This window comes from Podarcis bocagei (genome assembly GCF_964188305.1).
Source record: "Podarcis bocagei genome assembly, chromosome: 9".
Classification (NCBI taxonomy): Eukaryota; Metazoa; Chordata; class Lepidosauria; order Squamata; family Lacertidae; genus Podarcis; species Podarcis bocagei.
This window is the reverse complement of record NC_138134.1, coordinates 20,812,761-20,884,849: the sequence shown is the minus strand read 5'-3', so window position 1 is coordinate 20,884,849 and position 72,089 is coordinate 20,812,761. Positions and strand designations below refer to the sequence as shown.

The window sequence follows — 72,089 nt, the reverse complement described above, 5'->3', positions numbered from 1 at the left end:
TACACTTTGCTGCATTTTCTTGAGCTGAAAACCTGGTTAGAACATTCAGATAGTGTCAAATCCTGTGAATAGGCAAGTTGAAAACCCACATCATAGTTTGGGAGATGCACCTAGGATCAGTTTGTATCAGAAGTCACAGAAATTTCATGCTTCGAGAATCCCACATCCAGACCTGCTTAGTTTCAATGAGGTTGCTAAATCATGTACTTCATCCCCCATTCAGTTAATTTCCCTCTGCTGCAGGTCTTATGGCACAAAACGCCCAAGGCAATCAGTTTCCTCTAGAAAATTCTTCCCCTTAGACTTTTTCTTGAGGGCACTAGAGCTTTATTATAGCCTCATAAACCTTCCTACTACATTTCCTTTTATTCCAGGTCAATCATTAAATAGATATCCTGGAAGGCTTCCCAAGTTCAGTCACTGGAAAACAAAAGCAGGAAAACCTGTTCCCAAGCTGATGTTGTTTTCAAAAGATGCGTGGCTTGTTCCACCCACACTCGGAAAATAAAGAGGAGAGAGACTTGAAAGCTGGTTTAACTGGGGACACAGCTTTGTTAACTACACAAGGAAAGGCGATCAGCGAGGGATCAAACTGTACAGGTGTTTGTTTGTTTGTATCTTTTATGAATTTTATTTTCAGTTTTCAGAAATGTACATAAACACATCTTACAGTCTCATACTTCCAATACAAATATATGTCAGACTTCCATACCCCCCCCCCCACTTTGTGGCTTCTTATCTAATTTAAATTTTTAAACGCTGCATTTTCTACTTTACTCCCTTTTTGAATCGTCCTGCAATTAATCTTGATAATACTTTTAACTGCTTGATTTAAGAAGTTTACCCTACCAAGGCACTTGTACGGGTGTTTGTTTATGTGAGAGGTTTATGAACATGTCCCCCTGCTGGCTCAGTGAGGAAGAGCTGTACACTTCTCTCCCCAGTCCTGTACGTTGCCTGTCTCTGCCCCCTCATTGTTTAGGGAGACCCTTCTGATGCACAAGTCCCCTGGCTCAGACCCCAGAAGGTTCATTCCCTGCCTTTGATTCCCACAACTCTGGGTGTCAAGTCTCAGGAATCCCCTTTCACCTTCTTGTTGCCTCTGGGTTCTTAATGAGTACAGTGGTACCTCAGGTTACATACGTTTCAGGTTACAGACTCTGCTAACCCAGAAATATTACCTCGAGTTAAGAACTTTGCTTCAGGATAAGAACAGAAATCGTGCTCCGGTGGCGCGGGAGCAGCAAGAGGCCCCATTAGCTAAAGTGGTGCTTCAGGTTAAGATTAGTTAAAGGTTAAGAACGGAGCTCTGGAACGAATTAAGTACTTAACCTGAGGTACCACTGTACCTTTTCTTCTTCTTGACTCCCATCTGTTTCATGTAGGGTTTTCTCCTTAGCCCATTCTCCTCCCGAAGATTTCCCACAAGGCAGCTCTGCATATTCTGGTGTAATCTGCACATTCGCTTTCATTTCAGTCACGGCCACCGTTGCAATCTGGGGTTTACAGAACAAAATAGCCCCTCTCCCAGTAGACATGCATTTGTTAGCTGACCTAAATGGCTCCAGTGTGATACCAAAATGACCCTTGAATAAGGGTTTCAGAGAAAAATGGTCAAATAATTGACAGGTGTGCATTAAACATTAGTCAAGCTGTTAAGGCTTATGCACAAAGCGCATTGTTCTTGCTCCTGAAGAGTAATTGTTTGTTTGTACTACATTAATTTGGCCTGTAGACTGCGTATGATCAATAGATAAGGGAAAGAATTACATTGATATATCTGGCAGGGTTGTGGTTTGTTTGACAATTTTTCATGCGTGGCATGATGTATAGGAGCTTTGTTTGTGTATATTTGGCACTTTCCTCCTGAATGCATTATTTACGGGACCGCCTCTCCTGGTATGCCCCACAGAGGACCTTAAGGTCCATGAAGAATCATAGTTTAGAGGTGCCAGGCCCTAAGGAAGTCAGATTATCCTCCACCAGGGCCAGGGCCTTCTCAGTGATGGCTCCGACCTGGTGGAATGCTCTGTCCCATGAGACCAGGGCCCTGCAGGATTTAACTTCCTTCCACAGGGTCTGTAAGACAGAGCTATTCTGACTGGCTTTCAATATGAACTTAGCCTGATCTTTTATTCCCCTTCCCTTTTTATGAAGATTACCCGCTCTGGGATCCCACAGCTAATTCTCCCCTGGTCTCCCCACTGGCCCAAATAGGACTAATTTAGCCAGCTAGCCCTGGTGATCATCTAATGTTTATTGGATGGATTTCCCCCCTGAATTGATTTTTGAATTAGAATTTATTGTTATTCACGTTTTATACTGTATTTTATGCTGTTTTTGTTGCATCAATTAAGTGTTTTAATTTTGTTGTTAGCCGCCCTGAGCCCAGTTTTCTGAACCGGGAAGGGCGGAGTATAAATAAAATTATTGTTATTGTTATTGGTATTGTTATTGTTATCGTTATCGTTATCGTTATCGTTATCGTTATCGCTATCGCTATCGCTATCATTATCATCATCATCATCACCATCACCACCACCATCATCATTCATGGGCACGTGATGCAGCCAAAATCAAGCACCCCAAAAGCCAATTGATTACAGTGGGTCAGAATCCCTGTTCAGATGTAATATGAATGCCTGGAGGGGAAGTGAGACAGAGGCCTCATCTGCACTATGCATTCAAGGCAGTATTGTAACACTATAAACAGTCGCGGTTTTCCATTGCTGCTTAAAGTCATGTGAGTCTAGGGATGGCCATCTCTCCTGGATGCTTTAGTTGTGATTCCTGCCTTGCAGGGGGTTGGACTAGAGGACCGTCGGGGTCCCTTTCAAATCTATGATTCTGTGATGCTGCTTTAAATGCGTAGGTTGGGGGCATTAGCATTCCCAACCTTCACATATCCAATGTAGGTTCTGAAAGAGCCCTCTCGTACTTACCTGCAGGAGTACCCCGCAGTGAACAAACATTTCAACAACAATAAAGCACTCAGGATGCGAGAAACAGGCAGGAGGCTATCAAAAGACTGCAGATTAGCAGCTGCTGTTCCTTTCTAATGGATGGCAGCTGCTAGAGAAAACATAAACAATTCATTACATCTCTGTTGCATGGCTGGATGTGGCCTGGACAACATTACAGCCAAAATAATATTACGGTCTCATACGGTTTACAGGAAGCAAGGAGGCGAAGACGAAGAAAAAGAAGAAGAAAAGCCACAGTACAAAGCAGATGATGTAGTTAAAGAGCAGCCATCTAAAATGTGAAATATGAGAGGACGTGCAGAATATCTTGTTATTGTGAGTGCTGGGTTCATTCAATATCAACACACAAATGGGAAAACGATCACTTTCATAAAGGAGGGAATAGAATCAGAAGCTGGTGTTGGGTGATGCCAGCTCGGGTTCACCTATCATTCTGGTTTTCCTAGGGCAAGCTGTTATATGCGTGTGTACCAGAGTCAAGGTATATCTCTCCCTCCCGTCCCCATGCCTCCACTCGGAGTTTCAACTTCTGGAGAGGTGGGAGGAAAGGGATGAACATCAAAAACAGCAACTCATGTGCAACCGCACACACTAACATTGCATTGTACTAGCAATTAGATAATATCCCATTACAGTGGTACCTCCGGTTGCTCACGGGATCCGTTCCGGAGCTCCAGTTGGATCCCGAGGAATTTGCAACCGGAGGTGCAGCTTCTGCGCATGCGCATGACATGGTAGAACACTTCTGCGCATGCGTGCGGGGTGAAACCTGGAAAAATACTTCTGGGTTTGCTGCATTCGCATCCTGAAGGACACTGAGATCCAGTGCCAAGGGCCTTCTGGCGGTTCCCTCATTGCGAGAAGTGAGGTTACAGGGCCTTCTCAGTAGTGGCACCCACCCTGTGGAACACCCTCCCTTCAGATGTGAAGGAAATAAGCAGTTATCCTATCTTTAAAAGATATCTGAAGGCAGCCCTGTTTAGGGAAGTTTTTAATATTCAGCGAATATTCGCGTGGCGAAACCTGGAAAAATACTTCTGGGTTTGCTGTGTTCACATCCTGAAGGACACTGAGATCCAGCGCCGAGGGTCCACCAGAAGACCCTCGGCGCTGGATCTCAGTGTCCTCACTGTGAGAAGGCAAGTTACAGGGAACCAGACAGAGGGCCTTCTCGGTAGTGGCGCCCGCCCTGTTGGAACGCCCTCCCACCAGATGTCAAGGAAATCAACAACTATCTGACTTTTAGAAGACATCTGAAGGCAGCCCTGTTTAGGGAAGCTTTTAATGTTTAATAGGTTATTGAATTTTAGTGTTCTGTTGGAAGCTGCCCAGAGTGGCTGGGGAAACCCAGCCAGATGGGTAGGGTATTAATAAAAAATTATTATTATTATTGTTATTATTATTATTATTAGCCAGAGGTGTGAGTATTCAGAGGTACCACTGTAGCACAATGCATGCTCCTTAGAGAGTGCTGCCTTCTGCACTGATGTGACTGCCAGACACCCAGACACCACCTCTGAATGGCCAAGGCATCATGCTGTAGCTATAAGCTATCTGCAGCTTCACCATGCAGGGTGTGGTCCATTTCTGTACAGTGGTACCTCGCAAGACGAATGCCTCGCAAGACGAAAAATGCGCAAGACGAAAGAGTTTTCTGTTTTTTGAGTCGTTCCGCAAGACAAATTTCCCTATGGGCTTGCTTCGCAAGACAAAACGTCTTGCGAGTTCTTGCGAGTTTGTTTCCTTTTTCTTAAAGCCGCTAAGCCGTTAATAGCTGCTAAGCCGCTAAGCCGCTAATAGCCACTAATAGCCGCTAAGCCGCTAAGCCGCTAATAGCCGTGCTTCGCAAGACGAAAAAACCGCAAGACGAAGAGACTCGCGGAATGGATTAATTTTGTCTTGCGAGGTACCACTGTACTAGTCTTCTCCAACCTTGTGCCTCCACAATAGCCCTGGTCAGTGTGGTCCCAGAAATGGATGGGAGCCCAGTTCAACTGGTAATGTCCTGGATTAATAGGCCCCAAACACACAACCCCAGTTAATAGTCTCGCAGGTCTATTTTGAACCAACTGCGGTTTTCTAGATCATTTTTAGAGGCAGCTCATTGCAATAGTCTGAATGGGAGATGACCAGAGCACAAAGGACTGCAGCCAAGCTCTTTCCACCCAGGTGTGTGGTTGCAGCTTGCGTATCAGCTGAAGGTGCTTTCAGTCACACGCTTGTTCCACAATCAGGTGGAAGCAAAACGTAGACACACACATACAAAAGACCTTGACCATCTCGTAAAGCCGTCTATAAATTGGCCCTAGCTCTCAAACAGATTTAAAAACACTGTATGTAAACTGGGATGTAGAAGAGAGGTGATTATTCTGCGATATGCAATAAAGATTTTTTTCCAAATTTTTGGTGCTGGGCATAAAGTCTATCAAATGTGAGAACATAATAAAAAAAGACACAAACTTCTTCAAAACCCTCTTTCATTTTATCACGGTCTCAGTTCCACTGAACAAATTCCCTTTTCCATCCTAAATCTAAAGCAAGTTCTTTTAGCAGCTCTGTGTCACTTTTAACTTTTATGTCACACTTCTCTTAGCAGCTAGGCTCTTGTGAAGAGCATTTTAACAATGCTGTGAAAAAGCGGTTTGGATTTCTTTAGTAGAGACAGTAAACATTTAATGCCATTCTCACTCCAGGTGTAGTCCTTATCTGAACTCTTATTCCTAAGTTTCTTCAGTTCTTCTGCAAAGCTGGCCTTTCACACAAATAAACCCTACATCCCGATTGCCCTTATTATCTAACGTCTGTCCCCATTTACAGGGGATTTTGGGGGTGCCTTTTCGAAACTAATGTGCTGTGCAGAAATACATGGGCATTGCAGAGTGGCAACATCTAGTTTGGCCTGAACTCTCCAAAAGTTGAATTTCTGAACATCTTCTCCCCCCCCCCATTTTTTAATTAATCTTTCCACAAATATAACATAAAAAAGGAAAAGAAAACACACAAAAGAACACACAAAAGAAAACACAATACAGTACTAAAAAAGAAAAACAAAAAAGAAATCTTAAACACATATCCCTTGAAAACCCAATTTCTCTTACATTGTTAATTGACTTCCTCAGATCCCTCCCTTCTGAATTTCATTGTATCTGCATGTAACAGCTCTCCAATATCATTCTTAAACTAAAATTATTTCCAGCAATTAATTGTCGTATACTTTTTTCTTACTGTTCTTAATCCAACTTACTTACAATTAAATCCTAATTTAATCCTAGGCCTATTTGGTGCTTTCAAGTGACTTCTAATTATTTATATTACAATATTTATTCAAACAGTCCTTAAATTTCTTCCAATCTGCTTGATATTCCTCTTCTTTCTGGTCGCGGATTCTTCCAGTCAGGTCGGCTAGCTCCAAAAAGTCCAACATCTTCATCTGCCATTCTTCCACCGTTGGGATTTCTGTGAAAACATCTTCTTGACTCTAGCTGGGGTTTGGTCCCTTCCACCGCAATTGTTTTGGACATGGAGGCCCCAGCCCCCTCCCAAAAATATAGGAATGGGCCCCCAAAAGGGTTCACCCCCAGGAGTTGGCACCTCTCTTGCTCCCTATTTTATCTTCACAACAAGTGAAAGTGTGAGGTGGGTTGGGCTGAGAGACAATGACTGGCCCAAGGTCACCCGGTGGGCTCCATGGTATATATTTCAGATAAGCATAGGACAGGTTCACACATAGAAGTGTGTACATGACAGCAGATGGGAGTATCTTGGCATACATTGTTTAGTGTGAACCAGGGCTTTTGTGTGTACTTGAGTAGGCACTGCTTTTGTGATCTGTTTTTCCATTTTTCTCAGAGTACGGATTGCTTAGCAATGTGTTAATTACTGTGAAAATAGTCGGAAAATTCATTTCAGTGTGCTTTCAGCCTGCCTGAAAGATATCTGAAATGTCTGGACCGGGGCCACAACTTTGGTTCTTCTTTGTACTCAGGCACAAATGGGTGTCATTATGTTATGAAGTCTTTACACAATGTGTATGAACCATGATTTCTCAAGCAATCCATATAATCATCTTCCTTGCTTTTCTGTAACATAAAGCCAAGAAGTCTATCAGCATTCAGTTTATGCAGAAACACAGCAATTTTGTGATCAGAGACAGTAAGACAATTTATATCTTGTTTGAACGAAGTTTTAGGTATAAGCTTTTACTTTCCTTCATACTGTGAAATATAATATACTCTCGGCTATGAGTGATCGCCAAAGAAGAAGAAGAAGACTCTCTTGTCATTTATTATTTTTAGCTCATTTCTTTTGTGTAAATAGCAGCTGATAGGGACATAAATCAATTATTTTTTTTGAAGAAAACATTTCTGACAGCTAGATGCTAAAGTTATGAAGTGCCATTAATCATCACTGTGTTCTGGTTATTGAAGCAAAGAATTCCCCAAATCTGCACACCTTTCCTCTGATCTCTGTTAAGTGGGACTGTGGAAGTTCTTCCTATTTCTAGTGTTAAGGGCTTTGTAGAGTAATCATAACACTTTGAACTTGGGCCAGTAACAAATAGCAATAAGTGTAGATCTCTGAGCAGAGATGTTATATGCTGATGGGGTCATGTGTATGAACCATAGGAGCCAACTCCTAGGGGCTGAGGTGGGCATTTTGCCATTCAAATGGTGTGCATGTGCCATTTCATGTGATCGATTATGCAAGGTGGGGCTTACCTGCTCCCCCAATATTTTATTCAAGTTGGCACCCCTGGTATGAACTCTAAAGGTGCAGAGGGCCGCACATCAACAACTGAGATCAGCGACAGACAAGGAGCAAACTACGGCTTCATTCCTGCACCATTTTACCAGAGAGTAATTCCCATTGGACTCACTGGGAGCTACACCTGTGTGTAGGATTGCGCTGTCGGTCAAATAAATGAGAGTAATTTCTACAGAGTGGGGAAAGTTCCTGTCAGGCAATCCAGTCGCTTATTGTAATCTAATGCAGACATCAGTGCTGAAACTGCTGCTGGGAATGGTTGGGTCTTCAGACTGCTTCAGAAAAATACTCAAGCACATCTCAATTTTTTTTAAAGAAACAAAAACCTCATTAATCTGAGGAGAGCTTTCAGAAACTCACTGAACTCTAGTTGTCAATAAACTTACAGAGAGAGCAGTGGCGTAGTGTGGGTTGCCAGAGCCCGGGGCCGCATGGAGGGGGGTGGGGTGGGAAGGAGGGAAACAGATGGAGTATGCATGCACATTCAACTGCTTAATGGGGTCCACATCACCCAGGAGATTGCAGCCGTAGAGCTAAGAAAAGAAGACTCATTCCATTGTCTAGAGAGATCCAGTGGCATCGCAAGGGGGGGGGGTGACAAGAAGGCAGCCATGAGTAGAGGAACCGGCCACTTTCCGTATGGCGCTTGAGTGGTGGCGGCAGCAAACCACTACGTACAGCACATGTGCGGCGTCGGTACATACAGCACATGCATCGTACGTACATTGCCACTGCACATGCGCCATACGTTGCGACGCTGTGCATGCGCCATACATAGTGGCGCCACGCATGCGCAACCAGCTGTTTGCCCCGCCCCGGGTGTCAGTTAACCTTTGTTCACCCCTGGAGAGATCACTTCCTGGTTCACATGGAGAAACTGTTTTCAACGGAGCCCAGTGACAGAAGCATGCAGCTGTACTGAGGCTGCACTGGATGTTGAAATTTTGTGTCCCTAACAATTTTGTGGCCCTGTGGCCCTCCCCACACTATGCCATTGGGTGAGAGTGATCAACCTAAGCCCCAGGTCTGAATGTGGCCTTCCAGGCTTCCCCACCTGGTCCTTGGTACTGTCCCCAGGCCACTCCCCTGTCTGGTGCTGCTTCACAGCCCAAATGATTTTTGCCAGGCTGGAATGTGTTCCTGAACTCTGATAATGCCTCTTGCTTATCTAGATATAGAGATGTACGTGTGTGTAGAAAATAAGGTAAAGGTAAAGGGACCCCTGACCATTAGGTCCAGTCGTGACCGACTCTGGGGTTGCGGCGCTCATCTCGTTCTATTGGCCGAGGGAGCCGGCGTACAGCTTCCAGGTCATGTGGCCAGCATGACTATGCCACTTCTGGCAAACTAGAACAGCGCACGGAAACGCCGTTTACTTTCCCGCCCGAGCGGTACCTATTTATCTACCTGCACTTGCTTTCGAACTGCTAGGTTGGCAGGAGCAGGGACCGAGCAACGGGAGCTCACCCCATCACGGGGATTCGAACCGCAACCTTCTGATTAATAAGTCCTAAGCTCTGTGGTTTAACCCACAGCGCCACCCGCGTCTCCATGTGTAGAATATAGTACCCTGTAAAAAATGTCAATCTGTGGAAGACGGCCTAGAAGGGAATGTGGTCCTTGGGTTGATAAAGGTCCCCCATGGCCTAAGGCCTCAAAGCCTCCTTTGCTTCTCCAGGGCTTCTGAAGTGAAAGAGCTCCAAGAGAACCATCGGCATCATGCCTGCTTGGACCATGAGCCGTGCAGAGGAGGAGCACAGAATGGGCAGAAAAGAGAGCAGGAGGAAGTCGGTCAAAGGAAGGCTGTGGGAGCAGGACTGGACGAAGAGAGGTGAGGTAAAGCAGCAGAATAAGGACTCTGAAGAGTGCAACTTGAAATCAAGAATTCAATGACTGCACATATAAAAACACCAGGCCTATAACTGGCTAGATGCAGCCCTTGGATAGCAGGACTCTATTTCCCCCCACAATTTTTTTTATTGATTTCCCACATTTATCACAAAAATGACCTAACAAAACACACAACAAAGCAAAACACATTACACTACAATAAACTAAACACAAAAAATTCTTTCTTCAAATACCTAATTCTCATTACATTGATAATCGACTTCCTTGAGTCCCTTCTCACTGAATTTCATTATATCACCTGTATAGCAGTTCTCTAAATTCATATTTCTACTAATATTAACTCCTTTCATTTACTAACCTCTTCTCCTTTATTAATTTTCTATTCCCTAGTATTTACTACCACATATTCTTGTTCTATCCCTAAGCCTATTTATTATTTCCAAGAATTTTCTGTTTATTTTGGAAAGCAGGACTCTAAACCTGACCTACTAGACCAGATTATAATGCTTCTGGCTGTTGCTTCAGGGAGGTCCCAAAGCAATTTCCTCCTTCTGCCTCAGCAGGACTATTAATTGTGATCCTGAACTTACTGAGGTGAATCAACACTTGGATCCTTGTCCAAGGTCCTGACTTTGCCCGAGTTTCCACTATCTTACTTGGGCCTTCATCTCCTTTTCGTGATGAAAATTGAAATGGATCAGGACATTCAAGAATTATGAGCTGCAAAGTTTCTCATTGTGAGCTTGGTAATTTTTCCTCCCACGGGTTACTTGTTACCTTTTTAGCCCGGTAATTAGGGGATTTAGTACCGTCACCAGGAAGAAGACACCCTAAGCATGATTAAACTTCAACAGTTCTAACTCCTGAGTAATAATTATCACAATGCTGCATCCAAAGCTAAACTCACCTTTGTCTGAGAACATGTCTGCAGTGTCAAAAGGTCTGCCAAGAAGATCAGTTTTTCCATAGACAAAGATGTGAAACTGGCATTCTACAAACACAGATGGGTACAAATGCTTTTAACTTTGAGAATTTATCAACACATGAGGAAACAAATGTCTTCTAAGATGGATTCATACAGGATGCTGCTAAAAAGGTTGCATGATTTGAGGGATTGAGACCCTTTTTTACTTTAATGGTACGGTTTAAGCCTTGAGATATAAGAAGCTGAAGAGCAGAAGAGTAGGTAAAGGTAAAGGGACCCCTGACCATTAGGTCCAGTCGTGACCGACTCTGGAGTTGTGTCACTCATCTCGCTTTATTGGCCGAGGGAGCCGGTATACAGCTTCCGGGTCATGTGGCCAGCATGACTAAGCCGCTTCTGGCGAACCAGAGCAGCGCACGGAAATGCCGTTTACCTTCCTGCTGGAGCAGTACCTATTTATCTACTTGCACTTTGATGTGCTTTCGAACTGCTAGGTTGGCAGGAGCAGGGACCGAGCAACGGGAGCTCACCCAGTCACAGGGATTTGAACCACCGACCTTCTGATTGGTAAGCCCTAGGCTCAGTGGTTTAACCCACAGCGCCACCCCTAGAAGAGTAGGTGCTATATATTTTTTATATAGTTTCAAGAAGACTTTTTATATAATTTCAAGAAAATAGTTTCAAGAAGAAATCTCTATAATGAAATGTTTAAAATATATAGAAGAGTGGCTGCTATATATTTTAAATATTTTATTACAGAGATTTTTTGTTAGTCTTCTTGAAACTATTTTAGCTTCTCCCAGCACCCCCTGGTGTATTTCCAAATGCCCTTTGATTTTGGCAAGCAGCAAATCCAGTTCATCACAAATGAAGCAATATGCTATATTGATGTACTGTATGTGGCTTGTGTTATAGAGTCACAAAGGCAACATTAGACAAATGCCTGCTTTCACTCAAAAATTGGCGTGGGGTTGGGGGAGAACCAGAGAGAGGGATGGATGGAATGAGAAAAAAGGAATGGGGAGGGAGAAAGGTGATGGTGGTAGGGAATGAGTCCAATGGGACTTCCTTGTGAGTAAATATGCATATGCACCATTGCACAAGGACAAGGCAAAGGCCGTTCCCCCAGGAAAGGGCAGCTGAGTGTTTTGAAGGAGGTGAGAGAGGTGAAATCACATACATGAGATGACGTCAAAACTACCCCAACTTCATAGTGAGTCAGTTTACCAGATGATAATAGCTGCCACTGGGTGGGTGCGATGGGAACCACTGGACCTCGGGTTGCCATTGGATTGCAGCACCCAACATCTCTGGCTGTTTGCCATGCTGGCTGGGGATGATAGGAAGTGAAACCCAACAGCATCCAAAAAGCCAGAAGTTCCCCTCGTCAGCTCTAGAGCATGTTGCCTGAGGACCTGTTTGCAACACAGCTGCCTCAGTTTGTGACGAGCCAGCTCGCCACAGACTGCAAGCGGCCATTTGAGCAACTTCAAGAAGACCCGGCTCAGAAGGTGTAACAGGTAACTGGCCTAAGATTGCTCCACAAAATGTCATTTGAGGATGCCAGCTTGAAGATAGCTCCAAGCAGCAAGTGGGGACCTGCCAGCAGCTGTCAGGAAACAGGAGCTCAGGAAGGTTTCTACATTTCCTCTTTTCTTCACTTTATGTCTCTATTATGCCGTGAAAACTAACATATATGTCTTAGATATATCTTAAGCTGCTTCTTTCTTTCAGCCTTGGACTCTTTTTCTTACCACCACCCCCTTTCTGACACTGAGGAAAATACACAATGGATCGTGAATATTTAATTGTTCCTCTCATTTTACAGGTTTTAGTTTAAAGGTAACCATAGCACACGCCTGCATCCATTATTAATTGCTGAACAGCTCTGTCGCTTCTTCGGACTCCACTTTCCTTTCGATGTTCGCTTCATATGAGCGGTGGCGCCGTCAGTGGAAAACAACTTTGATATTGTTTTAAGTGTGAGAATCTGGCAAATGCGATGACAACCTAGACCAGTAGGATGTAAGCGGCTGATTTCGGCGGATGGGACAATGTTTAAGAGCGACAGCAAGGGCGAGGGCGAGAGGCAGCCGAGGAAAGTCCGATTCCGGGTCGCTTCTTCTCACAGCGGGAGAGTGCTCAAGGAGGTGTACGCCGACGGGGAGACCTCTGACTCATTGGATTCCGAGTGCACCAGCAGCTCGGAAACAGACCCAAACAGCAGGCTGAGTGAATCGGACGGGCCGCACAACGGAAACCTTGGGTTGGAGTGGGATGAGAACGAGAAGGTGGGCGATGACATGCTCATTTTCGTGAGAGCTGCCAAAGAGAGAGGATTTGGCACCAAAAGAGTCAACATCCTCAGCAAAAATGGCACCGTTCGAGGAGTCAAGCACAAAGTCAGTGCTGGTCAAGCCCTCTTTGACAATTTAACAAAGGTATTTGAGGTAAGTGAAGCGGCTTTGCTCCTACTCTACAACCTCTTTCTGTCTCCACTTTCAAATTATCCCAAAGCACGCGCCATATTTTTGTCTATAAACGCTCAACATTCAGAGTTCATAACAACATCCTAGAGATTAATTCCTAAAACGAGAGCTCCTTTTGATCTAGAGGTCAGCCTTTGATATCTTTGCAACAAAAGCAAGAAATAAAAATAAAAATTGACATTACCGGAAGCCTGCAGGCTAGATCGCACCCCAAAAAACCTCAAAGGGGAACACTCTAAAGGTCTCTGGAAAGATCTTCACCACATGGTGTATTAAATATTCTTTTCAAGCACTTTTGGGGTATGTAGTTAGCCCTGCTCAGGTGATCAAAATAATGTGTCGGGACTCAAATGGTGTAAGGGTATTGGGGTGAACTCCCAGGCTTTGCTCCAAAAGCCCTCAAGTCATGGGGAGAATTCTAACCATGTTCACTAGAATTCTCCCCACGATCAGGAACTGTACAACTGAGACTCCAGATTGCAGAAATTATTCTAAACATGTTCAGTGGAACTCCGTGAGAATCTCCTCGTAGTCCTTCATGCTCGATACCTGAAAGGTCAGGTCAGGTCAAATGGGGGCGGGGCCACTGCACATGGGAATGCTGGGAGTGGGACAAACAACGGAGAGCTTAAATGATGCTCCGTTTGGAAGATGCCATCTGAAATAGATTGCTGTTCATCATTTCATTTAAAAATTGGACTTGTCAAAAATATTTCCTTTTTATATCAGGTTCTGATGTGGTTCATCAATCCTGTTTTTAATGATCAATTTCAATATTGTAAAAACATGCTTCTCACAGCAATGACATTATTATTATTATCATCTAGCACTACAACTGATCTCAGTAATTCTTATAATCCTCTAAGGCAGACTAGCATTATTATGTAACAGTGGATATGGGGAGCAGAGCCAATAGTTTGTAACTTGCCTAAAGATTATCTAGTTGGGTCCTAGCAAAGGCAAAAATTGAACTGTGGACATTTGGGTTTGTAGCTGTGCTACTATGCAATTTGAGATTTAAAGTAAAAAAGAGTAGTGCATACTTGTCTGCAAGATTTTTCTTACATGTAGGAATTTTGTCGTGTTTGAAGTGCTCCTTGATGGTGAAGAATACGAATTCTCAAGGGAGATTTCTTCCTTCCTTCCTGATCAACCTGTTCTGGATTTTAGCCCTAGCCCTGGTGATATCCAACTTGAATTAACCCCTGAAAACCATTGCTGGTTTTTACAAGCAGGATTTAGATTATCTAGCCTCAGTCAAGCACTTTTCAGACTTACCCCTTTAATGGGACAATTAAATACATGCCTAAAGTTGCAGTCCTCTGCACATTTACCTTTCCTTTCTTCTGAGTAGACATACAGGCGATTGCATTGTCACCCTCTGCCACTGACGTCCAGAGGATTTAAATATTCCGAGGACTGGCTGAAACATGTCCATCCTACCTAATGGTGGGTTGTATCTGGTGCTGTTACACACCTGACACAAAGGTTACCATCAGTGGAACAGGGAGGGAAGAAACTTTTGGTGATTCACCCTTTCTACTACAGACTATCACCTCCCTAAATCTGCTCCAGACGGTTGGGGGATCCTCCAGAGTAAATTTAGGGGGCTGCAGGTGGGAGGGGACACCATTGAAAATTACTTCTCTCCCTGCTCTGCTAATGGAGGCCCTACGATCTCTGTTGAGTACAACCCAGTAATTCCTGGTGAGATATACTAAGGTTGCAAATAAATTATTAATCCCTCTTATCACCCTTTCCTTCTGGTGATTTTCAGGTTGAAAATAATGAATGCTCTTTGCATGTCATATTAAGTCTTGAAATGATTACGTATGTGAAGCATTAATTTTGGACTTCTGAAAACGGATTAAGAATGGAAATGTGTCATTACAGCATAGTCATATGATATAATTTTAACAGCTTTAGGCAACTGTTTGCATCTTTACATCTTCCTTATGTAAAAAATGCATACTTGCAAACTCCCACCAACTTGTCGAACCAAGAATGTTACCTTTGATAATGAATAATGGACACACAAAAACACTTTAGTAGAGGGGAAATGAAAACTGAGTTAGAGCTCTCTGTCTTAATAAGACCCTCTTCTCACTAGCTGCAGGAAAGGATTAAATTGCTTCATTTGAATTGTCCCCCATTCTGAGTACTTAGGCTGCAGCCTTCTTTGTACAATAAATTTCAGGACTCCTAGAGAAAGAAGCCAATTGAATTCAATACATGTCTACTCAGAAGTAAGTCAGCTGAGTATGGTGATGTGTGATTATAGCCTAAATGTATGGTTTCTTGATATAAAATCCTAATATTTGTATACTGAGGAAATAGAAAAATATATCTCAAAATATCAATTTTTAACTAATTATATTTTTCTAAATCTCATTTTCAGCCTTTAAATGTTGAGTATTATTCGGTTCATTTTATTTACATATTTACAATATTATATACCATTAATTAAGTGGAGTGCAATGAGAAATATATTGAAACAGTATAAAATTCAACACACACACATATATGCATGCAAATTATAGCACATCAAGGACCCCACACACAGGGCTGTTTGTGTTGCAGGGAAAGCTTGAGTAAATGGGAAAGTTTGCAACAACTGTCTGTAACTTAGTACAGAAGATATGCATGCAGTGTTCAAAGGGAGGCAGTTCCATAAGATAGGTGCTGCTATGCAGAATGCCATGATGAAAGTTGATGGGCAGATGTCCTACAGCAGAATCTCTGGTCAAATGCAGTGGTCAGGCTATAGTCAAATGCAGGAGACCAGGCTATAGAAGCCCCCTCAAAGTTGATAGGAGTCTTGTGATTGATTATGTGGGGTAGGTCTTACTTGGGCTCCTCCAATATTTTGTTCAGGTTGGAAGCCCTGGACCAGACAGTTCCTCAGGTAGTAATAATCATAATTTATTATTTATACCCCACCCATCTGGCTGGGTTTCCCCAGCCACTCTGGGCGGCTTCCAACCGAATATTAAAAACACAATACAGCATTAAGCATTAAAAACTTCCCTAAACAGGGCTGCCTTCAGATGTCTTTTAAAAGTAAGATAGTTGCTTATTTCATTGACATCTGATGGGAGGGTGTTCCACAGGGCAGGTGCCACCACCGAGAAGGCCCTATGCCTGGTTCCCTGTAACCTCACTTTTCGCAATGAGGGAACCCCAGAAGGCCCTTGGTGCTGGACCTCAGTGTCTGGGCAGAATGATGGAGGTGGAGATGCTCCTTCAGATATACTGGTCCGAGGCTGTTTAGGGCTTTAAAGGTCAGCACCAACAATTTGAATTGTGCTTGAAAACATACTGGGAGTCAATGCACGTCTCTCAGGACCGGTGTTATATGGTCTCAGCAGCCACTCCCAGTCACCAGTCTAGCTGCCGCATTCTGGATTAATTGCAGTTTCCTAAGCTACCTCATTGACTCTGTTAATAGTCACATGTAACAAGGAGTGACCTGGGATGAATATATGAATTCCATTCTGCATCATAAAAGACAAATGCAGCCACTTCATTAAGTGGAACCAGAATGAGCACTGCAGTGTGAATGTGCATCAGGATGCACAGCACATCAGCTGCATTCCTAAAATATATATGCAATAAAATTAAGTGGGTGAGTGGATGTGGTCTTGATACCCAACTATTCACATAGAATTCAAAGCAGACAACTGCACAGAGGCAACTCACAGCTTAGGAGGAATCACTATGTAATATGCAACACTTTCCCTATTCAAATAGGATCAAAGAAAGGATCAAACAACTTTGGATTGTGCAAATGGTTCCCAAACCTATGTTCTCTGAGGTTTTTCCTGCTGCCTCCGCTTGAAGATCTTGCAGGGTTTGTAACCAGCTCATCAGCTCAGGGGTTCATCTACTCAACATCTAGGCTAGGGCAATCTTCTGAAGGGGATTGAGGGGACTGAGAGAGAACCAGAGAGGTAGTATGTGGGGCATTTTTAGTTTCTGGTGATAGGAGAAAGCCAGCTCAGATAGCTGGTTTTGAGTTGGTTCTCTGTTGTGACTCTGCATTTCAACAGCTAGCCAACGCACAGTATTTATAAAGTAAATCTACTTGGAAGATCTACTGGCAGTGGTGTAGCAATGGCTGCCAGTGCCAGGGGCTGTGCAGAGGAGGGTGGATGGGTAGAGGGAAACGGATGGAGTACGCATGCGCATTCAACTGTCTGAAAGCATCCACGTCACTCAGGAGAGCACGGCTATAGAGATAAGAAAAAAAGAGTCATTCTGTTGCCTGGAGAGGTTACGTCCTGGTTCGCATGAAGAAGCCATTTTCAACAGAGCCCAGCAACGGAAGTGTGCAGTTGTATTGAGGCAGCACTGGGTGTTGAAATTTTGTGCCCCCAAACAATTTTGCTCCTGAGGCAACCGGCCCTCTGCCCCCCAAACTATGCCACTGTCTACTGCAGAGTCCTATCAGCAATACACATGTAAGACATATTCCTCAACAAGTGGTTTGAACCTATGCACAGAGCTAAGATGGCTCTGCTGTCACAGAGGTCTGTGAGTGGGACAAGGCTGCAATAGTTTTCCATAACCTGTCTTCAGCTTCTTGTTTTCTCCGCCGAAACTTTCCCCAGCTCATTGACAGTCCAAGTACCCAGCTGATGGCAGGATCAAGTGATGTGACTTGGATGTGTAAAGCAGACACCATAAATTAGTCTGAGCTTTCATATCTATTGCTGTCAATGTCTCTCAAAGGTGATATTTTTCAACAGAGGAAGTCAACACATTCCGCTGAGAGCCATGAAATGATGAATACACACGTGCAAACCAACCCAATTATATGATGCTCTTTTCTCTAAAGTAATGAACAGAGAGCATTCGTCACATAACCTTTGAACAATATTTATGGAATAAAGTAGTCATCTGATTTCAGAAGCCCAGGGGGAAAAATATCACACCTAAGATCTGAACCACCCAGTCAGAAAGATATTGATTTCTGATCCTCTGTCATAAAGCTGCCAAAAATATGTCCTCAGTGGGGAACTTGGATAATAGATGGGAAACTTCAGAGAGCCAAATGTGGCCTTCAAAGCCTTCCAATCTGGCCCTCAGGACTCTCCCCTGTGAAACTCCCTTTTCTTAGATTACACCCCTCACTGGTTCTGCTTTGCATCCTCTTGGAGTGTTTTTGCCTGGTTGGTATGTGTCTTTGAACTCTAATAATGTGTCTTAAAAAGCAGAGACATCACCTTGCTGACAAAGGTCTGTATAGTTAAAGCTGTGGTTTTCCCAGTAGTGATGTATGGAAGTGAGAGCTGGACCATAAAGAAGGCTGATCGCCAAAGAATTGATGCTTTTGAATTATGGTGCTGGAGGAGACTCTTGAGAGTCCCATGGACTGCAAGAAGATTAAACGTATCCATTCTTAAGGAAATCAGTCCTGAGTGTTCACTGGAAGGACAGATAGTGAAGCTGAGGCTCCAATACTTTGGCCACCTCATGAGAAGAGAAGACTCCCTGGAAAAGACCCTGATGTTGGGAAAGATGGAGGGCGCAAGGAGAAGGGGACGACAGAGAATGAGATGGTTGGATGGTGTTTTTGAAGCTACCAGCATGAGTTTGATCAAACTGCGGGAGGCAGTGGAAGACAGGAGTGCCTGGTGTGCTCTGGTCCAGGGGGTCACGAAGAGTCGGACATGACTAAACAACAACAACAACAACAATGTCTCTTACTTGCTTGGATGGAGGATAAAGAGGTGTGTGTGTGTGTGTGTGTGTGTGTGTGTGTGTAGAAACTAGTCTCTTGTATAAAGGTAAAAATTTGAATATGTTGCCCCGCCTCCTTTTGCTTCTGGCCACGACTAGCATGTGTCCCCCAGAATGCTGCCCAGAGGAGAACGAGACCCTCAGACTGAAGGGGAAAAAAGTTCCCCACCCCGTCCTAGATTTAACTGGAACCGTTTCTCTTAAATAGGATCTCTTGGGCCCAACACTGCTTCAAAATTCTCTCTTACTAAAAAAGGTCCACACAGGTGACCTACTTACAAATTCTCTTTTCAACTAAAAACATGAGGAAGCTATTTAAGATAGGAGAAGGCGACAAAAGGCAGAGTTGGGCTGCATTAGCAGGCCATTTAAAAGGTAAAAGGTAAAGGGACCCCTGACAATTAGGTCCAGTCGTGCCCAACTCTGGGGTTGCTCTGCGGCGCTCATCTCGCTTTATTGGTCGACGGAGCCGGCGTACAGCTTCCGGGTCATGTGGCCAGCATGACTAAGCCGCTTGTGGTGAATCAGAGCAATGCACAGAAACGCTGTTTACCTTCCCACCGGAATGGCACCTATTTATATACTTGCACTGCATGCTTTCGAATTGCTAGGTTGGCAGGAGCAGGGACTGAGCAACAGGAGCTCACCCCGTCGCGGGGATTCGAACTGCCGACCTTCTGATTGGCAAGTCCTAGGCTCTGTGGTTTAACCCACAGAAAGGCAACGTGAAGAGTCTTAGAAAGGACTATCATTTTTTTTGTCAGCTGAATTTTACACACATATACAGTGGTACCTCGGGTTACATACGCTTCAGGTTACAGACTCCGCTAACCCAGAAATATTACCTCAGGTTACGAACTTTGCTTCAGGATGAGAACAGAAATCATGCTTTGGTGGTGCGGCAGCAGTGGGAGGCCCCATTAGCTAAAGTGGTGCTTCAGGTTAAGAACAGTTCCAGGTTAAGAACAGACCTCCGGAACGCATTAAGTACTTAACCCAATGTACTACTGTACATGTTGGACCTAAAAGGGCGTCCCCACATCTTGGCGAGGCTTCAGGGGTTGGAAATATTGCAGGAAGGTTAAACAGATAGATACTGATACAGTGTCTTTCTTCTAGACAAATAGGTGTTGGGACTCAACATGAAGTTGTTACAGCAAGTGCCACAATTTCAAACAACACCAAAAAACATGTGCCAGTACTGCATACGCTTGAGTACCCCCTTGGGGGGGGGAAGCACTGGATATAGATATATTCAGGTGTGCATGAGTGAACCACCTTTTCTACCACATGTCAGTTCAAAGCTGTTAAGTAGTTGAAGGACTTCAGACAATGCAGCTTCATTTGCCCTCAATGATGTGACCAAACCTGACTCAAGTGGTCTGCGATGTCATCATGGTCACTATGTGATGCATTTTTTAAAAAAAGGCAACCCCAGCAGTAGCGTGTTGTTGTTGTTTAGTCGTGTCCGACTCTTCGTGACCCCATGGACCAGAGCACGCCAGGCACTCCTGTCTTCCACTGCCTCCCACAATTTGGTCAAACTCATGCTGGTAGCTTCGAGAACACTGTCCAACCATCTCATCCTCTGTCGTCCCCTTCTCCTTGTGCCCTCCATCTTTCCCAACATCAGGGTCTTTTCCAGGGAGTCTTCTCTTCTCATGAGGTGGCCAAAGTACTGGAGCCTCAGCTTCAGGATCTGTCCTTCCAGTGAGCACTCAGGGCTGATTTCCCTAAGAATGGATAGGTTGGATCTTCTTGCAGTCCATGGGACTCTCAAGAGTCTCCTCCAGCACCATAATTCAAATCAGTAGTGTACTGAGGAGCTAAATGGTTTCTAATAGGGATGGCACAAATATATAGACAAAAGCATGGAAAATAGATTCTTGTGGGGGATGGAGAGGGTCTGCATAACTTTCATGCCCTTTCAAATGGTCAGTTTTGGCTCAAAAATAACTTGGCGCGCCACCAGCTTGCACAAAGCAGATGTGCCAGGACTAGTGCCTTCAATATTCCAAGAAGGCAACGCTACTGCTGCCCCATGGGGGTGTTATTTATCCCTCCTGACTTGCCTTTTGATTGCTGCTGGTGTCTGGTGTGGAAAAAGTTGCTATGGCAACCCCTCCCCCCTCATCTTCTTTTGCCTGCTTCAATGAGGAGGGAAATGCAGTTGCCATGACAACATCTTTCCACATCCTCCAGGCAAAGCAGCTAGAAGAAAAGGTGACGTAGCAATTTCATTGGTGGCCCCTTTCTGTGGGCTTTTGTGCCTTTGGGACTGAGAATGAGGGCTTCTGAGCGTTGCCTGGCTTGCCATGCTAAACCAAAGACGTGCTGGGCTATACGTTATCTTTCTGAAACCAAGAGAGGCCTTCTCTTCCAATGGAAGGACCGCTGTACTTGGAATTAGAAATCTGAATTCAAATCTCCGTTGAGTTGACTAGACTAGTCAGCTTTTGCCAAAACACTGCTTTTTAACCACTGTTCTTCTTCCTTCGCATGAAAATAATAGCGACCGTGCTTCTCTTTTTAAGAAATACACTAGTTGCAAATATAACAGAATGAAATAAAAAGAGAGGATGAATGTCAGCTCACCTTACAGAAAGGATGAGCCATCAGTCCTAACTGAAATATTTATTTTTTTATTAAAAAATTGTCCAGTCGCACCTTAGAGACCAACTCAGTTGTTCTGGGTATAAGCTTTCGTGTGCATGCACACTTCTTCAGATACCAGAAGAATCTGAAGTATCTAAAGAAGTTAGCATGCACACGAAAGCTTATACCCAGAACAAACTGAGTTGGTCTCTAAAGTGCGACTGGACAATTTTTTAATTTTTTAATTTATTTTGACTGTGTCAGACCAACACGGCTACCTACCTGAATCTATTTTTTTTATTGATTTATTAAATTTGTATACCATCCTTCATCAATAGATTTCAGGGCAGTTTACTATATATTTGGATGTCCAAACTGATATCAAAACAAGATTGATGATGACATACTCAAATGCAGATATATATATATTCAAATGCAGAGAGAACAGGAAGATTTCAGACTATTGAGGAACGGATGGTGTGTGTTTATTCTTCCATCCTCAAAGTATCAGCCTCTAAGGGCCCACAGGGTGCACTTTCACTGTTAGTCTCCCACATTGCAGGAACATCATTTAAAAACCTGCGAATATCTGCAAATATAAAGGATTTTTCCAAAACAAAATTAATTTCTGACTAGAAGGAAGACAACACAGGACACACCTGCATCACATGCCTCAAAGAAGTATTATCAGCCTTACAGAACCAGCAACTATCTGAACTAGCCCATTCCTTCCTAGGTGGACTGGGGTCCAATATACTTGAAACATCCATTTTCTAAATTTGAACCATTAAAAGTAGTTGCTTGAAAACCATGTGCAGCATTCGGATGGAGCCTTGTAGATTATTCAGTCAGGCGTTGAGGCTGGAACCTTCACCATGTCTACTCAGAAGTAAGTCCCATCAAATTCTTGTTGTTGTTTAGTCGTGCCCGACTCTTCATGACCCCATGGACCAGAGCGTGCCAGGCACTCCTGTCTTCCACTGCCTCCCGCAGTTTGGTCAAACTCATGCTGGTAGCGTTGAGAACACTATCCAACCATCTCGTCCTCTGTCGTCCCCTTCTCCTTGTGCCCTCCATCTTACTTTTTAAGATGCTGTCTAGGTTTGGCATTGCTTTTCTCCCAGAAGGTAAATGTGGTTAGGATTGTGGTCGCAATCCAGGTCATGTAGGAGGACTGCAGGCTATATTTCAGAAAGGGAAGAATCAACATTTGGCAAGAACTTGCTTTTGTACACAAGCAAAGCCAACTTATGAAAAAGATGCGTCATCTGAGAACATCTTTTTTTGAAATACATTCTAATGATGATTGTGGTTTTTATCAACCGCAGAAGAAGCAGGCAATTTTAACAGTTTGGGGCAATGAAATTTGTGCTTTTGGCATGCGTACCTCTGAGCAAGAGTGCATACAAGTGGGCTGGAAGGAGAAAGGTGATTCCGTTCACATTTAAAGGCAAAGCTATATAATCTGCATGTTCCAAATCAATGAATCAAAACACAGTTGCCCTTTGGAATTCACACTTCTCTGAATTTTGCAGTTCACTTCCCCAGCCAAGTAAAATGTACAAAAAATTGCATATATTAGGGTAAAGTGTGCATATAAATGCACACATTCATGAAAATAACATAAAATGCATTGAATTAGGGAGAAAACTGCTTGAAAAAAATGTGTACGTTTGTGAAAAATGCACAGGAAAATGTGTTTATTGGGAGACATATTTTCGCGCAATTTTTCATGGAGATTTTTTTAAAATTGCAAATTGTTACAGAAATGTGGAGCAACAGAGAGAAAATGGAAGTGGAAGATTTGTCCCCCCTAGCTGAAGCTCCCATGGGTACTGGCTCTTTGTGGATCTTCCTGTGACTCTTGCAGGACACTTTGGGTGTGAGGTGTCAACATCCTCTCTTGACAGCTCCTGATCAAGGCTTCCTGATACCAGATCTTGTGTGAGCTGAGTGCAGCTAACTTGAGCTGACTTTCATAAGTGAAACGGAATCAACTGACCAGTGCAAGTTCTACAGATATCAGCGGGAACACAGGAAACCTACCCCGGGATATATTAAACCCTAAAGTTATGAAAATGCTTGCCAGTTGTATAAGGAGCTTAGTAATCTTAGTCAAGTGCAACCCACCCAAAAAAGATTTGATTCTATATAGTCCGCATGTTTCCTGACGTATGTGCATTATTTTATAAGCTGAGGGATGCTAATGCTCTTTTTATAATCTTACAGGCATGGATTCAGTGTTGTCTGAAGGCCAGCTGAGCAATCAGAGAGAGATGATGGAATCTAGACACATATAAAAAATGCTGTGAAAATCTTTTTTTTTATTATTAAACACACACACGCACACACACACACACACACACACACACACTGGTACCTTGGGTTAAGTACTTAATTCGTTCCGGAGGTCCGTTCTTAACCTGAAACTGTTTTTAACCTGAGGTACCACTTTAGCTAATGGGGCCTCCCGCTGCCGCCAGAGCACAATTTCTGTTCTCATCCTGAAGCAAAGTTCTTAACCCGAGGTACTATTTCTGGGTTAGCGGAGTCTGTAACCTGAAGCGTATGTAACCTGAAGCATATGTAACCCGAGGTACCACTGTATGTGTGTGTGTGTGAATATATATATATATATATATAATTAAAAAAATCCAACATGCACCATATTATATTATATTATGTTATGTTATGTTATGTTATGTTATGTTATGTTATGTTATGTTATGTTATGTTATGTTATGTTATGTTATATTATATTATATTATATTATATTATATTATATTATATTATATTATATTATACCAAATAGCAATACCACTTCAAATAGAAATCAATTACATGGCCAATTATAAATTTTGTGTGGCTTCCCACATGCTGTCCTTCAAGGTTTGAATATATTGAATTTGCCGTAAGCCCACCATCGCCATCTAGTGGCACTTTTGTACAATGCACGTAAAATGTTATATCTGCAGCTGTATAGCTGAGTCCATGAGGTGAAATGCAACAGTTGCTCAAGTTTAGCGGAAGCTTGTAGTGCAATAGCCTGTGCACAGAAAGTACTGGGGCTACAGCAGGCTGTTGTGCAGCCAGACATAGGAACCATATTGGCTTCTTCTTTCTTTCTTTTTTTAAAAAAAGCCACTAGAACATAGACTAGACTAAAAGCTAGAAGCTAGAACTAGACTAGAACATAGCTAGGTGACTTTAAACTAATGTGATGTTGAATTCCTTCCTGAGAGTGGACTTCATTATATTTCCTACTTTTTTTTAATACAGAGACATTACAGACTATTAGCATCGGTTTAGTTCTGCTTCTATACAAATTGCTCTGTGAATTGTAAGCACAGGATCACGCTGCTTCTACATAGCACATTGAATATTAAACAAGTAACTGTCTAAGCAGATATTATACAGTGGTACCTTGGTTCTCAAACTTAATCCGTTCCGGAAGTCCGTTCCAAAACCAAAGCGTTCCAAAACCAAGGTGCACTTTCCCATAGAAAGTAATACAAAATGGATTAATCTGTTCTAGACTTTTAAAAACAACCCCTAAAACAGCAATTTGACAAGAATTTTACTATCTAATGAGACCATTGATCCATAAAATGAAAGCAATAAGCAATGTACTGCAGTCACACAATCAATAAATCAATCAGTATCTGAACAGGGTTCCACATAGTCACAAAAACAAAAAACCCAAAAAGCAGCAAAAACAAAAACGCAAAATAAATAGCAAAAACAGACCTCAGCGTAACACTCAAATTGGAAGTGTGGCACTCAAAATGGAGCACATTTGACTTCCGAAGAAAGTTTGCAAACCGGAACACTTATTTCTGGGTTTGCAGTGTTTGGGTTCCACGTTGTTTGGGTAATAAGGCGTTTGAGAACCAAGGTACCACTGTATTACCATTCAAAGAAACATAGCTAAGTTTTGCATTCTTTGGATTCTCTCTCTCTCTCTTTTGCTAGACGGTATTATTAAGAGGGGGATGCGGGTGGCGCTGTGGGTTAAACCACAGAGCCTAGGACTTATGGATCAGAAGGTCAGCGGTTCGAATCCCCGAGACGGGGTGAGTTCCTGTTGCTCGGTCCCAGCTCCTGCCAACCTAGCAGTTTGAAAGCACGTCAAAGTGCAAGTAGATAAATAGGGACCGCTCCGGTGGGAAGGTAAACGGCGTTTCCGTGCGCTGCTCTGGTTCGCCAGAAGCGGCTTAGTCATGCTGGCCACATACCCGGAAGATGTACACCGGCTCCCTTGGCCAATAAAGAGAGATGAGCGCCGCAACCCCAGAGTCGGTCACAACTGGACCCAATGGTCAGGGGTCCCTTTACCTTTTTATTATTAAGAGGGAGGCATAAAGACAATAGCATAGATGATATATGGAAGAGGAATAATTAGAACTTGCTTATGAACAAAGAAAAAGTCAGAGTTGGGCAGTGATACGGAATATTCAGGCATATAGGACTTACCATTTCATTCTGATCCTCCCCTTTATTGCTAGTAAGCAACAGGAAAGGACCGTGAAACAGGGTACCATCGCTCCATCTTCTCATAACCAATCCTCTGGATATTTGCTTCCAAATGTAGCTTGTGGTGTAGGTTCTCTGCCTTGCAGGCTCTTAGAAAGAGTTGCAAGGCAAATCTTTTCCATTTGTCCTTTAATTTCACTGACTGCCGACCCTCCCCATCTTAGCCGTGGTTTGCATTGTTAGTAAAAAATCTTGAAAGCTGGCTTGTTAGTTTTCTTCTTCTACTTCTAGGTCAGTCTATATTTTGTGATTGATTCCATGTTTTATTATTTTATTCTTTAAGTAGATTTTTAAGCACAGATTGGATGGCCATGTGTCCTGCATGATCTAGTTGAGATTCCTGCATTTCAGGGGGTTGGATTAGATGACCCCCCCTGGAATTCTTTTCCGACTCTACCACTCTATGATTCTGTGATTCATTTCTCTGCTTTTGTTTCCTTCACTGCACATTTCAACACTTTCTGAGTGAAATGTTAAAAAAAAGAAAAGGGGGGGGGGAGAGACAAATTAAGCAATAGATTCAGGAAAAGGAGCCATGGAACACTTCATAGTTTCTCCCCTCCAAAAATCAACTGAAGAGGTCGTTGCAAACCTCGTGAGGAAGATGCTCATTTCACACCTGACAGGAAAGATGACAAAAAGCCATCTGGATAGCTAGCCTATGCAGTAGAAAGCATTTTAACACCATCGCTCTGGAAACGAAAGGGATATTTCCACCTGTATTTTCAGAGAAAGATGCCAACCGTATCTTGAAAAAATAATGTGGTGAGCGTGTGTAAGATTTGCTGTTATCTGTTTCTTTACTAAGGACTTGTTCTCAAAACTGGCTCATAAATAGAATAGGACTGTAATGGTCTCCTCACCCCCTGCTTTCACATATGAAAGGCAGAAATTTTCATGCTGGGAAAACCTGTTTCATTTCTGCCTAGCAATGACTGTTTAAAAGACCACAAGCTCTGCTGGAGGTGGTGCTGGGAGGGGGCGGGGAAGGGAAGGTTGGCAACTGTGGGATTTCAACACAAAACTGTGAGCAAAACACAAGAGCACAACTCATAATGATAATGATAATGATAATGATAATGATAATTTATTTGTACCCCGCACATCTGGCTGGGTTTCCCCAGCCACTCTGGGTGGCTTCCAACAAAGATATACAGTAGTACCTCGGGTTAAGTACTTAATTCGTTCCGGAGGTCCGTACTTAACCTGAAACTGTTCTTAACCTGAAGCACCACTTTCTCTAATGGGGCCTCCCGCTGCCGCCGTGCCACCGGAGCACGATTTCTGTTCTCATCCTGAAGCAAAGTTCTTAACTTGAAGCACTATTTCTGGGTTAGCGGAGTCTGTAACCTGAAAAGTATGTAACCTGAAGCGTATGTAACCTGAAGCGTATGTAACCCGAGGTACCACTGTACATCAAATGATGGCAAGACAGGAAGTAGTTTCCTTATCCATGACAACATGTTTGCTTGGGAATGAACTAATTGAAATCCTTTCCTGGAAGGGAAGAAACAAGGCTCGTCCTTAATTTTGAATATTTATTTGGGTGCCTTACAAGTGGTTAAAGGGATGCAGGTGGCGCTGTGGTCTAAACCACTGAGCCTCTTGGGCTTGCTGATCAGAAGGTTGGTGGTCCAAATCCCTGTGACGGGGTGAGCTCCCGTTGCTCGGTCCCAGCTCCTGCCAACCTAGCACTACGAAAGTATGCCAGTGCAAGTAGATAAATAGGTACCGCTCTGGCGGGAAGGTAAACGGCATTTCTGTGCGCTGCTTTGGTTTTGCCAGAAGCTGCTTAGTCATGCTGGCCACATGACCCGGAAGCTGTCTGCAGACAAACACTGGCTCCCTTGGCCTGTAAAGCCACGAGATGAGCGCCACAACCCCAGAGTCGTATGCGACTGAACTTAACCATCAGGGGTCCTTTACCTTTTCTTTCTTTTCTTTTTTTACAAGTGGTTAACAGACTACAGTGGTACCGTGGTCCTCGAACTTAATCCATTCTGGGAGTCCATTCGACTCCTGAAACCATTCGAAAACCAAGACACTGATTCCGATTGGCTGCAGGAGCTTCCTGCACTCAAGCAGAAGCTGTGTTGGATGTTCGGCTTCCGAAAAATGTTTGCAAACTGGAGCACTTACTTCCACGATAACAACCGCAGAGAGGAATTTTCCACCAGGCTCCCAGCCGTGGCATAAAGTCAATCTAGGTGCATATTAGAAAGTTGGCTATCACTTGGAGCCCTGGACAGTTCCTGATGTATTTCCTCCACTACCTCTGAGGCGGCGGTTATTAATCCATGGACCCTGGTCACATTTGCTAAGGCAATTGGGGGGGGGGTCTTTGTCAAAGACAATTAAATCTGTCTCTGTTTGTCTGTGTGTCACGTTTCCCTTGGGAGGAGCGTCACTTGGCGATGGCTGATCGGGTTCCAGGTGGGGTAATGGATGGTGAATTTCAAGATCAACCAAGTGGCTACTGGAGTGTCCTGTCTTTTGACTTATCTAGCTTGGGCTGACGTTCTTTATGTAACTGGCCTTTTTGCTCTAAAGTTTTCCAGGTTTGCGGTGTTTGGGAGTAGATTTGTTCAGCAATTAAGCCAAGGTTCCACTGTTCCAGTAACACTAACACCTCATGTTTGGATTATTACTTTTTAAAGTTCTTACCCTGGGTTGGATTGTGTGCACTCGAAAAGATCCGAGTCTGTTAAAAGATGCAGTTGGACAGTGGGGAGACGCACACAAGCTGCCAGTTTGTGTCTCACTCCCTGCTCCCAACTGCATATTTACTAAGGTATAACCCCTAAGTGAACACTGTACAAGGCTCCTGTTTTGATTCAGGGCCTGGATTCAGGTCAAATTGGCCTTGGGTCAGATTAAGGTTAATCTGAAGTGCCAGGACCCAAATTAGATTGTGGGGGATACTTAACAATATAGCCCTGCTATTTTGACTGCAAGCTTCTATTTTAACAGTAAGCATCTTAGGGCAGGAGCCTATTTCTTTTGCTAAGATTACTCTGCAAAAAATCCCCCCCATACTTATTTATAAATAGCCCGCAGCAGCCTCTTCGTAGTTGATGCAGCAAGAAATACCAATTGCAAATGAAAGTGTCAATCTACAAATTATTTTTAAAGGTGAGAACATTGGAGGTTTTAAAACAGAGCTCTGTCAGGGATTCTCCAGCTGTGATACCTGAGTTTCAGGGGGTTGGACTAGATGTCCTCTTGAGTCCCTTCCAACTCAACAATTCTATGATTCTATAAGAAGTTCCATCAAACCCAAGATGACTAAAACTAACACCATTGCTCATCAGCTCCCAAACTCTATTGGTCAAAGTGGATTCTCATGAAATCAGTGGCACTTGCTTCCTGTAAATGCTCAAAATATTTTATCGCCTGCTGAAAGTTCCCCCCCAAAAACATTATTAGATAATTAATCTGATTCAGTGTTGGCCATTTGTCATTTTAGAATTTTGCAATGTTTAAATTATTTCATTGTATATTTCATTGTCAGGGGCTGCCTCAGGTCTCAGCTCACAAAAGACCAACGCCAAGCTCTTCTTATATACAAGGATGTTTATTGCAGTTCATTATTGGTTCCACAACCGAGGCGCGCAGCCCCGCGTCTCTTAGCCTAGACGTTTGAAGTCCCCTCTGAATCGGTCCCGCCTCTACACCAGTTTAAGAGGCTTGTGCTAGCCCACCTCTTCCTGTCCTTTCTTTTCCGCAGGGTCTTTCTGCCCCCCTGGGTTCCTTCCCTCCTGCTTTCTCCTGACGCGGATTCCTCAGATGCCTGCTCCCCCCTCCTTCGTGCTTTGGGGCCAGGCTCCTTCTCCGGGCTCTCTGCATTTCCGCGCGCCTCCACATTTGAACTTGGCGTGCGTTCGCTACCCCTGACCTTCCTCTTGACACTTACACTACTCCCTGTACTACTCTCCGCCCCTTCCGGCAGGACGTCCTGCCCCGATCTCCTCCCCTGTCTCCTTCCTGCTCTGCTCCGTGTGTCACACTGGGAACTCCACCCTCTTCACTCCGTTCCTCCTGGGAAGCCGACCCCGATCTCCCACTCCCACTTGGGGTTTCCCTGCTGCTTCCCTGCTCCTGACAAGTCCCCCCTGTGACCCCCCTTGGCTTGACCAGGGGCGCCCCCTTCTGGGAATCCTCCGATTCACTTGAGAGACTCATGGAAGACCTCAAGTCATTGTCATCCTCTTCCTCACTGTCCTGGGATTCTTCCCCATCGCTCTCCGTCTCCCCCCTCACCTGTGCCTCTGTCCCTGAACCCCTGACAACCATGATTTTTTTTTTTAAAAAAATGCGCTAATGGTTTATGAATATTTAACCCACGTGCCACCCCAAGGCATTTCACTGCCTGGAAAGGGGCCTAATAATAATAATAATAATAATAATAATAATAATAATAATAATAATAATACCTTTATTGCCAATGTACAACCCAACATACACTACCTTATGAGGTAGGTCAGGCTAAGAGATAAAGACTTGCCCAAGGTGCTGATATGGGCTCCACCACCGAGTGGAGATTTGAACCCGGTTCTCCCAGGTCGTAGTCCAACATTCTATTTTTTTTTAATGAATTTTATTCAAAATTATAACAAAACATATTTTCCAAAAACATATTCTTATTTTCCCCCCATTTTTCCTCCCCCCATAAAGCCCATCCCCCCACCCCACCCCCCGACTTCCCTCAGTTCCAGTCTTTGGTTTCTCCAATAATGCTATTTTCTGCATGTTAGAGTTGTATAGATCCTCCAACTGTTTAGCTTATTATTATCAGTAAAAAAATTGTGAATGTTTATTTGTAGTCCAACATTCTAACCACTGCACCGCACTGGCTTTGTTGAAGGACTGAGATGTGTCCGCAATATGGCTTGCCCTGTGGTCTCAAAGTTTACCTACAGCCAGGTAGTGGAGGATGGTCATTGTGGCCAGTGCTGAAGTAAGATTCAACTGGCAGGCCAATCCTGGGATCATAAGAACAGCCCTGCTGGATCAGCCCAAAGAGGACAACCAGCAAATGCCTTTGGGAAGCCTGTGGGTCTCCATCTTCTCCTGTGCCTCAGGCAGCAAAATATCTTGACCCTGACCTCTGCAGCACTTACAGATTTTGCAGTTGCAAGTAGGGCTGGGCAATATCTGGTTTCCAACGTCACAATATATCACCAGCTAAACATCACGGTATATTAATATATCACGATGTCTGAAATAAAGATGGAACTATGTAGAGGTGAACAGTAGGGCAGGCCGATATTTGGGTTTCAACATTGCGATAAATCACCAGCTAAACATCGCGATATACCGCTATATCACAAGGTCTGAAATCAGGATGGAGCTATGTAGAACCATTGGCTGGCTTCACGGTTTTACCCACATTGTGACTTTTGCATAGCACACAAACATGCACATCATTATTCGCGACATATTCGCCAGGTCAAAAATTTTGAAACCGTTACCATGATACAGACTTCAAACCAGTTTTGGATGATATAGTGATATATCATCCAGCCCTAGTTGTAACATCCTAACTACTCTCCCAGGCTAGGCACTTTCTCACCTGATACCTTGCTAAAAGCATATCCGTAGTGCGACTTTTCTTTTCATTGCTACCTAATGCACATTTGCCTCCTAGAACCTCTCCTTTGTGTGTTTTGCTTTATTATTCTTGCTAGGAAAATTTTCGTTCGAGGAAAGCCTTTCCCCCAAGGTAGCATGCTTTAATGAAAACAGAGGACACGTTCAAACCTATAACGCAGAATAGCACATATAATTGGGGGACGATGAAGATGATCCATGTTATTTAATTTATTAATGCTTGTAAAGCAATTTGAAGATGAAAAGCCCTCTCCACGTTCTCGACATGATTAAATGATGAGGAACAGTTGGGAGTTATGGTTCCAATTATGTTAAGTACGCTGCAAGGCCATTGGGCAGCCCTGAGCTCTCTGACGGTTGACTCTAGCACAGCTCTATGCATTACTAGAGGAGAATATGCGTCTCTTTCTGAAGTTCTTGCACTTTTGAGTTTCCTCAAAGATACAGCAGGAGCACTGCAGTCACAGGACTGAGTCAACACTTCATCAGCACTTTGTTAATCTAAAGATAGCCCAACGACAGAGCATCTTTTTGCCTCATTAAGGGCACAGCATGCAAAGTCACTAATGTGACGAGTTTCAGGAAACCTTTCACATGAAATGCTAATTGGGTACCAATGGAAAATGCTGGACTTTTACTCCTTTTTAAAAAAGTAAAACTAGTTATTATTTTCTTTAATGTTATAGGAGTCGTTCCAGCAGAATTCAGTGGGGTAGAACTGTGCTGTATATCTGACCCAGAACGACATGGGCTCCTTTAGATATTCTCCAGACCAAGGGGAGGGAATCCGTGGCTCTCTAGACATTGCTAGACTACAACTCCCATCACCCCGGGTACATTTTCCCCACCCTTGCCCTTGACAAACAGTTCAGCCCATGGAAAAATGGTTCTAGGACTACAGTTGGGGGGAATGAATGATTGATTGCTGCTCCACACAACAAAATTCTACATACAGAAAGCCAGCAGGAGCCTATAATTCTTACTTTCGGAATTCCAGTTTTCTCTGTGCAGGAATATTTTTTAAAATATGAGGAGGAGGAGGAGGAGGAGGAGGAAGAAGAATTTTGTTTGTACGAAGCATTGCTGTCCGCTCTCAAATGAATCCAGTGATGTCTGGTGACCATCGGGATTGATTGTGTGAAAGGCAGGGAGGCCAACAGTAGGTCGTACCAGAGCCAATGACAGGCAGAACCAGCTAATTCTGGTTCCATCTCCACCATCTTCCCTGTTGTGTTTTACAAAGGCATCACTGAGACTAAGGGGGAGGAAGGCGACAGCCAGTATATAATCTGGACAGGTTGCATAAGAACCAACTCCTTGGGGCTGAGGTCCCTTTGCTCCCCCCCCTAAAATATTTGAGGGGACTGCTTCCCCAATTTGATAGGCATTTCCATTCAAATGGTGTGCATGCACTGTGTCATGTAATCGATTATGTGGGGTGGGGCTTAACAGGCCCCTCCCATTATTTTATTCAAGTGGGCATCCCTGACTGGTTGTAAATAAGATGGCAGACAGGTGAAGGTGGCTGAGAGCAGTCCGATACTGGTGGGGCAGTGCCCCATTCACCTTAATGGGCCACTCTCCCCTGCGGAATAGGTGGCCTACTTCAGCTGAAATTGACTTGCACTTCAAGGGACACGAATGTTCTTTGTGTCATTTTCTTAGATGCAATATTTTCTGCCGGGTTGCCAGGCTAGGTAACCCAGAGCCTTCTTCTTTAGAGTTTACGGGTGGCCGAGTAAGATTGTCTTCCATAAACACAGTTTTAACAATGAGTCCGTAAGTGACCACGGAGGCCAATTCTGGATCCACACGTCCTTCCACAGTACAGACATGGGTTTCCAGGCAGGAGTTGATCACGGTGAGGGTTTGCCAAGTGTGCCTTCCTCTGAGTGCGTTTCTCCCTTTCGTCCTGAGTTTGAGCATCTTCAAAACCCATGACACCTTTGGTAAAGGCTGTTCTGCAATTGGAGCGCTCGCAGGCCAGTGTTTCCCAGTTGTTGGTGTGTATACTACATTTTTAAAGATTTGCCTTCAGAGAGTCTTTGAACCTCTTTTGTTGACCACCAGCATTATGCTTACCATTTTTAAGTTCAGAATAGAGTACAATGGTACCTCGGGTTAAGTACTTAATTCATTCCAGAGGTCTGTTCTTAACCTGAAACTGTTCTTAACCCGAAGCACCACTTTAGCTAATGGGGCCTCCTGCTGCTGCTGCGCCACCGGTGCACTATTTCTGTTCTCATCCTGAAGCAAAGTTCTTAACCCAAGGTACTATTTCTGGGTTAGCGGAGTCTGTAACCTGAAGCATATGTAACCTGAAGCGTATGTAACCCGAGGTACGACTGTAGTTGTTTTGGAAGATGATAAGCAGGCATCTGAACAACATGACCAGCCCAATGAAGTTGATGTTGAAGAATCACTGCTTCGACACTGGTGATCTTTGCTTCTTCCTGTACACTGCCATTAGTTTGCCTGTCTTCCCAGGCGATGTGTAAAATTTTCTGGAGACACTGTTGATGGAATCTTTCGAGGAGTTGGAGATGGTGTTTGTAAGTGGTCCATGTTTCCCAAGATTTATCCTCCCTTTAAAAGGGTTTATACAGCTGTTGGGATGGGAGACTGCACTTTTTCACGGGGGGGGGGGGAAGGGTCAAAAGGCATCAAGAGGCAGCGGAGGAGAAACTGAGCCAACGCCATCAATATGCTTTTGGGACTACCTGCCTGTGAGGGACGGCTGGCCAGTCAGGTGCTGCACACCTTCATGGTGCTGCTGACCCAGCCTCTACCTCTGCTTCTCCATACCTGCTGGCAAGAATGTAGGAACCCTCACCTCCCCAGTGACTATTCAGTGTGGGCTGCCAGGTCCTCTGTCCTACTCCAACTCTCACCAGGGGCACCAGCCAATTTAATGGCTTCTTTAACCCAGATATACTGGCCTCGGCCCAGTATACCTAAAGGTGCGTCTCCACCCCCATCATTCTACCCGGACACTGAGGTCCAGCGCCAAGGGCCTTCTGGCGGTTCCCTCACTGTGAGAAGCAAAGTTACAGGGAACCAGGCAGAGGGCCTTCTTGGTAGTGGCGCCCGCCCTGTGGAACGCCCTCCCATCAGATGTCAAGGAAATAAACAACTATCTAAGAAGACATCTGAAGGCAGCCCTGTATAGGGAAGTTTTTAATGACTGATGTTTTAATGTATTTTTAATCTTTTGTTGGAAGCCACCCAGAGTAACTGGGGAAACCCAGCCAGATGGGCGGGAATAAATATTATTATTATTATTATTATTATTATTATTATTATTATTATTATTATCCATTCTGCCATCTAAACTGGAGTAGCAAATTAAGTCTCAGTGATTAGCAATCATACTCCACCAAATTGTTTAGAAAGGATATTGCAAAAATAAAATAAACATGCACTTCCACAGCAAGTTTAACAATCTAGGAAGAAAGCCTGTTTCAATAATGCCAGGGCTTGTGTAGATCCTGGATGAGTGAAAAATAAGTTTAATTGTGCCAGGCAGACTGGATGCTGAAGTGTAATTAATCCTGGGATGAAAGGTTACATCAACTGCCAAGGATAAATGCCGTAAATTTTCAACAGAGCTCAGTCCATCTGATAAGAGTCGTACTAGCAACTGCTCGATTCTCACTGATTGCAATCTATAACCCTTAAGAGAACTACTATTAGAAGCGGTGACACTTGTTTTAATTAATATAAGCTAGCTCGGATGGTTGGCAAATCAAGCAGACAGAAAGGGAACACAGCACACCAGTGAACTATTTGCATTGCTCTGCTAATGAAATGGACTCGATCTTGCCCTAGACCGAGAAAGAAATTCAAAATGCTAAGGCAGAAAAAAAGCAGACTTGACATTGTTTTTGAGATCTGCATTTCTACCTTAGTATCAGGAAAACAAGTCATTGTGGCCGTAGGAAGGCCACGCACTGCTGCAGTGCTGACTGCTGCAAAGTTCAACAAACAACAATGCCTTTTAATTAAGCGAAATGAAGTTGATCATATGGCAGAGATAAGTGAACTATGACAATCTTTTTTTTAAAAAAAAAAGTGCGAAAAGTTCCCAAACCACTGACTTCATTCTGTCTCACTTACTTTTGCAAAGGAGAACGTCAAATCTAGGGGGCTGCAAGAAATGTGATGCTTTTCCTACTAACATAACACATGTAGTAAGTGGCAGGGAATGAAACTGTGGATGCAAACCTGCTTTCAGTATGCAGTGTGGAACCAGCTGTGTATCAATGAACCAGGCCATTGCTCTGTTTCTGTTTACCCTTTTGGGGTCTGCAGTATCCAAGGTATGCATGTGATGCCGGTAACAGGAGTAAGCATGCGGCGCATTGGGCCTGTGCTTCCAGTTGCCTTAAGAGAAGCGGCAGCTATGAATCTGGATGATTGGGAATTGGTTTGCAGACCCTCCAAGTGTCCCTATTTTCTAGATACAGACTGGTCCGGGTTTTGGGTTTGTCCTGCTTTTCCTTAAAGGTAAAGGGACCCCTGACCATTAGGTCCAGTTGTGACCGACTCTGGGGTTGCGGCGCTCATTTCGCTTTATTGGCCGAGGGAGCCGGCGTACAGCTTCTGGGTCACGTGGCCAGCATGACTAAGTCGCTTCTGGTGAACCAGAGCAGCGCACGGAAACGCCGTTTACCTTCCCGCCGGAGCGGTACCTATTTATCTACTTGCTCTTGACGTGCTTTCGAACTGCTAGGTGGGCAGGAGCAGGGACAGAGCAATGGGAGCTTACCCCGTCACGGGGATTCGAACTGCCGACCTTCTGATCGACAAGTCCTAGGCTCTGTGGTTTAACCCACAGCGCCACCCGCATCCCTCTGCTTTTTCTTAGGATGTCCCTATTTTCATCAGAGAAATGTTCGGGGGGTGTGGAGTTACCCAACCCCCAAGCCTTCTGAAGACAGCCCTGTCTGTATAGGGAAGTTTTTATATATATATTAAAAAATGTTAGCGATTTATTATGCTTTTATATACAGTGGCACCTCAGGTTACAGACGCTTCAGGTTACAGACACTTCAGATTACAGACTCCACTAACCCAGAAATAAATAGTACCTGGGGTTAAGAACTTTGCTTCAGGATGAGAATAGAAATCGTGCGCCAGCGGCGCAACAGCAGCAGCGGGAGGCCCCATTAGCTAAAGTGGTACCTCAGGTTAAGAACAGTTTCAGGTTAAGAACGGACCTCCGGAACGAATTAAGTACGTAACCTGAGGTACCACTGTATGCTGGAAGCCACATGATAATGATGTCCGCCATTTAGTGAATGAGACTGGAAAGCGGAGGCTCAGTGAGCTTCCTGGTGCAAAATAGACCAACTTCACACATGGCAATCTATAGGCAGACGCCATGATTTCGCCTACACGGAATTGTGGGGAATTTCTTGCTTTCACAACAGCCCTCGAAGCATTTTCTACAGTCTGGAGAACTGAGGATGGGCAAACAGGCTTTTCCAGGCACGGCAAGGTAAAATTTGTGTGGGCTTAATGACTTAATTATATTTATATTCGTTAAAGCTTCAGGCTGACAACATTTCCTGCCGCCTTACATTGATTCTGGAATAAGCAGAGCCCTATTATTCCAATGACGGGGGACTGAAATTTGGAGAAAGATTTGCTCAAAGCTGAATCCAAGAATGAATTGGAAGCTGAACCCAGTTTGGTCAGGCTGGCATCCATAGGCTAGTTTACCCAGTCAGGAGACTCACTTGCTCAACGTTTTCCTGGATTGTGCCACTTCTTTTGGCAGGGAGGGGAGTGGCATATTTGAATGCTCTCCCATGAAAAAATATTCCTTGTACAGAATATTGTCGCATGTCAAAGGGGTTCAGCTGAATCTTCTCGCTTAATTCCTTTTAAAAAAATAATAATATATTTTTTAGCTCTACACTGAGTTTATTTCATTTCCCCTGGAAAAGGAGCAGAGCAAGGGGAAAACTGCTCAGACACAATCTCTCTCTCTCTCTCTCTTTTATTTTCAAAAATATGCATATACATTTATATAACATTTATTTAAATAACATTTAATTCCTAAGCACAGGGAGCAGGTTTTGTGGGAGTGTAATCCAACATAATCACACAGACAGGCACAACCACACCTCTTCTTTGCAGGAAAACCTTTACCAGACGAATTGGGTGAGTGCTTACATTGGCCCATCCACAAGGCCCCATTGCCTCATAAAGTAATTGGCACAGTATTTTAATAGGTACTGTTCCCTGCGTGTGACCCAGATTGCTGCTAGTTGCCAGTAGTCTTCATTATCACATGGAATTCTCCAGCGGATCACACTCAGGGATGCGAAATGCTTCAGTATCTAACGCAATATCTGTGCGGGGAAGAGGAAGCAGTCGACACAATAGTTCCCCGTGCTGTATGGCATTTGAGATGAATTTTATGTGGAAGATGGAAGAAATGAGAAAGCAGAGGGCAAGGCAGCTGGGCATCCTTCCTTGCAGAGCCATAAAGCGAAGAGCTGGTGACTGTTGAGATTTATTACTCTTTGTAAAGGGCACCGAGACTCACAGACGGAGGTATTGCATAAGGGAACTGCTGCTATTGTGACAGGAGAGAATAGGCAGTCAGAAGCGATTGCACACGCATACACCCACCCACCCACCCGCCTGAGCGACTAGACCAAACTTTGAGCCATTAATAATAATAATAATAATAATAATAATAATAATAATAATAATAATAATAATAATTTATTATTTGTACTCCACCCATCTGGCTGGGTTTCCCCAGCCACTCTGGGCGGCTTCCACAAAGACCAAAAATACACTAAGATATCACACATTAAAAACTTCCCTGAACAGCCTTCAGATGTCTTCTAAATGTCAGGTAGTTGTTTATCTCTTTGACATCTGATGGGAGGGCGTTCCACAGGGAGGGCGCCACTACCAAGAAGGCCCTCTGCCTGGTTCCCTGTAGCTTTGCTTCTTGCAATGAGGGAGCCGCCAGAAGGCCCTTGGCGGTGACCTCAGCATCCAGGCAAAACGATGGGGGTGGAGACGCTCCTTCAGGTTTACTGGGCCGAGGCTGTTTCTGCAGCTTATCTTGAGAGCGAGTAGCCACCTGTTTTGGCTAGCAAAGCACTCCCAAAATATAAGCCAACTGATCCATTTGCAGTAATTGCCCCTTGTAACTCATGTTGAAGAACAGTCTTCCGCATAGGATCATAGAATTGTAGAGTTGGAAGGGGTCCCGAGGGTCATTTAGTCCAACCCCCTGCAATGTAGGAATCTCCTGCCCAATGTGGGGCTCAAACTCACAACCCTGAGATTATGCTCTACTGATTGAGCTATCCCTGGGTCTTATGTCTTAGACCCAGCTAGTGATAGAAACTATATATATGTGTGTGTGTGTTTTAACATATCATTTTCAACAGTAATTAAACATACTTTTACGTCTTATTCAATCTTTTTGATTTCCATCAGTCCTGTCTGAAAATTTGTATATTTCTTCGTATATTATAATTTGTTGATTACAGTTGCTCTTCAAATAATTCATATACTTCTTCCAATCTTCTGTAAATCTCTGGTCCCGCATGTTTCTAATCCTTCCTGTCATTTTGTCCAATTCTGCACAGTCCATTAATTTCATCTGCCATTCTTTTGTCGGAATTTCTTCTTGCTTCCATTTCTGGGCTAACAATACTCTTGCCACTGTTGTTGCATATAAGAACAGTTTGACATCTTGCCTATTAATGTATTGACCTATAATAACAAGTAAAAATGCTTCTGGTTTTTTTTAAGAATGCATATGTCAACACCTTTTTCATCTCATTATATATCATATCCCAGAAGTTCTTTACTTTCTTACATTCCCACCACAGCTAGTGATAGAAACCTTGACCAGCCTATAGCCCTCTGGCTATAGTTATGGGACTATAATTATAGTCTGTTATGGGACTATAATTCCATTATCCCCAGTCAGCAAGACACACGATGGGTTGCGATATAAAGGGAGTGAGGATGGAGCTTTCTGAATTGGTGGCAGGGAAACCCACTAATGTCCTATCACTGCCTAGAAGAAAAAGAAGAAGAGTTTGGATTTGATATCCCGCCTTTCACTCCCCTTCAGGAGTCTCAAAGTGGCTAATATTCTCCTTTCCCTTCCTCCCCCACAACAAACACTCTGTGAGGTGAGTGGGGCTGAGAGACTTCACAGAAGTGTGACTAGCCCAAGGTCACCCAGCAGCTGCATGTGGAGGAGCGGAGACACGAACCCGGTTTCCCAGATTACGTGACTACCGCTCTTAACCACTACACCACACTGGCTCTCTAGGATTGCTTCCGACAGAGATAGATATATATCACCTTTTCTCCTGATTTATGACCCCATGGCCCATCCTAGGTTCCCCATATGCTTCCAAGAATGGGGGCCTCATACCTGAGGTCACTGTTTCACAGTTCTGTCCGCATTAAGTATAATAATTTAATTCACTGAAATTGTACGTGATCGTATGCATTACTATGTGTTTAAATTTGATTGGTTAGTAATTGAATTATAGAGAGTTCTTTATTACTTCTCATGTGATTGGCTAACGTTGGTCACACGGGAGGTATCGAGTGAAGGAGAGACTCCATTTTACGTGATGCAAGGTGACCGTTTTAGAATCCACTGTGAGCACTGCTAAGCTGCATTGAGTGTTGGAGTGCTCCTTCTGTGGTGGAAAGAAAGAGAACCAAGCTGCAGGAGAAGGTAAAAGTGGAAATCTCTCAGAGGAGCTGCAGAGCTAATTAAGATACAGAAGGCTGAGTGTTAAACTCAGCAAAGAAAGAAAAACACAGTTGCTTGGAAGTTAGAAGAAGACACTGTAAACCCATGCTTGGATAAGCTTGTCACGTTTTAATTCATCTATAAGTTTGTGTAAGCAAAATTTTGGTTTAGTTTCCAAAGAAGAGTGTCAGTCAAATATATATATATTGAGCTTCTTAGCTGCGATTTCCCTCCCCTTACTTCAGCAAACATCCCCTTAGGGCCATGCATAGTTGCATTCCTCTGCTATTCCGAGAATCTCCCCCAAATTGGCAGGGGTCACTTCTGGTCTACTATCAAGCCGCCTTACCTCTACAGTATACAGTGATACCCCGCAAGACGAACGCCTCGCGAGACAAAAAACTCGCAAAACGAAAGGTTTTTTCGTTTTCGAGTTGCCTCGCAAGACGAATTTCCCTATGGGCTTGCTTCGCAAAACGAAGCTTGCCCCGGGGACAGCGGGTCTTCTCTTTTGAAGCAAGGGGCGGCGGGGAGAAGCGATCTTCTCCCCGCAGCCCCAGGTCCGGGGACAGCGGGAAGCGCTTCCCGCTGCCCCCGGACCTCTTTTGAAGCAAGGGGCTGCGGGGAGATCGCTTCGGAACGCTGCTCCGAAGCGGGGCGGGGGGGAGGGAACACCTGCCCCAGCCGCCCCGCTTCGGAACGCTGCTGAACACGCTGCTGAACACCTGAAGCAAGGGGCTGCGGGGAGATCGCTTCTCCCGGTGCTCCGAAGCGGGGCGGGGGGGAAGGGAACACCTGCCCCCACCGCCCGGCTTCGGAACGCTGCTCCGTAGCGGGGCGGGGGGGCGGGAACACCTGCCCCAGCCGCCCCGCTTCGGAACGCTGCTCCGAAGCGGGGCGGGGGGGAGGGAACACCTGCCCCAGCCGCCCCGCTTCGGAACGCTGCTGAACACGCTGCTGAACACCTGAAGCAAGGGGCTGCCGGGAGATCGCTTCTCCCGGTGCTCCGAAGCGGGGCGGGGGGGAGGGAACACCTGCCCCCACCGCCTGGCTTCGGAACGCTGCTCCGAAGCGGGGCGGGGGGCGGGAACACCTGCCCCAGCCGCCCCGCTTCGGAACGCTGCTCCAAAGTGGGGCGGGGGGGAGGGAACACCTGCCCCAGCCGCCCCGCTTCGGAACGCTGCTCCGAAGCGGGGCGGGGGGGAGGGAACACCTGCCCCAGCCGCCCCGCTTCGGAACGCTGCTCCGAAGCGGGGCGGGGGGGAGGGAACACCTGCCCCCACCGCCTGGCTTCAGAACGCTGCTCCGAAGCGGGGCGGGGGGGAGGGAACACCTGCCCCAGCCGCCCCGCTTCGGAACGCTGCTCCGAAGCGGGGTGGGGGGGAGGGAACACCTGCCCCAGCCGCCCCGCTTTGGAACGCTGCTCCGAAGCGGGGCGGGGGGGGAGGGAACACCTGCCCCCACCGCCCGGCTTCGGAACACTGCTCCGAAGCGGGGCGGGGGGAGGGAACACCTGCCCCCGCCACCCCGCTTCGGAACGCTGCTCCGAAGCGGGGCAGGGGGGAGGGAACACCTTCTGAAGGCGGGCGGGGGGCGAAAGTCTTTCTCCCCCCTGCCTGCCTTCCCAGGGGCTTTTAAATCGCCCCGGACAGCGGAGAAGTCCTCCGCTGTCCCGGGGCAATTTTAAAATGCCGCCCGCCAGCATTTTAAGATCGCCCTGACAGCGGAGAAGTCCTCCACTGTCCCGGGGTTTTTTAAAATGCTGGGGTGGGAAGAAAAGCCCTTGTCCCCCCCCCCCAGCCTGTCCCCGGACCTGGTCTGAAGGCGGTTTCCCTAGGAACGCATTAATTGATTTTCAATGCATTCCTATGGGAAACCGTGCATCGCAAGACGAAAAACTCGCAAGACGAAGAGACTTGCGGAACGAATTAATTTCGTCTTGCGAGGCACCACTGTACTTTCTCCTGGCTAGGACATATGGTTCTCCCAGCCGTTAATGTAAGTACCTTGGGGCTCAGATGTCACCCCACCCCCCACAGAGATACCACCATTCTACTGATAGTAACAGACTAAGTGACTCACGGATAAGAATAACACTGCTGTAAACAGATATTTTTTTAAGCCTTGTATGCATATAGCGATGTTAGCTTCTAGTGCACCCACTGATTAAGCACAACCAAGCATCTTTGTCTCTCTAATTGGATTTGAATTGCTCAGCCAAGAAGACATTGGTTATACGGTAGATAATTACACAATATTACAATTAATTTGCTCCCACCGGGATCAGCGGCTTCTGTTCAAAGGGCGTTTTAAGCTACATACAGCGGCTGCCACATTGATGTACCATAAAGTACCAGGCACAAGGACAGAGGGGGCACTGCACCGGGGGGGGGGGGGGAGAGAACATGAATGCCAGCAACCAGAGATTTGGGTTTAGGGACGCTGGTGGCGCTGTGGTCTAAATCACAGAGCCTAGGGCTTGCTGATCAGAAGGTTGGCGGTTCAAATCCCTGTGACAGGGTGAGCTCCCGTTGCTCGGTCCCAGCTCCTGCCAACCTAGTAGTACGAAAGTATGCCAGTGCAAGTAGATAAATAGGTACCACTGTGGCGGGAAGGTAAACGGCGTTTCTGTGCGCTGCTCTGGTTTCGCCAGAAGTGGCTTAGTCATGCTGGCCACATGACCCGGAAAGCTGTCTGCGGACAAACGCCGGCTCCCTTGGCCTATAGAGCGAGATGAGTGCGCAACCCCAGAGTCGGCCATGACTGGACCTAATGGTCAGGGGGCCCTTTACTTTTACTATTTGCATATAGAGAGCTGGATTGTGCTGTGAAATAAATTCCTGCTTCTATGTACGGACAGAAACAGGATTAACACCACAGTGGTACCACTTAGGGAGGGAGCAAGCAACATTTGATTTGGGCTGGAACGCTATTGGTTCCTAGACTCACCTGACCTCTGCACAGTTTGTAGCAACAGCGCCACCCTCTGGCCGTCTGCAGTGCTGCTGTTGCAACATAGCAAAGAGCAGGCAGTGTCTCTTTCCCACGGGAAGCTGTTATTGTGGGAGAAAGAAAGGCATCTCTGTCCTACAGGTGGAGCTCCCTGTTTCAAGTGACTCACACATTGTGGCTTCCCACAGTGGCTGCTGATGCCCCTTTTCATCTCCCCATGTTTCCTTATGTACACACACACATTGGATAATGGGCTCAGGGGTGGCAGGTTAGAGGGATGAGCTAGCTCATCATATTGGAGTAATATGTCTCAACAATGTCACAAACCCAAAGCGCTCCTTTGTAATTTGTGCGCAAGCATTTCTGTCTGCTAAGAGAGCATCAGGCTAATTTGGGCAATATCACCAGCATAATCAACCTTCTCAAGCATTCATGTGTCGATAGATGTTTACTTCGTATGCATGGGAGTGCAGAAGAGTTGGATGAGTTCAGAAGGGTTGAGACGAGAATTTGATATTTATTATTATGGGAAGTGGGCAGGTAAAAATGGAATCGTGTTGCAGATAGGGAAACAACAAAACAAAAATGGACATGCTGTGACTTTTCAGTGTCTGGGAGACAAAATAATGAGATTCTGTGCCCACTTTCTTTAATATAATGGATTTGTGAGAAGGGGAGCCATCAGTTTCAGGGGCTTCCTGTGTGGCTGGGAGGTGTTTTGCATGCTTTCTAGCTACAAAAGAAGCTGGGAGTTTGGTCACTTTCACAAGATTTAAAGTCAGTCGTAGGCAGGCTGCCATTTTGCCTTTAGTGATATCGTATGAGCAATTCAGCCTGCACTGAAAGCAAAGGAATTGTTTTGCACTGTGTTGAGATTTTGAGCGACTTAAACAGCCTGTATAAAATGTGTGAAGACGTTGAAAGCTTAGCAGAAATGTGTCAGAAAAATATATATCCCAGTAGCACTTTGTATGGCGAACACACACACACACACACACACACACACACACACACACAAAAACAAAACAAAACAAAACACACACACACACATGCCTAAGCAGAGCATCTCATCATACTTTATCTCACATAACAGAAGCTAAGGGGTCACTTGTTTTGCAAGGCTGTAGGCTGCTCCTCTGAAAGCCATCATTTTAGCAAGCGGCCCGGCATCCTTGCTTGTGGCCATTTCCACTTTTCCGTGTGACTGATAGTATTTATTTCAAGAAGTAAAACGCTAAACAAATATCACTGGTGGCAGAGCAGGGCTTGCTTGCAAAAGTGGAAGCCTCGCTGCAAAAACCAGGAGTGCAATTCGTGGAGGTAAAGGTCACACACACACACTCTTCAAATTGACAGGAGATGTGGCCCCGAGCGGTGAGCAGCTAAGTCGTAGCCTGGCAGGGGTCACCGACTGTTTGGAAGCAAGGAGGCAACGCTGGAGCAGGTGGCTTCCAAATCACGTTCATGGCCAGCTGTTTGGTTGGTAGGGGTAGCAGACCCTTCAGGTCCCTATTTTCCAGAGACAATCCAGGATTTACAGAAGCCGTCCCGGTTCCTGCTTTGATCCTAGAATGTTCCTTAGGATGCCCCTATTTTCATCGAAGAAATGTTGGTGGGGATAGTTATGCGACCAGTGGTGGAGCTTCATGCTCCGGCACCGGGGGTGGGGGTGGGGGGTGGAGAGCAGCTGGGGGAGGGGCTGGCACACGTCCCGGGGCCTGGCATGCCACCCGCAGGGGCATGACGTGCATCCTGGGGGCGGGGCACGCCACCTGCAGGGGTGTGGCGCCCAGCATGGGCGGCGGGGGGCAGCCGGGATGGCACCCTACCAGGATCGCGCTGCCAGGGGTGGTGTGCTCTCCCCGCACTCCTCTTCCTCCGCCAGTGTATGCAGCCCCCCGAGCCAAGGAAATAAGTAACTATACATTGGTATCTCAGGTTAAGAACTTTCTGGAGGTCTGTTCTTAACCTGAAAGTGTTCTTAACCTGAAGTACCACTTTAGCTAATGGACCTCCCGCTGCCACCACTGTTCTCCTCCTGAGAACAGAAGCAAAGTTCTGTAGCGTCTGTAACCCGAGGTACCACTGTACAGCCTTGAGAAGACATCTGAAGGCAGCCCTACATAGGAAAGTTTTTAAATGTTTAATGTTTTATTACAGTGGTACCTCGGGTTACATACGCTTCAGGTTACAGATGCTTTAGGTTACAGACTCCGCTAACCCAGAAATAGTACCTCGGGTTAAGAACTTTGCTTCAGGATGAGAACAGAAATAGCGCGGTGGCAGCAGCGGGAGGCCCCATTAACTAAAGTGGTGCTTCAGGTTAAGAACAGTTTCAGGTTAAGAATGGACCTCTGGAACGAATTAAGTACTTAACCCGAGGTACCACTATATGTTGTTATATATGTTGGAAGCTGCCCAGAATGGCTGGGGAAACCTAGTCAGGTGGGTGGGGTAATAATAATAATAATAATAATAATAATAATAATAATAATAATAATAATAATAGTTATTGTATCAGACATTTGTTGGAGGGTATGGGGTAGACTGTGCATTTAAGGCACTAATCGATGATAGAGTAATGGCTGGTGCATAAGCAAGTCTGGCCCATCTGTTAGGCAAAATTTGCACCAATGGAGATCAACTTTCCTTGCCCATGCTGTGTCCCTGGGTCAACACAGAAGAATGCAGTAAGTGGCTCTCGGAAGCAGCCGCAGAGGCCACTAGTGTCAACTGGCCATGGCAGTAGCTGTGGTGAGAAGTGGCCCTTTGTCCTCCCCATTCGCTGCACCGTGTCCAGCAAAACATTTAAAAATGGCCGGGGATATGGGGATGAGAAGAGAGGAGGCAGCAGCAGGGAGGAAGGCATTGTGCAATCCCTGTTATCTTTTGGACATGTGGGTCAGATCTGGGCTGACAGATCACCACAGACAGAGATAAAAGCACCCTAGAGCAAAACATACATCAGAAGGCTTAGTTTGGTCAGAATCAAGTATACACGTCCAAACTTAATGCTAAATACATTGCTTCTGGTAAATGAGCCACAATAGCTGCTAGAGGGCAGTGAAAATTTATGTCCCTGGCTTTTTAGACCAATATACCCTCATACTGTCTGAAATCAAAGAGGCTCATTGGCTGGCAAATGTGAAACATCGTGGCATTATTTTCAGCTCTCCTACTGCTCCTTAGAGATAGGAAAGGTAAGAGTGAAATAATGCCCATGTTTAGGGCTGAGTTGGTACAGTCATGTGATGTTTGATTGAGGCAAAAATGTACCATGAAGGAGAATGCAAAGGGGAAAAAAAAGTTTCGTTTTTCTTCTACAGGTATCATCAGTTTTGGAATATGGGCGCATAGTGATTTACACAACCAGCCTTCGGGTGGTTAGAACAACTTTTGAGCGGTGTGAGCTGGTTCGGAAGATCTTCCAAAACCATCGAGTGAAATTTGAAGAGAAAAACATTGCACTGAATGGTGACTATGGGAAAGAACTGGACGAGAGGTGCAGGAAAGTAGGTGAAATCCCATCGCTACCAGTTGTGTTTATTGAAGGCCAGTATCTTGGGGTAAGTACCATATGCTTGAATACCATCTCCCTACGATGCACATTTTACTCAATAAGCATGAGAAATAATCAGGAATGCATGTATAAAAAAAACAAGACACAAATCTTCACCATTGTTTGAGTTTCTCTAAAATACAGTATCAAAAGGAAAGGAATACAAAGAACGTGAATCGATATATAGCAGTTGTCAGGGGTTCAGGGACAGAGGCACAGGTGAGGGGGGAGACGGAGAGCGATGGGGAAGAATCCCAGGACAGTGAGGAAGAGGATGACAATGACTTGAGGTCTTCCATGAGTCTCTCAAGTGAATCGGAGGATTCCCAGAAGGGGGCACCCCTGGTCAAGCCAAGGGGGGGTCACAGGGGGGACTTGCCAGGAGCAGGGAAGCAGCAGGGAAACCCCGAGTGGGAGTGGGAGATCGGGGCCGGCTTCCCAGGAGGAACGGAGTGAAGAGGGTGGAGTTCCCAGTGTGCCACACGGAGCAGAGCAGGAAGGAGACAGGGGAAGGAGATCGGGGCAGGACGTCCTGCCGGAAGGGGAGGAGAGTAGTACAGGGAGTAGTGTAACTGTCAAAAGGAAGGTCAGGGGTAGCGAACGCGCGCCAAGTTCAAATGTGGAGGCGCGCGGAAATGCAGAGAGCCCGGAGGAGGAGCCTGGCCCCAAAGCACGAAGGAGGGGGGAGCAGGCATCTGAGGAATCCGCGTCAGGAGAAAGCAGGAGGGAAGGAACCCAGGGGGGCAGAAAGACCCTGCGGAAAAGAAAGGACAGGAAGAGGTGGTCTAGCACAAGCCTCTTAAACTGGTGTAGAGGCGGGACCGATTCAGAGGGGACTTAAAACGTCTAGGCTAAGAGACGCGGGGCTGCACGCCTCGGTTGTGGAACCAATAATGAACTGCAATAAACATCCTTGTATATAAGAAGAGCTTGGCGTTGGTCTTTTGTGAGCTGAGACCTGAGGCAGCCCCTGACAGCAGTCATAATGAATTCAAGCAGAGAGACTTAACAAAACATGTCTAGAATAATGTGTAGACAAGATAAGAATGAAATAATTCTATTTCAGAAGTGTTTTGCATAATAAAACCCAATGGCTCTTCTTCAGCGGCCCAGTCATACCTAAAGAGAACTGGCCGTCCATTAGAGCAATTACTTATTGTGAAGTCTTCAATAAACCGTTGCTATCCATCATACTGATTTCAATCATTCTTGTTCAGAAAAGATGAACCGTAGTCCCTTAGATGTTTTCGTAATTTCTGGCCATCAATTAGCTGCTGAGCTCAGTTCAAGGTGCTGGTTCTGTTGCACAAAGTCCTATGCATTAGGGCATGGTGATATTTGGTTTTCAACATTGTGATATATACTGATATATCACGATGTCTGAAATAAGGATGGAGCTATGTAGAGGTGTTGGCTGAATTCATGGTTTTTCCCCTTACTGTGATTTTGGCACAACACACACACACACACACACACACACACACACACACACACACGATTTGTGATACAGTGGTGCCTCGCAAGACGGAAAGAATCCGTTCTGTGAGTCTCTTCGTCTAGCGGTTTTTTCGTCTTGCGAAGCAAGCCCATTGACGGATTAGCGGATTAGCGCTATTAGTGCTATTAGCGGCTTTTAGCGGCTTATCGGATCAGCTGATAAGCAGCTTAGTGGCTTAGAAAAAGGGTTGGGAGGGAAAAAACCCCGCAGGAACTCACAAGACATTTTCGTCTTGCGAAGCAAGCCCATAGGAGATTCGTTTTGCGAAGCACCTCCAAAACGGAAAACTCTTTCATCTAGCGAGTTTTTCGTCTTGCGAGGCATTCGTCTTGCGGGGCACCACTGTATATTGCCAGATCAGAAATTATGAAACCGATATCTCTATATGGACTTTAAACCAGTTTTTGATTATCGCCCAGTCCTACAATGCAACTTGGGACCCAGATACCTAAAAGGTATTGTGGCATTCATTCGGAGCCCCCGGTTGTCTCACGGACTATTGACCCTTACACCACCAATCCGCTGCCACCAACCAGGTCCTCCCTGGTAAAATCACTTCAGCTTCAGTCAGGGTCTCAGGTAAATAAAGGAGAGTGTATTTTATTTCAGACACAAACAAACTTTGGTGGCATTCCAAACGTTGTTACTCTCTACTTTCTTAGTCTTATTATCTTATCTCTTCTACCTCCCCCACTCAAGAACCCACTGCCCTGTCTCTCTATTTCCAACTGCCTGCTAACTGCTTTTCCAACTGCTTTTCCCAACATCCCAACCCACTAAAAGCAACAGGCTAGCCACCAACAACTCTAACAAACCTCGGGCTAAGCCCTTTTATACACATGTAGGCTCTGCCTCCAGCTTTCCTATTGGTCTACATTTTTAACCCTTTCTTCCCCCCCGTACAGATAGGCTCTAAACAAACGGGCAAACGCCACAGGTATCTCTTATATACCCAGTCAACCACTGCCCTCTTCAGGAGAGAGGCTCCTGCAGATGCCATCTCTTCAAGGGGTCTGTTCTATACAATATAGGAATCAAGTGTTTAGTGTGTAGTGCCACCCATCCTTTCATATATATACAAGCCACCTCTATTGTATGTTTGAATCACAGAATGATTGTCAAGTTGGAAGCGACCCCGAGGTTTAACCGCCTGCAAAGTAGGAATCATTGGGCCCCTGAAGACCTTCCTTTTTCAACAAGAGAACTTTATCCTAGTCTGCATAAGCACTGGAATAGTTTTAAGAGGCTTTTGGATGTTTCAATCGGACCACTTTATGTGTTTTCTGCCTTGGTTCCCCCCTTTTTTTTTCCTTTTTAGGAGGAAGAGCAAGATATAAATGCAATTAACAAATAAATAATTTCATTTTACACGGGGCTGATTCTGGGTCTGGTTCAGAGGCTGCAGTTAGCGCAGGAGGCCACGGCAAGCCTGCTTGTGGGAACAGTTTGACGTCAGCAGAAAACACCAGTGTAGAAAGCTCTGCACTGGCTGGCAGATTTAAAGTGCTTGTTTTGACATACAAAGCCCGAGATGGAAAGCGCTGCTCGTCAGTCAACTGATGCCGTTATGTTGTTAGTGCACTGTCTTGTTTTTACATTGTTGTATTTGAGCAAAATACTGTCTTTTGTGTGCATTTTGTTGCTTCTCACTTTCTTTTGTGAAGAACGAAGAGCAGGTTATTAATAACTGAAAGGATCAAATAAATAAACATCACTGTCATAGCAAAACCTACATATTTCACGTTACAGAGAAGTGTCCTAAAATAGGCAGCAAATGGGCAGAGGTGGAGATGGGACGGTGTTCAGTTGTGCAATTAAGCCAATTGCGCTGTGCGACAGTGGCTCTTTTCTGCGCTAATTAACACTTCTGTCTCTGCTTTTGAAGAAGAGGCAATTAAGGCAACTGGGCGAGCAATGGGTAACAGCGACACAGGTCTGCCTTGCTGCCTGTGTTTTCAGATGTGATGCAAAATTATAAATGATAATGGCCGTGATGATCCCAATGATTTGGACCTGCTTCCTGTTGACATATAGCACGAACATGTCACGCCGCCATGTGGCAGTAACAGATGGCGTGGTGGGACAGAAGCTCTCACCTGACCTCTCAGCAGTTGAGGTCCTGGATGAGGTGGTGGTGAGGTTGGAGTGGTGAAAATGTGCAAGCTGAACCACTCTGGCACTCCTCCCAGGTGCTTATACCATGCTGCCCTCTCTACTGCCTGTTGGGATGCTGCTGGGGAGTTGGGGGCATTTGGCAGGCCCCCAGCTGGCTCCGGCCACCGGCCGGCAGCCAGACAAACACCGCTTCTCAGAACATCATCAATCAGCGACACGAGCCTCCAATACATTCAGAAACTGTGCACGCTCTTATCAGCTGAGTGAATAAATCCTCACAACGGAAGTGGCGGACAGAAGCACATGTAAGCATTATTTACAAGTGTTTATCCAGCATCAGGAACAAAGGAAAAACATGTCTGCTTCGCTTCGTGTCCAGCAAACAGCAGTATACAAACGGAAGTTCCCAGCAAGCTTGTGCTGGAAGTAAACAGGCCTGTGACACACAACAGTCATGCCTGTTCCTTTTAAGGTGGAACGGAACTATATCCTAACACTGCCTTCCCCATGCTCTGACCAGTAAGCAGAAATGACTCAGTGGCCAGGAGGTCAAGTCAGGATCCCCATGGCAGGATCTGCTATTGCAACTATGTGGCATGGCAGAAAGGCGCATGAAAATAAACAGGCAGGTTTCAGACATCGTTATAACTCATTAGGTGGTTTGTTTGGGTTTTTTGCAGCTACAGTGGGCATCATCATGGGGGATGAGAGAAAGAGAGGGGGGGGCAGTTGTTTGAGTCCTGGCTCTTGTCCACTGGCAGAGGCAGATTTAAGAGTTTGGGTTCAGAGCCAGGGAGGGGGGACACAGAATGCCACAACCATTATTTAGAATGGAGCGTGAGAGGTGGGGGATGCCAAATTTTGGCATCACACATGGCGCTGCTGGAATTTGAGACCTCAAGGTCCACCACTGGGATGTCACTTAAAAGCCCACACACAAGGATGCGTTTCTCAAATGCTATGTTAGTGAAAACCCTTAAATCAGGTTCCCTAAACATCTACAGAAGTCTTTCCCAACCTGGTGCCCTCCAGAACTTTTGGACTACAACTCCCATCAGCCTCAGCCAGCAGTCTGGCACCAGGTTGGAGAGCCTGATCTACGTTATGGATCAGATCTCTAAATTCAGTATCATTTGGTGGTTTTTAAAAATAAAAAAATATAAATGCTACCTACCTTGAGTTTAGAGTCTAGGTTCAGTACAGGAGGGTTTTTTTTAAGGGTAGTAACTGAGAAAGTCAAAATTCTATTACGCATCAAGGCCAATAAAACACCATGTACGTACGTGATGTCAAAGGCTGTGGTCTGTACCATCATAGGGAAGGGGCGTATGCTAGCCAAACCAACTCCTTCTTCTTCTTAACTTCACCACTGCCACCAAGTGGATACCTTAATTTCTCTCTTGTTTCCACCACTAAACAGCCTATTAACCTTCTAGATTTTCACTGGCTCAGCCTATGTCAGCATTTAGGCACAGGGTAAATAACAAGGCCTCTGACCAATTTTCTGCTAAGCAAACCATTTGACCCAAGTCTTTATTTTTCCTGCAATTTCTGTCAAATTGGTCCTCCAGCCTCGTTTTGCAAGTCTTGGCAATGTTTTCTAAGCAGCACAGCTTGCCACCGTCACTAATGCTTGAAATGTCAGTGAGTTGATTCTGAATGGGAGTCGGTGCAGCGGCCGCAGAAATTTGCCACTTTCTGTCTGCAGCGAGACCCTGCCTCAGCTACCGAATGTGCGCTGCGAGGTCCGGGCTCCACAGATAGCATTCTCCGCAGTTCCATGCTCTTACTCACAGTCAAACTCTTCCCACCTGCGCCCATCATTTTGACAGCGCCTGACCTGTCTGAGAGCTGTCAGAATTTTCTGTACTTTCTAGGCCAAGCCAAGTAACTTTGGTTGGGCTTGGGTGTATTACCTTTTCGATGCAGGTTTTTAGTGACGAGACAGTTTGCTTTTTAGGCTGCCGCATCAGTTTGGAAGACAAGCTGCCTACTTAAACTGCCATTATGTTTCTCAGCCTACTTAAGGGCTTGTTAAGGCAGCAACTTACACAGTTTTTGAGTTACGCCATTTTAGGAAAAAGAACTAATTTGACTGTTTGAGCAAACTCATAAGAGCTAAAAAGAGAGAGATAAATGCATACAAGTTTATCAATACACCAAGCAATGGTGTATTGATTTGTATCTTTCAGTTTGCCTTCCAAGCTGCTTTGTGGTCTCATTCTGGCTCCTTTCTGCCACAGTGCACAGCTGGGTTCTCTAAGGCTTTTCAGTGTTTCAGCCCTTTTCTTCTCTAGCATTTCTTCTCCTCTTCAGGTTTCTGGCTTCATCTTTCCAACTCTTCCGCTTACTTTTGAGTAACTGCCTTATTTTCTAACTCAAGTTGTATACAACTTCCCCCCTCCCAATCAAAAGGAGAGTGGAGTCATGACTAAGATTACCGTATTTTTCGCTCCATAAGACACACCTGACCATAAGACGCACCTAGTTTTTAAGAGGAGGAAAACAAGAAAAAATATATATTCTGAACGAAACAGTGGATGTTTGATTTTTGTGGTTCATGCTGTGGCCACAGACATGATATGTGATTTGACGGTGAGTTTGGGGTATGAGAATCCTGAGGATCAATGTGGATCCGTGTTTTTGCTCCATTGTGGCCCCACGAAACAGTGGATGTGTGGTTTTTTTGATGCAGGCTGTAGCCATGGACATGCTATGTGATCTGATGGTGAATTTGGGGTGACCCAGTGCAAAAATTCTGAGGATCCATGGGCTTTTACCTTCCCCCTCCCAGGCAGCCTCCTTTATCATTAGTGTCCCTTATCTCCCTCCTGATCACTTGCCAATCAGCTGCTTCCTTTCAACACCCTCTTCCCTCTTGTTTGCCTTAGTGTCTTTTCCTTAGCTGGAGAAGTTTTTTGTTCCTCCTTTACTTCTAATTTATCTCCTCATTGCTTGTTTTAGTATTCCTGTCTCCTCTACTTGCAAGTTCACTGTCTTTACCTCCCCCCCCTCCCCTGGCAGATTCCTTTACCCACAGCCTTATCTCCCTCCTGATTGCTTGCCGATCAGTGGCTTTGTTTCAACACCCCCTTCCTTCTTTCTAAAAATAAAAAGCACAATCTGCTTTTTGCTCCTGGGCAATTCGGCTCCAGGGACCAGGCATTCGCTCCATAAGACGCACAGACATTTCCCCTTACTTTTTAGGAAGAAAAAGGTGCGTCTTATGGAGGGAAGAATCTGGTAATTTCTCCTCAATTGGCAGTTTCCTATAGGACTCCCTTCACCTGCATAAGGCTGCCCATGAACTGAGATCAGCTTCAGAGCCCCTGCTTTATGCCCACTGTTAAGATAAAATAAGTCGACAGCAGGTGCTCTCAGATTTTGTTGGAAGGGGGCCAGGCCCCCTGAATGTTGAGGGGACAGAGCAGGCTGAGTACGGAGTTGAGCGCAGGGCAGCTTTAGTGGCTGGATCCTCCGGAGCGCTCGGCCTCTTCCAAATGTGACGTCATGCTTGCGTCACAGGTGTGATGTCACAGGTGTGTGATGTGCGCTGGGCCCCCTCAATCTTTGGGGAACTTGGCACCTCTGGTTGTCAGGCACAAGGGGGGCTTTTATGTGGGAGCATGCGCCACCTCTATGGAACCCATTATCCAAGGAGATATATTGGTGATTTGAATTCAGGTCGTTTTTTTCTTGATGGTTTTATGCTGCTGCTGCTCACATTACATTTTAACTGAGCTATAATGATGTGGTTTCATTTGCCATCGATGTGTTGCGATTTAAATAGTGTTTTAATCTTATCTGCTTTTACAATTGTTTTGTGTATTGTAAACAGTCTTCTGAGAGTCTATGCTCTGAAAGGCAGCCCAAAAACACTCCAATACAAACACACACACACACACACACACACACACACACACGCACACACTTTGGGCAATACTTTTTAAAAGCCAATGAAATTTTTTTATGAGTCTTAAGGTAGTTCATGGAAGAGTTTTATTTTCTCTGCTTGAAAGCCTGTATGCTGAGCATGATATAATTTTAGTTCTTTTGGACTGCTGTGGAAACAGCTCAATGTACTGCAGCTGATCTTATCAGATTGTCATGAAATGAATGCCATCTATTTATTTACAGAAGCACATTGGGGTCAATAGCAGAATGTATAGTCTAGTCTTTCTGAAGTATTTTCGTCATCTGGTAGAATATTGTTGGAATAAATTTAGCAAGCCTATTTTATTCTCAATGCCATAAGGAGTGTGAAAATATGTGGATTTTTTTTTTAAAATGCGTTCTTTAGTTTTATCCTTTATCAGGTTTGTTTTGTTTTGCAGTCTCCTTTTTGTTACACAAGGCTCCTTGAGTATATTGAAGAAACATGACCCATATATTTATAGAGAAATTATTATAAAAGATGAAAATGAAAAAAATCACCCTGTGTTTCCTTACATTTTTACCAGCAGCTGTTCAATAAATCTGTCCTGTTAACCCAGTTCATGCTCTTTAACAGGAAGGGAAATAGCTTTCACTTGTGAGAAACCACAACATCCTGACCTGACTTGGCAAAATTGTGTGGAACTGATTTGAAACAAAACAAAATTATCCAACCCTGTAGCTACACAGGTATGAAACTCCTGCTGTGAAGACCTTTTCAAAAATCAAATGGGGCACTTGAAAGAATCTAAGGACAAATACATGTAGGGTAAAGGTAAAGGACCCTTGAACAATTGAGTCCAGTCAAAGGCGACTATGGGGTTGTGGCGCTCATCTCAATTTCAGGCTGAGGGAGCCGGCGTTTGTCCACAGACAGCTTTCCGGGTCGTGTTGTGGCCAGTATGACTAAACCACTTCTGGTGCAACAGGACACCGTGACAGAAACCAGAGCACACAGAAACGTCGTTTACCTTCCCACCACAGCAATACCTATTTATCTACCTCCACTGGTATGCTTTCCAACTGCTAGGCTGGCAGGAGCTGGGACAGAGCAACAGGAGCTCACCCCTTTGCAGGGATTCGAACCACCGACCTTCCAATCAGCAAGCCCAAGAGGCTCAGTAGGACCACAGTGTAGAGGCCACAGTCTCACAGAGCAGCTAGTGTGTGAATTACAAGTAGGACTGTCAGGATTGCTGCAATTCCTTCAGTCCCAGGAGTCTCAAAAAAGAAAGTGGCAGGAATCACTGCTACCATGTATAATCAGGTACGGTGGTTCACCTTCTACCTCATCTAAGTGAGAACCTAACAGAGCAATCCGAAGTCCAACTCCCTCATCTGCGGCACTGGGATGGGTTTGGATGCAGTGGAGAGGCTCCTCCATGTTGGCTCCACCAGACTCTTGACAGTGGTTGCCCCAATGTGGATGTTTCTGCTGCGCCTGCCAAAAGTGTGAGTGGGTGAAAGCTATTGATGGTAGTGTCCTTCAGGATGTTTTGCGGGGTAAGGAAGGAGTGGAGCTCTGGGTCCAAAAGGGGTCCAGTTGCTGGTCACGGGTTTGAGGCAGGCCTGTTTTCTGTGCCCACCTGGAGCTGGCACCTGAAAACATGGGATAAAACTGCTTATTACTCCATCTTATAAGGAACATGTGGTTTTCCAGATGTTGTTGGACTCCAACCGCCATCAGCCCCTGTCAGAATAGCTAGTGATCAGGGATGATGGGAGCTGTATTCCAGCAACCTCTGGAGAGAAGTGTGCACATACCGTATTTTTCGCTCTATAAGACGCACCAGACCACAAGACGCACCTAGTTTTTGGAGGAGGAAAACAAGGAAAAAAATATTCTGAATCTCAGAAGCCAGAACAGCAAGAGGGATCGCTGCGCAGTGAAAGCAGCAATCCCTTTTGCTGTTCTGGCTTCTGTGATAGCTGCGCAGCCTGCATTCACTCCATAAGACACACACACATTTCCCCTTACTTTTTAGGAGGGAAAAAGTGAGTTTTATAGAGCAAAAAATATGGTATTTACAGAGGTTGCAAGTCAGTTGAATTGCAAAGGGGGGGGGGATGAAAGATGTCCTTTCCTTCTAACAATGAGTAGTGGTTTCTGTTTAATTAAATTGTACGCTTTCTAATACTTCCTGCTGTATCCCCCAAAGACACCTGTTTTAAGGGTTTACCATCAATACATTTTATCAATTAATTAGTAAGTTGAAAGGCAGAAGATTCATCAACTATGTTTTTCAAATGTGGTGGACAGCCTTATTGAGTCCACATCCAAGTAAGGATAAATCATCTCATGGCATTAGCTAGCCTCTGTCCATATTGTTAAGTGCACTTTAGTGTGTCTGTAACATTTATATTGGCCAAGGGCTGCTTATATCTGAAAACGAATCATGCCCTCTGCTGGGATAACGATGAAGCATACATAATGAAACTATTTCGACTAGAAGGTTACGTAAAAAGGAGCCTGGGAGCTTCTCATTTCCAGGTATTGAAAGGTATTGAGAAAGGGTTGGGGGAGCCCTGACAATGGCCAAGAGATTATAAACTTACAGCCTGCTTGCCTATGCAAGTAGATATTTTATTTTAAGGCTATTTAGAAACACCAAGCAGCTCCTGTACCCAGATCGTCAATCAAAGCACTAAACAAAGTAAGCAAGTTGCCAAACAGGCACGACCAGCTGACCACACTGCTTGCATAAAACAGAGGTGGTAAATCTAGCAGTCACCTTAAATGTATGGTTACCATATTTTTTTCAAAGAATCCGGGGACACTTTTTTTAAAAAAAAGAGAAAAAAAGTTATTTTTTAAAATAATTTTTTTTTAAAAAAATAAGAAATAATATCTTCTCTTCTGTGGTCTCCTCTGTCGCATGGCCCTCCTCTGGGCCCCAGCCTGCTCTCCTGGAGCGCTAGCCGCTGTGGAGTAGGCTCAGCTGGGGCCTGGGCTCGGCTACGTGTCCTTGCCCCTCCCGGTGCTCTCCTACCTCTCTTCCTCAGCGGCAGCAGCAGCTCCCCTCTTTTTTTCTCCTTCCTCTTTCTCTCTCTCCCTTCTCCTTCTCCGCTCTGGTGTTTTTACTGGCCTCGGAACACCACTGGGCAGTCACTCTCGGCTTGATTTGGCTTGTGGGTGTGTGTGCGTCAGCGGTTCCCCCAGTTGACGCACCGGGCGTCCCCAGTTCCACCTCGGCAGTGGCAGCGGGAGCGGCAGCAGCAGCAGTCCCAGCAGCCAGGAGGCAGCCTGGTAGCGCAGTTGGCTCTGGCTGGCTTCAGGAGCTGCTCCCTGCCATGGCACCCGCCATTTTGTCTCGCCCAAAGTCCCCATATGATGTGTCTTGTGCCGTTGAACCAATCATGCAACATTCATCCCCTACTATATAATCTACAACACTTAAAATATAAATCCGGAGACATTAAATGAAATCTGGGGACATTCCGGGGACGGATTTTGTCCGGGGACAGATTTGTAAATCCGGGGACTGTTCCCGGGAAATGGGGACATTGGGTAACCATACCTTAAAGGCCCCAGCTTTATAAGAACTGCTGATAAAATTACAGCCGTAGCTTGGGAGTCAAAAGGAATCTGTTCCAGAAGTCCGCTTGCCTTCCAAAACGTTCAGAAACCAAAGCGTGGCTTCTGATTGGCTGCAGGAAGCTCACTTCTGGGTTTGCAGCGTTCGGGAGCCAAAACGTCCGAGTGCCAAGGCATTCGGGATCCAAGGTATAGGAAAGGAGTAGGAAACTGGATCCAGCCAGTAGGTTTCTTTGAAACCACACAGTCACCTGACATCAATCACTTGATGTCACAGTGACACCAAATGAAGCATTTCCCTTTATCCAGACTTTGTAGCCACCACTGACCAGCTGACTGCGCAGGTGGGAATGGTTTGAGGTAAAGGGTTTCATGAACCAAATTAGGAGCCCAAGGGTCAGAGGATCTCCATCTCTGGTGTAGGAGGTATCTATGGTATATTAAATGTCTCCCAAGAACACCACAGAAAGCAGGTGGCATTTGAGTACCAGATAAATTTCATCACTGAAATGCTTGTAGTATTGTATTTTTTTGTTTCTTCTGGAGAAAGGTACTTTTCTTTTGTTCTGGTAAGGACACATTTTAAATTGTTTAAAAAGTATTAAATCACATGGCTCCATGTAGCTACATAGAAAAGGCATGATCAACACTGCTGCTGTTATTTGCTGCGCTTCTAAATGCATCATCTTTGTTCAAAATGCACATGTGGAGCAGTAATTCTCAAGCATTGGGGTGATGCCTCTCTTGGGAGCAGACAGAACTGATGTTAAGGAGAGCAGGGTTCCCATCCCATCCCATCCCATCCCATCCCATCCCATCCCATCTCATCTCATCCCATCCCATCCCATCCCAAGGAGTAGACTGTTTTCAGAGAAAAGTTCCCAGCCTCATTCTCAGACACTCTCAATTTCAATACAGCTTTTTTTGTGTGTGTGTGGGCCTAGTCTCTGTAGGATCTTTACAACTTGAAAATGGCGGCAGCAGAAGAATGGCAGTTTCTCTGGACTATAGCAGTTAGAAACCTGAAGCCATGGAACTTGATCTGAACCCCTCTGCACCTCTTGATTTCACATAGCGTACCCTAGCCCAGTGTAAAAGAACTGAACTACAGTCCTAGGGTGGATCTACACACAGGAAAAACGCACGATAAATAAGTCAAAAATTAAATCGTTATAACAAAAGGGGGGGAACAGCGCTATGAAAAATCACGTAGAATTTCTTTTACTCTCCAGCGCCATCTGGTGTTGCATGTTTATAACACAATCAAAATGCTGGTTTTTTTTTACTAATGTAGCTGAGTCCCTAGACTGCTTCTGTATACATGTATCTGCTGCATCTGCAAGGGGATGCATATATTTCCTATGTATTCATTTGGGGAGTATAAGGTGAACTTGGGAGACCTGACAGGTGCCCCAAGGCCCATTAAACACCAAGGGTGAGGTATCCACCATTGCTGATGTGCAATGGTGATGGGAGATGGGCAGACCAAGGGGATATCAAAGTGTTATACAGAAATTTGGGGAGCTGGTGAAGAAGGCTGGAAGGAAAATGCCTGTCTATGAGAAAAGAGTCCTCCAAAGAGACTGGTAAGTTAGGGACTGTCCAGACTAGGGCTAGCGACTTGGGTTTATCTAACTTTGGTTTGTTTTTGTTCCGACAGGGATATTTTGGCTTTCTGTAATTTGGGGGCATCACATTTCTTTCTTTTTGACATTTATAGCAATACCTAAGGAGGCTTCAAAGGGACCCCGGTTAACTTTTGGAGGCTGTTTGATAAGGAGCATTCTGGTAAACAAATGGAAGCTCAGTCCAGATTAGACTGAGGCACTGTTAGTGGGTGGTTCTCTAGACCAGATGGATGGGAGGTTGCCTGCTCGTGATGCGATCACACTACCTCTGAAGGAGTAGGTACGTAGCTTGGGGGTCCTCCTGGATTCTTTGCTGTTGCTTGAGGCTCAGGTGGCCTCGGTGGTGTGGAGGGCATCCCATCAACTTTGTCTGCGCCCCTATCTGGACATAGACTAACTTCTATGCTCTGGTACCCTCTAGGCTAGATGACTGCAACACATTATAGGTGGGACTGCCTATGAACAAAGTTCAGAAACTTCAGCTGGCGCAGAATTCAGTGGCCAGGTTGCTCACCAGGGCAAGGCTGTTTGCATATAACGCCAATCCTGCCCTGGCTGCCAATTAGTTTCCATGCCCAATTAAAAGTGCTGGTTTTGACTTATAAAGCCTTAAACGGCTCAGGACTGCAATATCTCAAGGACCGCCTCTCCCCATATGAACCAACCCGGACCCTGAGATCATCATTTGAGGCCGTTCTTCGTGTGCCCCTTCCACGAGAGGTCCAGAGGGTGGCAACAGAAGGACAGGCCTTTTGTGGTGGCTTCCCCCAGTTGTAGAATGCTCTCTCCAGGGAGGCTTGCCTGGCCCCTTCGTTACATATCTTTAAGTGCCAGGCGAAAACGTTCCTCTTCTCCCAGGCCTTTGGCTAATTAAACAATCTACGGCCTTTTAAACGAGGGTGCGGGAGTTGTTATTATTTGTCGTTTTGGGATTTTTGTTTGTTTTTATATCGTAAACCGCCCTGTGATCTTTGGATGAAAGCTGGTATAGAAATCTAATAAACAAACAATCAAATTGACCCCTTATCGGAGGGCCCAAGATATGGGTACACTCCTTGCACCTAGCAACCAGTATATGCAAGTATAATCGCTCCCTCCCCACCCCCTGAATAACGCACACATTAAATACAAATGCCCTGGTAGTGTTGCTCAGTTCCTCAACAGGTTCTCTCTGATTAGCAGAAAGAGCCAAAGGAAAGTTTTATATCTTCTTTGGCAGTTTAATTTTCTTTACAGTAACCTTTTGTACTTTCAAGAAGAAAAATGAAGAACCTCTTCATTGCTGCCTTGCTTCAGAGCTCAGAAATTCCCCAGGGTCCTATGTACTCAACCTAAATTATTTTTATTATTCACGGCTGGATCTTGATTTTAGTGTCATAATGGTATTTTTCATCATCTTTCTTCCCCTGGCATCATATCCACAACATGCTCCAGATGAATTCAAGCTGGAAATGCTTGAACAGTAGAAATACTGTTTTTCTCATGCTCGTTTAGGTGTATTCTCTGATGCACTATATGTATAAGAAATTGCCTCTTTGACATATTAACAAGGTGCCTTCCGTTTTTTATTTATATATTGCATATATATAATATATTGCAAAAGAGCATATATTGCAAAAGAGGGGCTGGGAATTGCAGTGATCATGTAGTACAAGATATATGAGATACTGTTATGTACTGAAGTTCTCACCCTGGGCTAGCAGGGGGATACTGTAGATAGTTATGCAAATGAAGGATTGAAAGTGTCGTTCAGTGATTGGATAGTTACAGAAAGTTGTTACAGTTACGTTGTACTGGAGCTCTATATAAGCAGGCTGACTGAGTCCTTCAGCTCAGTTCTGTTCTGGCCTCTGAATAAACAAGAGCTGTTGAAGAATCGCTGTGTCGTCTGATATGTTCACCCACAACTTAACATGAGATACAATATGTAATAATCCTGTGTTCAGCAGCCAAAGCACACATAGGCCAGCTGAAAAAGTATGATGATATTGTGAATAATTTTTTTTCTTTTTCTTTTTAAAAAGAATCTGTTTTCTAACTTTCAGCAAAATTGTCGAGACAAAAACTCCAACAAAGCTTTATATCTCAGCTGTTACATTAACAAATTTTGTCTCTTACTTTACAGGGTGCTGAGAAAATTTTGTCAATGAATGAATCAGGGGAACTGCAAGATCTCTTAACCAAAATTGAGGTAATTGATGAGGTTATAAAAGATGACACATTAAAATACCGTTCTCATACATTAGTTACATACATAGTGTTCTGTATGAATTATATTTTCTTTGTAAGGGAACATCAACATGAATGTCTCCAACCTTTTGCGCATTCTTCACTACAAGTATCTGTTGGCCCTACACTTGTATTATTTCTGGAAAAATAAATTTATGAACATGGCCATAGGAAGGTAATATGTGGTTCTGCCCCGAGTATATATAATTGATGCCCATGCCTATGCCACCCAACCTCCCCCAGCCTCTATTACACAAACTCAAAAGTGCCTCACATAGAGAACAGGGCAGCTCAGGCTAGAACTACCAATCACCCCAAACAAAATGGCTGCCCCATATCTTCCTTTCATTCTCTTCTCTGTCATGTGGCGAAGGCATAAAATTGTGCATCTTTGTTCTCATTGGGTCTGAACTGGTGGTGACAGACCAGGAATGACTGACATTTGGGTCAAACTGGTAGCTTAGTGAAGATGTTGACCCAGTGTGTGGCAGCTGTGAAAAAGTTGGGATTCCGTGCTAGGGATAATTAAAAGTTTCATCAGTATTATAAAAAATAATAATCAAAAAATAAAACTGTCAATATCATAACACCATTCTGCTAATCTATAGTGTGACCACACCTTGAATACCATGTACAGTTTTGGTCAGCTCCAAAATGACACCATAGAACTGGAGAAGAGTCAGGAAAGGGCAACCAAGATTATCACAGTGTTACTTGGCCTCTCCTGGCATGCCCAACGGAGGACCTCAAGGTCCATAAATAGCAACAACCTAGTGGTCCCGGGCCCTAAGGAAGTCAGATTAGCCTCAACCAGAGCCAGGGCCTTTTCAACATTGGCTCTGGCCTGGTGGAACGCTCTGTCTCATGAGACCAGGGCCCTGCGGGATCTGATTTCTTTCCGCAGGGCCTGTAAGACAGAGCTGTTCTGCCTGGCCTTTGGCTTAGAATCAGTTTGACTTCCTCCCCCTCTTTCTTTTCCTTTCTCCTCCTATGAAGAGATTGCACCCTAATGTTTTAATTGTTTAATGTTGTATTTTAATCTTGTTTTTTAAGTTTAATCTTGTTTTTATTATTGGTTGTTAGCCGCCCTGAGCCCGGTCTTGGCTGGGGAGGGCAGGGTATAAATAAAATTTATTATTATTATATTTAAAAGAAGAGTAGACAAATTCATAAAGGATAAGGCTATCCATAGCTACTACCCACAATGGCTACGTTCTGTCTCATTGTAGGAGGCAGCATGTTGCTGAATACCAGTTGCTTGGAATCACAAGTGTGGAGAGTAATCCTGCCCTTGTGGGCTTCTTTCCCATAGGTATCTGACTAGCCCCCATGGGTCTTTGGCCTGATCCAACAGGGCCCTCCTTACGTTTTGTTTCTTATGTAAATCACAGCCATAGGGGAGCCCAGGAAGCCTCAGAACCATGGAGAGTGGAGGGATTTATCTGCAACCATCTGTTATAAAAATCTCAAGATCTCAAATATAGAATAAATATTCATAAATGCACACATATCTAAATATATGAACGTGTGTCTGAAATAGTATGGGAGAGCAATCCTGAAGCCATTTTGACTCTCCCAGTGACCTCAGATATTCCTCTGCAGTAAGGGAGGTAAATGGGGAAAGTCTTCCCATTGTCTTTTTGCTTGCAGATCCTGTCTTAAGGGCATATTTGTGTATGCCTGTGACCTGGATTAACCATCATAAAAGAATGGCCAGGCTGCCCAGGCAATACAACCAGTGACCATTCTCAGGTACCTTGGCAGGCAGGACTTCTCCTTCTGTGATATATGCATGATTTTTTTTGGGGGGGGTGGTGGTCTTGGGCTACAGGGTGGGCAATTTCAAAAGTCTATATAAGGGCTTGCGCATCATTGTTCAGGGTTCTCCTCCCTCCTGCGTGTGGTGAGCAGGGACCCTGTTGCAACAGTTCTTTGAATAAAGATCAGGCTTACTTGCCACTTTGCTTCTCAATATACTCTGGTTGGTAGACTCTGTACGGGCTCTGGAATACCCCATAAGAGAAAGGGACCAGTTTTTCTTATAACACATCTCAACAAAAAATATCTCCTTGAAACTTCCATTCCTAATTCAAGGGAAGCTTCCACTGGCAGGAATGGAGGGTTCTCTTGAAATACAAATAGCAGCTTCAGAAAGGTTTTTGTTGGAGCTATGGGTCCTGAGAGTCATACAGTGGTGCCACTACTTACATGCACCTCTTGTTACGTATCCTTCGGGATACGCACACAACAAACCTGGAAGTATATTTCTGGGTTTCGCTGCGCACGCATGCGCAGTAGCGCTCTATCACACCTTGCGCATACGCAGAAGCAATTTATTGTGCCGTGTGCGCGCGTAGAACAGGCACCTCCGGTTGCGGAAACCTCGGGATCCGACCGGAGCTCTGGAATGGATTCCGTACGCAACTGGAGGTACCACTGTATCTACATAAGAAGAAATGTGCAAGTTACTTTCATTCTCACAGTTAATTCCCTGTCCAGTTTGGCCCTCAGAATATAATGCAAACAATGGATGCCATCTTACTTTCTGTCTCTCCCTCCCCTCAGAGAGTTCAACACCCTCATGAATGCCTCTCATGTGGGGGCTTTGGTTTTATTCCGTGCTCAGCGTGCCATGGGAGCAAGATGTCAGTGTTTCGGAACTGTTTTACGGACTCATTCAAAGCCCTCAAGTGCACCGCTTGCAACGAGAACGGATTGCAACGCTGCAAGAGTTGCCTCAGCTAAGGATGGCGCCTTGATACAAAAAACAACCTCATTTTATTATGTCAACGCAGCAGTTTGTTATACTATTTTATATTAAGGAAAACCACCATGTTTGTCTAATTCAGTCAATAAACGTCCATTTGTACAAAATAAAATAAAAATAAAAGTTGCTGGAGTCCTTTATGTGGTGAGATCTCACAGTTACCTGAAACTCAACTTATAAAAAGCCGGTATAGTTGTACCTTGGTTTTCGAACATGCCTAGTTCTCAAATGTTTTGGCTCCCAAACAATCAAAAGTGACTGTTCCAGTTTGTGAACATTCTTTCGGAAACTGAACATTCGGCGGGGCTTCCACAGCTTCCAATTGGCTGCAGGAGCTTCCTGCAGCCAATCAGAAGCCACGCTTGGGAAGTCGAACGGACTTTCAGAACAGATTCTGTTCTACTTCCAAGGTACGACTGTATAGTACATCTACAAAAAAACAACAACAACACCTTGTGTTGATTAAATAGTAGCTGAGCACATTGCTATGACATTTCCATCAAGTTAGAAGACTATTCTAAGAGAATTCGGCGAACTGTAGATTTGCCGCCAAGTGCTCTCAAGGTATTTTGAGCTACATTTCAGCGTTTCAGCTTCAGAAGAATTGGGGTGAATGTCTGAGAGCAGCACACCTTTTGATGTATGACTAATTCCTGGGGGTTCTCATAGGTCTACTTTTTTTATATATAAAATTTGTATTGGGTTTTCATAGTTTATATAGACATAACACAAACACACAAACACAAAGACAAACATGCATAATTTCAAAACCTTGTTTTCTTAACCACTTTCCATGACTTCCCCACACCCCCCTTCTTGCATCCTGATTCCAATAGTTAACTCAGCAAGTTCTTATCTCCAACTTTTACCTTATTAATATTTTACTTAATTCTTCTTAATTAACCAGATTTAAGTTATAAACCTCAATTAAACCACGATGCTCATCATTTGAATCCTTTTCTAAGGTCGACCCACATTCCCTTCCACAAATTTCCCATTTTGTAAACTAATTAAAAGAAAAAAGAACATAATAACATAAAACAAGATATAATTATACACCCTTTGGATTCCAGAACTCTCGCGCCCCCCCTTTCCCGGTTTCGATCCCCAAAGAATATCCATCAGTCTATCAGTTCTCAGCCTGGATTCCTCACGTCCGAGGCCCTCAAATCTCTCTCAGTCCCTCTCTGCCGGTATTGTTGGTAGTCCTTTATGTTGGACATCGAATCTCGGAGAAGCTCTGTCCCAGTGGGATCTATGTTTCTTCCAACCAGACCTCCATATTCAAAATCAGAGCCCAAATCATGTTTCTTGTTCCTTTTAAGTCCAAATGTCCCAAGTGTCCCAAGAGCTCCAATTTTCATCTTAATCAAATTTGTAATCCATAAGTCTTCCGATCTCCCCATAGGAAGATCTCTCCAGTCTCCATTCCCAAGTTCAAACCACATTCTCATCATCCAGTTCTTGTTTTCTTTATAATCCATTCTTTCAGGCCTCTGGTTGTCCTTTTTCACCTGCGGCATTTCAGCTCCTCCTTCCCCCTCCTCCAAATCAACACGTATCTCCTCCTGTTTAGCTGCAGAGTTTTCTTGAGTCAAGTCCTTGGCACAATCCACGAATTTATTTACTTTAGAATTCAAGGTCGTTAGGTCTGTAGCCAAAGCTTTACTCTGATCTTGCAACTTTCCCAGGAGAAAGAACATCCTATCCAACTCAGCTTGTATTTTTCCATCTGCAGCCATTGTAATGTCTCAGAACCCCCTCTAGAGGGATTCTAGTTACTTTGTATTCTTTCTCCAACAGTCAGGTTTTTATTTTGTATCTTCTTTATTTTCAACAACTTAAAGTCAGGTAAATTAAAACTAACCAGCAGAAATAGCAAGAAACAAATTTTCCAAATTTTGACAGCTCGTTTGACAGCTGTCAAACTCTTTATATCTCCTCAACAGGCTCTCTCGCGGATCACTCCCCGATCCCGGGGGGGTTGCACGTCAGCTCCTAAAAATCAATTCTCATCCTCCAGCACAAAACTTCAAATGCCAAATCGTGGAATTAATAACTTTTGTCTCACACAGAGAGAAGTGGTCTCTCGACCTTAGTTATCCAATTCTTGCTTTAAATTGTCTGCAAGACGGGGGGGGGACTTCCTTTTAACGCTTCCCCCGATCGTACCAAATTCAAAAGAAAGGAGATTTTTAAGTCCAATTTCCGTACTACTCACGGGTTGTTACTTTTTGCAGTCCGAATGTTCAAGGAAAAAAGTCAGCGCTCTCCGGCCATGGCTTGCGGCTTCACTCCGTAGAAGAAGCGGTCTACTCACAGCACCGCGCCGCTCTCCGTCACCCGCTCCGAAGCCTTCAAAAAGGCTTCTTCATGGGTCGGGGGTGCAAATGGTGCCCGCTGAGTCACCAAGTCCACAGGCATCTGCGCCTGTTGTTTCTAAGGGTCCCCGTGTCGCCGCCGCGGCAGGACCCGTCTTCCACGGAGCAGATTCCCTCCGGAGCTCGGAGGGAATCCGCCATTTGCCTTTCGCGCTAACCCGGAAGACCATAGGTCTACTTTTTTATTTTTATTTATGAAATTTGTATAGCGCCCTATACCCGCAGGTCTCAGGGCGGTTCACAGCATAAAATCACAATATAAAAACACAAAATACATGATAAAAACCAAAACAAGAACAACCCAATAACCCCTCCCTTCTCTAACATGTTTGAAAAGGGCATTGGATGTCAGTCAGCCAAAGGCCTGGTCAAAGGGGAATGTTTTTGCCTGGTGACTAAAAGTATATAATGAAGGCACCAGACAAATCTCCCTTTGGAGAGCATCCCACAAATGGAGGGCCACTACAGAAAAGGCCTGTTCTCGTGTTTCCACCCTCCAGACCTCTCGTTCAGACTGCACACGAAGAAGGGCCTTGGAAGCTGATATCAGGGTCGGGATAGGTTCAAATGGAGAGAGGTGTTCCTTGAGGTATTGTGGCCTGCAGTGTTTAAGGCTTCCTGTTATGGGCCATTGAGCTGTGTCGACAACTAAAGGTTAATGTGTAGCCAACCACCTATGCAGAATGGACTGGCCTTCCATCAGCTCTCCTCTCTCATTTGGTCCAAGGAATTGCTAGTTTATGGAGTATCATTCACTGTTTTCACTGCCTTCACTGGTTCTGATTTAAATGGCACCATCCATGCACAGGAATATATCAGTAGGCTTAAGGAAGGTACCGTAAGTACAAAACATCTACCAGACACTGTCATGGCTGCTGTGTGCGTGTGTGTGTGTTTTTGTGTGTGTTGTGTTTTGTATGTATGTGTGTACACAAAAAAATGTCTAAGGCTACTATGGTTTCTACTATTGTAAGCTGAACATGTTTATGTTCATCCTTTGCTTTAATACTATGTGTAGCTTTGATGCACAATTCAGAATGCTTGTTGCCTCTGTGTTTAACAGCTGGCAATTCAGAGTTCTTAACTGCACCAATGCCTAGGCTGCCTTTTGGGCGGCTGTGTTAATTTTACTCTCTTTTTTGGCAATGTGCCTCCCACTCCTGGTACCGTGTGTTTTGTCTTTGTAAAGAAAAAGGCCAGTTAAGACTATGTTAAACATAAAACAATGGAGAAAATATAAACCATAGCTGCCTTTGGAAGCGGGAGAGTTTCCTTTCATTCGACATCTCTGTTACTCAGCTGTTGAGTAGACCTAATGGAAGTGAGTCACTCTGCTCCATTGTGGATGATAAACTCTATGGTACATTGGACTTGACTCTTGCATCTATGCTGGCTGTTGTTGTTATATGCTGACTATTACAACACTGCCTCTTTTTGCTGACCATGTGGGATTTTTGGACCCAACATCACAATACAGTCATACCTTGGGATAAATACGCTTCAGGATAAGTATTTTTGGGTTGTGCTCCGCAGCGACCCGGAAGTAATGGAGTGTGTTACTTCTGGGTTTCGCTGCTCGTGCATGCGCAGACAGTCACAATGATGTCACACACATGCGCAGAAGCGGCAAAACGCAACCCGTGCACGTGCAGATGCGCAGTCACATCTTACATTCTATTCAGGATGCGAATGGGGCTCCAGAATGGATCCCGTTCGCATCCCAAGGTACCACTGTAGCTTCATTCACCATCCTCTAAATGACACTGGCTACCTATAAAATCTTCTGTACAGCTTCCAGCTCTTGCATGCCTGTACTTGTCAATTCCCATGATACGTCATTGGTTCTCCCCTTCTTTCCTTCTTGACCATTTTCTTCTTGGCTGGCTCCTGCCCTCCAACTCCGGGGTCACTCCAGGTCCCTGAGATCTTTGCTATTTCTGGAACGAAGCCTAATTCTCCCATCAGTTCCTGCCTATACTTCCAGGACCAACACTGCAATTTACAAGGCTCACAGAGGGGTATTGGCCCAACTCGCTAAGCATAGGATTTTGCCAGTAGCAAACTGATGGCACAAAGACTATAGATATTTGCTATGTTATCGTTCCAAAATGTAGTTCTCTGAAGTTTGGGACAAGATTGCTAACCCCTTCCATGTTGAGAGCAAGCACATACGACTATAGAGATTTACAATATAAATCCTATTAAGGAAGTCCCACTGTAGTCCATAAGTGCCTATTCTCAAATAGGGTGAATACGACCGCAATTACAGTAGCTGTTGGGGATATTTTCCTGCTTTGTTTGTTTGCTTGAAAGCTCTTGCAAGATTTTATTAAGTGTTACATAAGGTGAGGGGAGATAGAATGCATTCCATTTTTTGGTACAGTTTTATAGTTGCAGGCAATTTCTTCCATTTAATTCAATATTCTTAAATGAGGATCTTGATGTTCAGAACAGTTTGGTTTTATTTTTTATTTTTTTAAGAGAGGGAAGGAGGCTACTTTTATATTGCTTCAGGGGATATACAAACCTTTTCTTTTCCGGTGAGAAATAATACCACGAGAAATTGATTTCCATCAAATGTGAGGTGTCTGGCAGCTTTGTCATTTGAAAAGATCTATAACAGGCAAGGTCCTGTCAGGTCCAACAACACACTAAATTAATATAAAGAACCTGCATTTCTATGGCCTTGAGAACTTGGTGTGAAACCTTGGAATAGAAGGACAGCTTTGCACCCAAGAAAGTAAACTAAAACTCTAACCAGGATCAAGTGAAGATGGCCAACATTGATAAACTATGCAATATATGCTAAGGGATAAGATCAGCAGCAAATGCGAATACACAGGTTCCCATAAACAGCTATTCTGAATGGCGTCTTTATTACTGCTCATTTTGAGACAAAGAGATACCAGGTGACAGATACAAATGAGTAACCACACCAATAGAATTTTCCTGGCCTGGAAAGAATTTTACCCTTGTGTCCCTTTGCCAAAACTGGAGGATGCAAGGGCAGCTGAGCCGTTCTTTCTATTAAGACTCATGTGTTGTTTCACAGTACGCACTTACTTGCGTGGGGTCGCAATGGCGCAAAAACGTGGTTACAAAGCACGGATCCACATGGATCCTCAGGATTTTTGCATTGGGTCACCCCAAATTCACCATCAGATCACATAGCATGTCCATGGCTACAGCCTGAACCAAAAAAATCACCCACCCTCTGTTGCTTGGGGCCACAATGGCACAAAAATGTGGTTACAAAGCACGGATCCACATGGATCCTCAGGATTTTTGCATTGGGTCACCGCAAATTCACCATCAGATCACATGTCTGCGGCCACAGCATGAACCACAAAAATCATACATCCACTGTTTTGTTCTGAATATATATTTTTTCTTGTTTTCCTCCTCTAAAAACTAGGTGCGTCTTATGGTCAGGTGTGTCTTATGGAGCGAAAAATACAGTATGTACGTGTGCAAGAATACAAGGGCCAGGAAGACCGGGAGGAAGTATGCCGTCAAAGGGAAGCAAGCAGCAAGCAAGGAAAAGGGGGAGGAATTAGAGTCCTTGTACTATCAACAAGTTGCTCAAAGTAAGGAAGAAGTTCTGAGGCTTTGGAGTCAGCTGGCAATGCTCTGGCCGGCTGGTGCTACAATGTAGATGGCACCTTGCCAGGCTAGCATACCCTCCAAGTCTCCCAGTTTCCCAGGGATAGTCCTGAAATTACGAAAGCCGTCCCAGCTTCTGATTTGATCCTGGAATGTCCCCCTTCTTAAAAAATAAATAAAAATAACACTTCACTTTTTTCTTCCCCATAACTAAAGGTTGACCCATTTTTCACAGGCACGGGCTTTTACGGAAGACAAATGAAACAATATTGTTGATGAACAGGTCTTCATCTTCTTCATGGTTAAAAAGATAACGGCAGAAACTTCATGTATTATTTCCGACCCTTGCTTTGTATTATGGCATGAAAGCTAATTTTATTCACTTAGGAGCAAGACACATAATATGACCACAAAAGCATTCGACGGGAAACATTTATGCCCTAAATAATTTAGGTGGTGGGAGAATTTCGATTGCTCAGCTTACTTTAAATAATTTAGGGGCGATAAGGAGGAGTATTGTAATCCAGTGACGATCTGCAGAATGAAAATTAGGGGAAATCATTATTTATGTTCATTCCCGACTCTCTCTTTCGTTCTTGATCTTGTGGGTGCTGAAATTGGGAAATGGTGGCATTTCAGTAAAGGGTTATGAAAAGAGCAATCTGGCCTAAAATGCTTCTGGCTTACCAGTCCCATTGTGAAAAATAGCTTTCAAATGAGTTTTAAAGATTTATTAAATCGAGTAAGCTCTTGCTAAAGTAATGGCACTTTGCAATGATTTGCATGTGAGTCCTTCACAGTCTCTGTGTTTCGATGTCCAGACTCCACGCATCGCCTTTCGGAGGAGACAGCCTGTGTGGTGTAGTGGTTAAGAGCGGTAGTCACGTAATCTGGGAAACCGGGTTCGTGTCTCCGCTCCTCCACATGCAGCTGCTGGGTGACCTTGGGCCAGTCACACTTCTGTGAAGTCTCTCAGCCCCACTCACCTCACAGAGTGTTTGTTGTGGGGGAGGAAGGGAAAGGAGAATGTTAGCCGCTTTGAGACTCCTTAAAGGGAGTGAAAGGCGGGATATCAAATCCAAACTCTTCTTCTTCTTCTTCTTCTTGGCAAAGGAACATCTTTTAATAGCCAATTAGCAACTACCACATGCCCATGGAAAAAGAAATATTACAGGCCCTTGCAGTGTATGGGAGGAAACCTCTCGTGTGAATTTATTCTAGGCTGCTTTTTCAGGTGATTTGGTGAGAAGTTATATTTTGAATGAAGCGGCAAAACGGCACTGTGATTGCATTGATATTTAATGAAATATATCAGGGGTGACCCATTCCCAAGAGACTGTGATCTACTCACAGAGTTAAAAACTGGCAGTGATCTACCCTCTTTTTTTGGGGGGGGGGGTTTAGGAAGGGAAGCCCTGTTCTGAGGGGTTCAGGTCAAAGTTGTTCAGCTTCTGTGGGGGGAGCCAGTGATCTACCAATGATCTACCACAGACGTCCAGTGATCTACTGGTATAATAATAATAATAATAATAATAATAATAATAATAATAATAATAATTTATTTATACCCCACCCATCTGGCTGGGTTTCCCCAGCCACTCTGGGCAGCTTTCAACAGAATATTAAAATACAATAATCTGG

At 44.7% G+C, this 72,089-nt stretch overlaps 1 protein-coding gene across 1 annotated transcript; it reads left to right on the top strand.

Moving 5' to 3' along the window:
* Nucleotides 1-11,893: 11,893 nt before the first annotated feature.
* Nucleotides 11,894-64,549, top strand: GRXCR1 (glutaredoxin and cysteine rich domain containing 1). The gene is made up of 5 exons (XM_081209089.1): nt 11,894-12,044; nt 12,353-12,974; nt 46,527-46,766; nt 61,594-61,659; nt 64,263-64,549. The coding sequence occupies exons 2-5, from the start codon at nt 12,579-12,581 to the stop codon at nt 64,440-64,442; spliced, it is 882 nt and encodes a 293-aa protein (XP_081065215.1). The 5' UTR covers nt 11,894-12,044; nt 12,353-12,578; the 3' UTR covers nt 64,443-64,549.
* The last annotated feature ends 7,540 nt before the right edge of the window (nt 64,550-72,089 follow it).

Excerpts from the sequence above, each read along its gene's own strand:
- GRXCR1 (XM_081209089.1), top strand. The coding sequence starts at position 12,579 with ATGTTTAAGAGCGACAGCAAGGGCGAGGGCGAGAGGCAGCCGAGGAAA. Across the intron at positions 46,767-61,593 it reads TTGAAGGCCAGTATCTTGGG|GGTGCTGAGAAAATTTTGTC; the intron begins GTAAGTACCATA and ends CTTACTTTACAG. Across the intron at positions 61,660-64,262 it reads ATCTCTTAACCAAAATTGAG|AGAGTTCAACACCCTCATGA; the intron begins GTAATTGATGAG and ends CCCTCCCCTCAG.